Source organism: Netta rufina (assembly GCF_964035555.1).
Source record: "Netta rufina genome assembly, chromosome: 5".
NCBI classification, from domain to species: Eukaryota; Metazoa; Chordata; class Aves; order Anseriformes; family Anatidae; genus Netta; species Netta rufina.
This window is the reverse complement of record NC_140128.1, coordinates 58,823,987-58,895,248: the sequence shown is the minus strand read 5'-3', so window position 1 is coordinate 58,895,248 and position 71,262 is coordinate 58,823,987. Positions and strand designations below refer to the sequence as shown.

The 71,262-nt window shown below is 47.6% G+C and overlaps 1 protein-coding gene across 1 annotated transcript; it reads left to right on the top strand.

Moving 5' to 3' along the window:
- Positions 1 to 20,644: 20,644 nt before the first annotated feature.
- SYT16 (synaptotagmin 16) lies at positions 20,645 to 55,979 on the top strand (the record flags this gene model as incomplete). Its single annotated transcript, XM_084287013.1, has 5 exons — positions 20,645 to 21,200; positions 39,209 to 39,465; positions 43,336 to 43,779; positions 44,831 to 45,020; positions 55,666 to 55,979. The coding sequence occupies 5 exons, from the start codon at positions 20,645 to 20,647 to the stop codon at positions 55,977 to 55,979; spliced, it is 1,761 nt and encodes a 586-aa protein (XP_084143139.1).
- Between the last annotated feature and the right edge of the window lie 15,283 nt (positions 55,980 to 71,262).

The following is a 71,262-nucleotide window of genomic DNA, read 5'->3' as shown; positions in this document are numbered from 1 at the left end:
AAAACACACAACCATCTTGAAAAACCTTTCCTGAATGCAAGTCATGTCCTTGCTCAGGATGGAATTCCTCTCTGAGCAAAGCATGGCGACAGCAGGAGAAAGCAGCTGTCCCTTGCCACAGCAGTAGGTTTTCTGGTGGCAAGAGTCAAAGGACACGTGGAAGCTGCCTGTTGAAGTCTCTGCCCTGCTTGGTACCCACTTGCATTTGAATCCAGGTCTCATCTCTAACGTGAGAGCCCTGGGCAGCAGGAGGTTGGCTTTTAGGGACTAGTTTCTTTCTCCTACTTGATCCAGTCTAAATTGTGTATGTAGTTATCACTACAGTCTTTTTGCTGCTTTTCTACATTTTAGGTGTTTTCTACATTTTAGGTGAAAGCTTTGATCACCAGATTAGTCCTCTCACTGCGTTGTCTGATGGAAGTTTTCACAATAGGAAATAGTTGGAGCATACAAACAGAATTTGAGATTAGGGTGAGCATTGAGATAGCCGTGAAATGACAGAATGAATATCTGGGTGTCGGGGTTTTCTCGTGTCAGGTGGAAGACTCACCTACAGACTCAGTCTGTTACCATTTTCTGAAGATCTTGGTTTTGCTGAAGTGCTGATCAGGAGATCACAGAAGTACCCAGGGACTAGGAAAATGATTTTCTGCCTGGTTCTAATTTTTCTTTGATGGTCTGGGGAAGGACTGAGACAAACCATTGTGAAGGCTGCTGTTTTCACTCTGTTTATCTCAATTGTTGCCCCAGTTTTGAGAACAATATTTTTTCTTGATAGTAAGTTTTCATTTGGGGAAAAAATGTCAGGGAAAAGGTGGCTGTAGCATTTTAGTGGAGCAGATTGTGGAGAAAAAAAGAGCATAAGTCTGCTTATCCATGGGGGTAGGGAGTGTGACCACTGTGGGCAGTGGCACAGGCAGAAGGATTCAGGCTGCCCTGCCCAGCCTGAAATGCTCCTGAGCATTGGATTTATAGAAACCTAAATGAGAGGTGGGATTATCTGGGTATTGCAGATGCCTTCATCTCTGATTCTTTAGCACAGTAGGATGTTTTCTCGCTAATGGTTTGTGCCCTGTGTTCCCACAGCCACAGGTCTGGGGAAGGACACGTACATATGGGAAGCTGGTCAGAAGGGTGGTTTGGGGTCTGGCAGGGAGCAGCTGTGGGGCAGGAGGTACTGGTACCTGGCTAGGGCCACAAGGGTCCTCGTGCTGTCCCTCTTCAACCTCTTCAGCCCTGACGTGTGGAGGACCAACTTGAATTCTGTGAATGGCAATTCGAGTGCTGTGCTGCTCACATTTTCAGTCTCCACAGCCCTGTTAACTTCAATGAATTTTAAAACCCGTGCTTAACTGGGGCCTTGTCTAACGTTATTAATGAGATTAACAATTAGTCTCTGGATCATCCTTTGGAAGCCTAGACTGTTACTTGAGTCACCTCCGTTTGACAACGTGAGTGCTCCCCTGCCCGTTATGACACACTTCTGTCTCCTTTTCTCATCTGTACCTGCGGTGTGTGCTTCCACCCGGAGAAGTGGGTGAGAGCCAGGACTCTCCGAGCTGCAGAACATCAGGTGTCATCGTATGCAAACACAGTGTACCTGCTGTTGCCTTGACCTAGTACTCCGGAGTTGTTTGAAACGCATCCAGCAAAACGAATACTTCATATTTTCTAATGGGAAAACGCCTTTTGGTGAAGGCAGAATATTTTACAGAGCTGTTTGCTCGCTCTCAAACATTGTCAGGGACATTGCTCAAAACAAAGGTGGTGTTTCTGCTGCACGGAAAGCCACAGAGCAGTGTATGCAAGCTATAGAGCAGCCTTTGTGAGGTAGGAGACCTGGTCTCGGACAAAGCCTGCTTGATCTTGGCTCTCCCAGTTGCTGGCTTATGGCTCTCCTGGGTGAGCTGCTGGATGTTCTGGAGTTTTTACCTCCAAGTTTTTATGTTCTGGTCACTTAGCAGCAGCAGATACACAGTAAAGCCCAGGCTGTATCCCGAGAACGTGAGTCTGGGTCTGTCCTTCTTGAACATCAGTAAGCAGGTTGAAAAAAAAATAAGGTGTACCAGTGCTGGCTCTCCTGCTGGCCCCAAACCTGGCTGCAGAGTGAGCCCTGCTCAGCTGCAAGGGTAGAGGGTGCTCCCCTCTGATTGTGAGGCTGGGATGTTGTACATGGAAAAGAAAAATCTGAGTATATGGAAGAATTTGTTTCAGGCCTTTTATTTCTTAGCTCTCATTTATTGCTACTGCCTCTGTGCACCAGTTGTGCCTGATGTGCCTTCCCTTGAACGTAGTGTTTCTGGGAGGTGTTGGGCTTCACCTGAGCACCTGAGTCCCTAAGAAGAATTGGATTTAGGGGAAGAGATGCCAGTCCTGTGGCTTTCAGGTGATTTGAGGTGTCTGAGGAGATGCCCAGAGGCAAGCAGCTATCCATGTGGTGTCACCGGTAGAAAGCTGCTGTAGGTATTCTGTTTGTGAGCCACAGCCTCGGGGTGAAAACTGGGGTATTTCTAAATGCTAAGTGCCTGTGTAGATCAACAGGACTCTTTTTTATTGCTCTTTTGGGCTTAACTTCCACCACTCTTTGTAGAAAATCAGTGCTGAGGCTCCCATTCCGTGGAGTGGCTTCATCAGCACTTCCCTGCCTTGCAGAGTTGCTGGGGGCGTAAGCACATTGAAGCCTGCAAGGTGTTTGGATGCTGCGGTTGTGTGGCTTGTAGAAAAAAGGGAAAGGAAGTTGCTGTGCTGTCTCTGAGACCTTTGAAACTGCGTGCCTATGTTGTAGGACTTATGGGCTGCTTAAATCTTTAGAGGTGACCTGCAAACGCATCAGCAACAGCTACGAGCGGGCCCGTTCTTCCACCTTTCGATCAATTAAATTTCGCAGCCAAATTTAATAGAAGCACAGTCAGGTTAAAAGTTTCTTTCAGTCTTTTATATTCCTTATGTAAAAGGACCGGAGAGCTTCCGCGGCTGTGAATCGGTACATTAAAAATAAAGCGTGTGAAAGTTGAGCCTCGGCGCAGGGCAAGGCCTCCTGCCTTGGGTGGGAATTTCACCCTCCTGCCACGGTGCTGCACGTCGCCTGCTCGCGGGCCTGACAATGTATTTGTGGATCACCTTGAGGAGAAGAGGAGGAGTTGCACAACCGTTCCCTCGCAGCGCTGCTAGGAAGGGTCGGGCTTTGTCTCCTTTGAAATAGATATCAGGGGAGAGCTGCAATCCTGTGAAAACACACATTTATTTCTGAAGTGTTTGTGTATTGTGTGCGTGGTGCACATGAATAGAATTGCCACCTGTCCAAGGCTGATAACGACGATCCGGGGAGCAGTGGTCATGCGCTCCTTGTTCCAGCACTTTGCTATATGAGGAAGCTGCTCCTCCAACTCTGCCTTGGTCGGAATTTATGAAATGCTGCGTGCAGTCAGTTGCTTTGTCCTTCGTGGCACTTTCTGAGCTTGCATAGATACAGGTTCATTACAGGTTTTGCTGTTATGCAAACAGTGTTATCTGTGGCTCATGAAAACCCTTCAGCTTTTTTTGTTTCATGCTCCCTCAGGAAGATCCCACTAGCTATCTGTTCTCCTCCCTCTAGGAGTCCACATACGGTGCTGTTTTCCTTTATAGCCCTGACCTCAGCTTAAGGGTGGGCAGAGTGACTCCTGAGATCCTGATAGCCACGTGCGTTGGTCAATGAACAAAGGAAGTGACTGAGAAACCTTCCTGGTGTTCTCGTTGTCCCCAACAAGAAACTTGTCCTTGCAGTGGGGCTGCTGTCACCATTTCACCCCAGATAACTCTCCTACAGTAGCTGCTGATGGTTGCCAAGCGTGAGGCTGATTCCAGATGGACTCCTGCGCTCTGCTGCGCTGTGACACTGCTGATAGGGATGGGGACACGGAGGTATGCAAGTAGGTGGAAACTTTCTAATACACCATCATAGTAATAATAATACCGTGCGCTTCTTGTGCCTTGCAGCTTGCGCTAGAACTTCTGCCCACACATCAGCCTACTTGGTTCACAATGCAGTGTGCATGCTAGACAATTAGTGGTTGATAATGAAAAATGTCATGGGAACCAGCAGGAAAATCATAGCTTACTCCAAATATATAATGAAATGTAATTAGCATAGACAGTAAAACAGACAATTTATGTTTTTTTTTTCGTAATTAAAAAGTACCAGTAAACATTCCTTTTGCAGGAGGCTTGGTAACAAATGGAATTAAAGAGCTATTGTCTGCAATACCATTTTATACAAAAAGTTAACCCTTGCAAAGCAAATTGTATTAAGCCAAGAGCAGCCAGTTTCTTGAGGAGAATGCTGTGGGAGACGGTGTCAAAAGCCTTGCTGAAGTCAAGGTAGACCACATCCACAGCCTTTCCCTCATCCACCCAGCGCGTCACTCTGTCATAGAAGGAGATCAGGTTCGTCAGGCATGACCTGCCTTTCATAAAGCCATGCTGACTGGGCCTGATCGCCTGCTTCCCCTGCAATTGCTGCATGATGACTCTCAGGAGGATCTGCTCCATGAGCTTTCCTGGCACTGAGGTCAAACTGACAGGCCTGTAGTTTCCCGGGTCTGTCCTCCGGCCCTTCTTGTAGATGGGCGTCACGTTTGCTAGCCGCCAGTCGATTGGAACCTCCCCTGATAGCCAGGACTGTTGATAAATGATGGAAAGTGGCTTGGCCAGCTCCTCTGCCAGTTCCCTCAGTACCCTTGGGTGGATCCCATCCGGCGCACGCTTCGCTGGGTTAGAAACTGGCTGGATAGCCGGGCCCAAAGAGTCGTGGTGAATGGAGCCAAGTCCAGTTGGAGGCCAGTCACTAGTGGCATCCCCCAGGGCTCGGTGCTGGGGCCGGTCCTCTTTAATATCTTCATTGATGATCTGGACGAGAGCATCGAGTGCACCCTCAGTAAGTTCGCAGATGACACCAAGTTAGGTGCGTGTGTCGATCTGCTCGAGGGTAGGAAAGCTCTGCAGGAGGATCTGGATAGGCTGCACCGATGGGCTGAGGTTAACTGCATGAAGTTCAACAAGGCCAAGTGCCGGGTCCTGCACCTGGGGCGCAATAACCCCAAGCAGAGCTACAGACTGGGAGAGGAATGGTTGGAGAGCTGCCAGGCAGAGAAGGACCTGGGAGTGATGGTGGATAGTCAGCTGAATATGAGCCAGCAGTGTGCTCAGGTGGCCAAGAAGGCCAACGGCATCCTGGCTTGTATCAGGAACAGCGTGACCAGCAGGGCTAGGGAGGTGATCGTCCCCCTGTACTCAGCTCTGGTGAGGCCGCACCTCGAGTACTGTGTTCAGTTTTGGGCCCCTCGCTACAAGAAGGACATCGAGGTGCTTGAGCGGGTGCAGAGAAGGGCGACGAAGCTGGTGAGGGGCCTGGAGAACAAGTCCTATGAGGAGCGGCTGAGGGAGCTGGGCTTGTTCAGCCTGGAGAAGAGGAGGCTCAGGGGTGACCTTATCGCTCTTTTTAGGTACCTCAAGGGAGGCTGTAGCGAGGTGGGGGTTGGCCTGTTCTCCCATGTGCCTGGTGACAGGACGAGGGGGAATGGGCTTAAGTTGAGCCAGGGGAGTTTTAGGTTAGATGTTAGGAAGAACTTCTTCACTGAAAGGGTTGTTAGACATTGGAACAGGCTGCCCAGGGAAGTGGTGGAGTCACCATCCCTGGAAGTCTTCAAAAGACGTTTAGATGTAGAGCTTAGGGATATGGTTTAGTGGAGGGCTGTTAGCGTTAGGTTGGAGGTTGGACTCGATGACCTTGAGGTCTCTTCCAACCTAGAAATTCTGTGATTCTGTGATTCTGTGATTAATTGCAGACTCTCCAAGTGAATCTGTTACGGCAATCGCATTCATTCACCCGGTCTGTTTTGAGGTGCCCAGAAAGCTAGCTGAAGTGCTGTGAAACCTGCTGCAAGGCTAATACCCAGCGAGTTTCCATGAAGGTAATGGCATGGCCAATACTCCCCAACTGCTCTTCCAGACAGGTTGTGCCTTCACTTATCTGGTAGCATGGGGGTAGCTTTGAGGGATATGCAGGAGCAGAAGCAGCATTGTGGTGCCTTGTGCTTCCTTGTATCCTCTGCCCGATGTCTCCTGTTCACCTCCCTTCTTTGATTTCCTCTTTCCTGGCCTGGGGCCCTTCACGCTGCACCTCGTGTTTGTTCTGCAGCAGCATACACAAAGGTGTGCAGTTTGCATGCCCTCAGCCTGCCAGCTGTGTTAACACCATTTCTTGGCTTGCACTCCCACCTGGGGCTGCAGAACATGGGGACTCGCTGTGGCATTTCACAAAGGCATCTACAGCATTAATTGCTTGGCTTAAAAATGGGTAAATGACTGGGAGAAAGTCCTGGCTGAATGGGCTGGCTGTTCATGTCCCAGAGAACATGGTGGCCACCTCCTTCCTGGTCTTAGGTGCACAGCGTGAACCAAGAACTGAGTGCCTGCTGCTCCTTCTCTGCTTGCCCTCGGGCACAGTGCATCACCCAGTGCTGTGAGGCTGGATGTTTAACTTGGGCGAGAAGCTCTGACACACTCCAGTGATACTTTAACATAAGTAACGTGTAGTTCTGAGCAAGCCAGCACAGCTCTACCCCAAATCAGTCCTGAAATGATTTCCCAGGCTTAGCCTGGAGCTCCGTGGCTGCAGAGAAAGCCCTTCTGCTGAGGGCAGAGCTGGGCCCTGTGCTCAGGACCATGTGCAGGTGCAGCTCATTTTCTCCCTGATGACAGAGGAGCCGAGCACCAGCGTGGCTCCTGTCCCAGAGGAATACGTGCCTCCAGCAGGAGCCAGGTGCAGAGACGTAACGTTTCTGCCCACGTATGCGAGACAGTGCTCAGGTGCAAACTCGCAGCCCTCCCTCAGAGATGCTGTGGCACAAACCACTAGTATCTGGCACGGATAACGTGGGGGAGAGAAGAGGAAACTTCTGCTTAAAGCTGTGGGACAGGAGGCACGAGCTCCTGTGCCTCGTGCTGCAGAAGTCCCAGCCACCTCCTCACAGCCGTGCAGACCCTCCTTGGGTGGGTGCTGTGCAGGAGTGATCCATGCAGTGGGTACCACGTCCTGCTGGAGCTGCGGTGGTCCTTTGGGGTTTTGCAAGGTGCCATGAAGCTCTGTTGGAGAAAGGGGCTGGACAACTGGTGTTCAAAGCGGTTGGTGGCTTGCTCAAGAAAAGGAAAAGTCAGCAATGGGACCCAGCTGGGCTGTCATATATATCCTGGGTTTACGGCTACTTTGATTTATACTCAGCTCCTTTGATTCAGAGTTGGCTCCTGCAGCCACTTCACGGTGACTTCAGCAGCTGAAAATAGCTGCTGGGTGCATCGCTCAGCTGCGCCCGGCGCTGAGGGACTGCAAGTTTCAGCCCCAGCTGCAGACCTGCTGCCTTCGTGGGCCCTGCTCAGCGCTGGGCTGGCACGAGGGGATGTAGATATGTCTGTCCACCAGAGAAGTGACTGTGCCCATGTGGAAGAGAGCAAGGCGAATGCAGGTTTGATGGTGTTGTCATTTGAGCTGGCACAATTCAGCGCACGTTTACATTCCCTCCTCGTGCTGCAGTGAGCGAGGTCGGAGCCAGCTCTGGGGTTTGTGTGACCCCTGTTAGGCTGGGCTCAGCCCCCAGCGCTTCTTGGCTTTTATGTGGGCTGCTGCTATGTGTTTGTGGGTTTTGTTTCCAGTTAAGGCATGTCGCCTGGTCGTAATTCAGTTTTTTAAAATCCCCAAGATCGTAGTCCTAGAGTGCGCGCTCAGGGCTGTAGCTGGAGATGGTTCAGCTCTTCCAGCCCCAGCCTTTTGCTGAGTCAAGTCTTGCAAACTCCCAGTGGGTTGTTTCGCAGGCAGGGCTGGCTCTGTTTACATCCTTTCCAACTGCTCATCTCAGCTATGAGCTGTAGCTTTACAAGCACAGGCATCCCTGGTGTGCCACTGATGCTGCTGATGTTTCATTTTTATGGGATCTTTGACTTGAATTGGACAACTGAACCTCACCTCTTCTTGGTGAAGTAATTACCAGAATAACAAGCCAATTTATTTACTTTTTTTTTTTTTTTTTTTTCTCCACGGCACTTACAGTTTTTGACGTGTGTGCCCTTGCCGTCCACACTGGATGATCTATGCAGTGTTTGTCCCTTGTTTTGGCATTTTGATATGTGTGAGAGAGGTGAAATGGCTTTAAAAGCTTTTTGCTGGCGCCTGCGGTTTTTTGCAGACCTGGTGGCACAGTGGAATGTGATGAATTGAAAGAAGACTGTTTCTCCACAATGTAACGTGGGGATGTTGATGTATAGCACCGGGTTGTCAGCTGGTGCAAGTCCCCAAAACTGATACCGGGGGAGCTAAACCGAATTGCCTCAGTGGGAGCCTGGGAACGCTGTGCCTCCGTAATATACCTCCTTCAGGGTAAAGTAACAGGTTAATGAGGCTCACAGGCTAGACATTAACCTGTTTCTTAGTAAATGTAGTGAAGTTAATGAGTGCCATTCCAGCATTGTCTGCTGGTTTTAGAGAAAATATACAAATTCCAAAGGAGGCGTTGGGCCTTCTCCCCCGGAGCTAATCCTCCCCACAGCGCTTAATGCAGGCCCAGGAATGGTTTGTGGCCTACAGCACTTCCTTGGCCAGGTCCTTAGGGCCAGTATAGATTGAGAGTCCCCCCTTTGAAGCCAGTGGACTTCTGCACTAATAGAAAATTTGTTGAAACCAGTAAGTCTTCCGTGATGGAGTTCACCAAGTGACAGATAGGAAGACCCTGATCAGAGTGGGTTTGGTGCGTAACATAACCCTATTGTTGATGTCCTCAGAAATCTGGCCCAATGTGGGTGTTGTAACCATCTAACACAAGTCCAAATTCTGCTGAAATTTATTGTTATTTCTTCTTGGGATGAGAACAGGAGGCAGAGCTATGGATGCAGGTGTGGTTAAACCCATCCTTCTCTGGGCAATTTCTCCCAGTTGTGCTGATATTTTTTTTCTGAATTTTTCTTCCTAGTTACTCCTGAGGCCACTGGGTTTTTGTCTGTAGTTGGAGACTTCGTTATCCTCCTTGCCGTCCTCTTCCTCTTCATCAACAAGAAGCTCTGCTTTGAAAAGAGAGGTGGACTTTCATGCCTTGAACAAGGGAGAAGAAAACACTACAAAGAAAAGTCTAGAGTTCACGAGGGCCTTGGTAAGTATCACAATATTATACCGCCTTTGATGTACAGAATCTTCTCGAGGCTTTGATTGCGGAGAGGATAGAGATAGAGCCATTTGCTGTGTCTCGGGTTATTTGCGTGGAAAACAGCAGGGTTTGGGGTAGACTATAGTAACCTCCAAAACTTGATCAAATGGATATGCAATTGCTACCAGGCTCCTATTATCTTAGCTGTCTGGAGTACTCTCTTGAGAAATAGAGGGCTGCACTGGGGAAAAAACACTCCCTGCTCTCTGTCTGTTATGGGAGTGTTCTGTTAATCCAGTGAAGAACAAAATGTGAACAATTCTAAGTAACGACACTGCCTTTCTGCTCCTGAAGGATGCGCCTGTCCTGGTTTTCCTGCAGTAGCTATTACATGCTTTTTCATGCATTTGTTCTTGTCTGGAAACATTATGTCTTGGGTAAACCCGTGAGTCCTGGAGTCAAAATAACTGTAAGAGTGCCCATCAGGGAACCTTACTCTGTTGCAAAAATAACATTTTAATGTTTCTTGGCTGTCAGAAAGGCATCTATTCTGGTAATGGTGCTAAGTGAGAATTTCATAATTTCATCAGACATTTATTTGTAAATTTGCATGTCCTAAGCATACAGTCATTGAAACAATTAGCCAGCAAGTGGCCTCAGAAGCCTCACAATTAAAAGGTTGTCTTCTTAGAGGTTCAGTCATAAAGGTAATTGTAGAAAGGCACAATCGCACAGCCTGAAGCCTATGGAGCTTTTCTGATGTACTTTATGCCTTGTACATTGAGTTCAGCATGGCTTTTGCAAGGGACTTGGTCTCTGATTATACTTTAAGAGTCCAGGACTTTTGAGCAAGCAAAGGCTCGGATGTTGTGTGTGATAGGAAGTCAGTAGGACTCTCTGGTTCTTTCTAAATGTATTAAGTGAGCCAGGGTCAGGCTGATGGCACTCACAAGTTACAGAAGCAAATGGTGCTTCCAAGTCTCCCCTGCTAAAATTTTTTGACTTTGACATTTCTAAGCAAAGATTGTGTTGTGTGTTTTTTTTTTTTTTTTTTTAAACCGTTTCCTTCATCAAAATTATATTTAAGTCTTTCTTCCCTTCTCTTCCCCTCCCATCAAGTAGTGTAAAAATGTGGCTTTTATTTCAGTTTTTAAGATGACACATCTCGCAGGAATGTGTAGGCGTTGACATTCTATGGAGCTGTCACAGGCTATCATGTAAACATGTATTTGCAATGCCTTTTAAAATGTGAATTATTAATAAACAGGGTGGCTTGCTTTTTTTGTTTTGTTCCTTCCGAATTTTGAAGGACAAAAAATTGCTTCCCAGCTGACACACTCGATGGCAATTTTCATTTCAGACTAAATCTTATGTGTCTGAGTAATAAACCTTTGAAAACATGGGTTTATAATGGAAACACTAATTCAACTTTAACTACAGCTGTGCCGTACAAGCAAAATACCACACACATTAATGAGGTGCTAAATCTGATTCGGTGGAGGAATGTGTTGTAATCATTAATTACAATAGAAACTTAGAGTTGGAGCCTCTTTTTTTTCTGTTCCTACAAAGTCAGCCTGGTGAGCTGGAGCTAAGAGCTATTTAAAAATATCAGGTCTCTATATTTAGTTTAAATTTTACCATAGCGTTTTGATACTTGCAAGGCCAATATGGAATATACGTGTAGGAAATGCTAATGTTTTTAAAGGACAGCAGCATGAGAGGATAGATTAAACCCGGGGCTGACATAACATGTCATATGGCAAACGCAGAAACCTGGAACCTGAGCTTGGGCTGGGAAGCCAGGAAAGCCAGTTTCTGGCACAGCAATTGCCTGGTGAGGGAGCTCTCCCAAGAGGAGTGTTGACAAGCAAGAGTTGGTTTCAGTCCTACTTTGCTGGGTAGAAAGGATCAGGATGGAAGTGTTTGTGACATGTAATTTAATGGGTAGCGTTCACTTTTCCTGTTCTCAGCTTGTTTCTTCTGGCGAGCTGTGTTTATTGCAAGGAGATCCTGACTCTACAGGCTCTGCTGTTCTTTAACATGTAAGCTGGTAATGATTGTTCTTCCCAGTTCTAAGCTCTCAGACTGGGGAAATCCTTTCACTTCTCCCCATCTGGAATCAGGAGTGGTTAGAACATATTGGTCTGCTGTGACTGTCAGCATTATAACAGATCTAAATAGGTCAGAAGGCATTTTGTGTTTGGCATGGCCATAATTTCTGCAGTAGGATAAACCAAAATTTACAACAGCATATGTAAACAAAGGCTGTAGCCTCTGGATGTTTCTGGGTTTGATGCATGTTTTTCTCTTGTCCTTGGGTCTCGCTGAGTTTTAACTTACCTACCAGTAAAAAAAAAAAAAGAGAGTTGGTATTGAAACATAAGCAATTCTGCCTGCTTTGCACTTTGCAGGTGCATGAGCTGACATTCAGAAAATGTAGTGTGAAGTGTCAGAGTCTGTTTTGTTTTGTTTTTGCTTTTCTGTAAAGAGCCTGACCTCAAAATGGGGTGTCAGAATGAAAGAGATGTTTCCGTCATCATGGCTTTATGATACATCTGGCTGGTTTGTTGCTAATTTAATTGTAATTGCATGCTTTGTGTCCTTATGAAAGGAACAAGAGAAGTGAAAAACCTTTGTGAAAATGATGATTTAATTGAAAACCTTTTAGAAGACTCCAGGACAAAGGCTCTTAATTGCTGGGACACAATGGATAACTTTTCTGGTACTTGAGGCTTTTGTGGCTGCTACTCCTGACTCCTTCTCTGACCTTAGCGATGAGCCCATCTCTTGCACAAGGATGCTCTGCCCCTGATGGCCTCTCCCTCAGCTGCCGGAATCCATTTGCTGCTGGAGCTCTTCTGGACATAATCACCCTGTATTTTGGACAGGCTTGGCACTGCAACAGAGAGCTTAGAGCAGGCTGCAAAGCTGGACAGAGAATTTGGTAAAGGCTTAAGCGAGAGAAGGGTAGCACAGAGCTGAAGTCACATTTATTAAGCTTGCTTGGCTATGCCTAAGCATTTGGATGGTGGCCTGAACAAGGAGGGAGGACCATCCCTTGATCAGAGGCCTGACGTGTCAGTGGGTTCTTGTGTGAGACCTCTTTTGGGGCTGTGATGGTTCAGTGTCCCATTTCATAGTGTGGATTTCGTGGCTAAGAGGTGGTGATGGTGTTCTTACGGATGGTGTTTGCTGTGTTGCTGAGTCCTTTGCTTCAAAAGTTCATGTGTGAAGTGACGTTCCCCACAGAAACATGCAACAACGCTGGGCAAACCCTATGTAAGGAGCTGTATTGAACCGTGTGCTTCAGCGCCATGACTCAAAAAAGAAAAAGTCCAACTTTGTTCTGTACCATGATCTTCATGTAATGATGTGACCAGAGACCAGGAAAGCAATTGTGATTTTCTGACTGTGCTCTATACAAAAATATTCCAGTTGCACCTTGCCTTGAACACTTGCCACAGTGTTAAGCCTGTACTCCTGATAACGTGAAATCTGCCTAATCATCATGGGATTTGAAGAAACGTTTCTCCATTTTTCCTTCTGTCTCATCAGCCTTGAGAGCGCTTTCAGTTCATGTTCTCAAGCTGTTCCGCACAGCCCCTGCTCCAGCCTCCGGGGCTAGAAACATACTTTAAATAAATAAATGGAGATGCAGTTCTTATATAAACCACTCGTCTTCAGTAGCTGAGGCTTTAAGGAACTGACACCTGTATAAGTCAGGAGCAGGAAGGGCAGCAGCACTGCCTGTTGGCCCTGCTTTTTCGGCATGGCCTGGGCCCAGCCTGGAGCTGAGAACATCATGTGCAGCTTGTGAGGCCTTGGTATGTTAGAGGCTCAGCTTGATGGTTAAAAACAAGTAACGTGGGTACGGCATGATGGTACCACTCTGGTATGCACAGTAGGCCTTCTTCTTCCAGTGGTAAGTGGTGGAAGACAAAAATGTGCTTTTCCAAAATGAGTAAACCTGTGGCTGGTCTTTGTAACCCTGACACTGAGGGTCCAGGAGCTCTGTGCAGACTGAAGATGTCACCTTGTCGAGGCACGTGGATCCTCCAGGCTCCCTGAGCAGCCAGGGGCAGGAGGGAGAGGAGCTCTCGAAAGGGAAATTTCTCAGTGCCGAAATGAAGCTGCTCTTCTAAATTGCTTTCTCTCTCAGTCGTCTGGATAGAGGCTCTTAAGAAGAGTACATGGGGAAGTGTGAATGTGGCCACTGATGCCTGCCTAGATAGCAGAAAGCCTGGCCTGCAACAAGGCTGAATTAAGGGTAGAGTACCTGTGAGAGTGGTTACTGAGTCAGGAGGGACAGCTGTCTGCTTGGATCTGTGCCTCTGAATCCTTTTAAATCATCTGAAACCAGACCCAGTTCTCCCAGTGACCCCTCAGCCTCCCAGTATCACCAGCAGGACCGGCGCTTGGCTTCGCAGAAGCGACAGGAGATGGCAGGTATGGACTTAGCCATCAGTTTATGCAAAATGGTAATGAGGAGCGGGTTGTCACCCACTTCTTTTGGCAGCCAGGGCTGCGGTTCCCAAACTGTGCGCTGCCTGTGGTGGTCCACACCATCAGTGCAGCAATTTCCATAGGCTGTGCTACCGTGGGGCAAACGTGGGGGAAGGAGGAGTAACAGCAACCGGGTGACTCCTCAAAATGTTTCTGAAATAACATAATTGTGTTAAGCAGCTAGACAGGCACTCCCACTGCTGATTTCCATGCAAGTAATTGCTCTGATTGACCCCGGCTTGTTCAGTTCCTGCAGGCTGGGTAGCACGAGTGCGGGCGGAGTGGGGACTCGGGCTGCTGGGTCTGCTCTACGAGAACAGCTTGACAGCACAGGTGGGTGGGCTCGAGTGGCGGTGTAAGCTGGTGTTTCTCCAGCCTTTTGAACTTGTGATTTCCTTTTGGATCTTCTGTCTTCATGCAAGCCGACGAATGACAGCAGCTCAATTACAGAATGTGCTGTAATTTCTGACTGCAGGTTTCTACTTTCATTCCCCTAATCCAGTAATTACAGACATTTTGCACTCCTTTACATTGAAAGAACACGGTTGCCACTACTAACACCAATTTTCTAATACCCCAACAATCTGTGGCTTCCTTTATGCCCTTTTTGTAACACTTGGTTTGAGAAATAAAAATAATGGAATTTATGCATTGTTGGTTTGTTGTACTACTGCTTAGCACAGAACTGTTTGTTGGGTTTGTTTTGTTTGTGCCTGTGGTGACAAGTAGTTATTTAACTTCAAGGGACCTGATTTTGACTTGGAGGACACGACTCGCTTCAGTAGAATAACTCTGGGGTTACACCAGTGCTGAGACAGAATCTGGCTCCCAGGCCAAGTATTATGGGCGAGGAAGGTGTTTCCATCCTTGCCTCCTGAAAATCCACACAGGATTGATATTACAATTTTGCTGACAGCCCTGTGCACGCAGTTACAGGTTCCCTGTTTTGCGAGCACTGCTCTTAATGCAACAGACACACATCTGACTTCAGGACATTTCACAGGTCACCACAGGAAATCCACTGGCAGTGTCTCAGACACATTGCTGGTGGAGCTTCTGGCGTTAGTATCTGGATGCTGGACTTCAGGAAGCACTTTTGTCTGAATTTGTCACCATTCCTCTCTATTGTGGAGAGATCTGGGTTTTTGAAAAAGGCTCCATGGTTTTCAGCAATTAATGTCACATTTGCATAATAGCATTTCTCTGTTATCCCTTTCTTCTTCTACCTACCTGCTGGAACCGTGAGGATCCGTAATTAGTTGTTGCCATTATTTTTAACAAGAGGAGAGCTTGCGACAAAAGGATTGGGAAGAAAGATGGAAACACCGTGGGGTGAAAAATACTGACCAGAACCACTTCTGCCATTTGGGTATCACTTTTTTACAACTAATTTGGCACAGCATCAGTAGCAGTGAGCTGCCTGCAAAGGCATGAGATGGTTTGGGAGTAAGAAATAAGTCTGCAGGCTTCCCCTGCTCAGGCTAAGTGCTGTTCAGCAGGGTGACAAGTGGCTATTAAAATGTCTGTCTGATCTCATCTTTGTTTTTGCTTTGCCCTTTAGGGAGCTGCAGGAACTGTTCTTTGCTTCAGAGGGTTTAGGACCTGTTGATTTGTAGCCTGTGAATCATTTTTCTGGGTACATGCTGTGGACCTGTCTAAACTGGCAACCCAGCAGCAGTACTCAAAGTTTCAATTGTGGAAAGTTAAATTCAGCAACCTGTCCAAAGTGCTAACAGAGCTTTTTGGTACAACCTCCTTGGCAGTGGCAAAGAAGGTGCATCTTCATTAACAGTGTTGGGGCAGCAAAAGTGCCTTCTGACCTTTGGAAGCTGGGAGCCGAGTTTCTCCTGTGTCTCAGCACAGGACACTGTTTTCCCAGGCAGAGAGGTGAGGCTGTGTTTCAGGAGCAAGCACTTGCTGGAAAATTGTTTGTTATGTGCTGGAACGCTGTTTTCAACCTGTGCTGTACCAGCCTTCCTGCAAGGGGGCAGTTTGGTGGGTTTGCACTCACACAAAGTGACTGAAGAAAAGGAAGTTTGTGCCTGCACAACAATCTGAAGGGAAATTGCTACAACAAATGCACATCTAATGGCAGGTTTTAGGACTCTGCGTATCAAGAAGATTGAAAGACACTTTGCTAATATTACAAAACCTATGCATGGTGGTAGTGTTTGAAATTCTGCTAATAGTCTTTTTTTTTAGCTATCCAGTAATTGCACCTCTCAATGGGAACGCTGCTCAGGAGTAATGATCCTATCAAGACAAGGGAGTATAGATTGTAGTAAAGGTTATGATGGTTTCTGTGAAAGGCTTAGCATTGATCCTTTTAGCTATCTGATTTTCCAAGAGGAAAAAAAAAAACAACAACAACTTTGAGTTAAGCAGGCGGTTCAATGAGAAAATTCTTATGGTTAGTTTTAGAAGATGGAACTTGGAGTGAATTTGCTAAACTGTTTTTTTTTTTCCCTCTCTTTATTGATGAATGCTTTTAAAAAGAAATGGATTTTTCTTTCCCACACATTTCAGATGCTCGTCTCAGTTCTTCCTCCCCCCCCCCCCATGCAAGTCGAAATTGTTAGAGAATTGAAAAGTAAAAATCTGTAACATTGAAAAGGCCATGTTGTGAAATATATCATAAACACCCTGTTAGAGCAGTGCTTGCTAATTAAGGGAGATTGCTCCTGGGAAACAGCAAGCCTGTAACAGAGATCAGCCCCCTTTGATCCTCTGTAGAGTTTGTCAAAACCTTGCCTGCCTAAACTTGTCTGCAGCTTGTTACATATTTTATCCATCTGTTGCAAGGCCAAAAATAAGCAATTTATAATTCAGCTGAACTCCAGTTGTTCAGCAGATCACAAACTGAGGAGCCTTCAGTACGAGGAGAGGACAGAAGAGAAGCCAAGCACAGGCTGAGCAAAGAGGGACTACGCTGGGTTGTGGTCGTACAGGAGTGTCCCTGGTGTGGCTGCAAAGCTCGGATTTTTCCAATGAAACATGCTTCAGTGTCTGTCTGTTGTGTATATATTGAGATCAGAACGTTTGTGGGGGTTTGCAGCTTTAATCCGGATGGATTTCCCAGGACTTTGTTAGAGTAATGGATCATAGAATATCCCGAGTTGGAAGGGACCCATAAGGACCATTGAGTCCAACTCCTGGCACCGCACAGATCTACCCAAAACTTTGGACCATGTGGCTAAGTGCACAGTCCAAATGCTTCTTAATTCAGACAGGCTTGGTGCCATGACTACGTCGCTGGGGAGCTTGTTCCAGTGTGTGACCACCCTTTAGGTGAAGAACCTCTTCCTGATGTCCAGCCTAAACCTCCCCTGACTCAGCTTGACACCATTCCTGCAGGTCCTATTGCTGGTGATTATAGAGAATAGGTCAGCACCTGCCCCTCCACTCCCCCTCATGAGGAAGTGGTAAGCTGCGATGAGATCCCCTTTCAGCCTCCTCTTCTCCAGGCTGAACAGGCCCAGTGCCCTCAGCCACTCCTCATACATCTCCCCCTCTGGGCCCTTCACCATCTTTGTTGCCCTCCTCTGGACCCTCTCCCAACAGTTTAATGTCCTTTTTGTGCTGTGGTGCCCAGAACTGCACACAGTACTTGAGGTGAGGCAGCACCAGCGCAGGGTAGAGCGGGACAATCACCTCCCTTGACAGTGTGCTCAGGTGGCCAAGAAGACCAACAGCACCCTGGCTTGCATAAGAAACAGTGTGGCCAGCAGGGCTAGGGAGGTGATCGTCCCCCTGTACTCGGCTCTGGTGAGGCCGCACCTCGAGTACTGTGTTCAGCTTTGGGCCCCTCGCTACAAGAAGGTGCTGGAGCGTGTCCAGAGAAGGGCGACGAAGCTGGTGAGGGGCCTGGAGAACAAGTCCTACGAGGAGCGGCTGAGGGAGCTGGGCTTGTTCAGCCTGGAGAAGAGGAGGCTCAGGGGCGACCTTATTGCTCTCTATGGGTACCTCAAGGGAGGCTGTAGAGAGGTGGGGGTTGGTCTGTTCTTCCATGTGCCTGGTGACAGGACGAGGGGGAATGGGCTAAAGTTGCGCCAGGGGAGTTTTAGGTTGGATGTTAGGAAGAACTTCTTCACTGAAAGGGTTGTGAGGCATTGGAACAGGCTGCCCAGGGAAGTGGTGGAGTCACCATCCCTGGAGGTCTTTAAAAGACGTTTAGATGTGGAGCTCAGTGATATGGTTTAGCGGAGGACTTGTTAGTGTTAGGTCAGAGGTTGGACTAGGTGATCTCAGAGGTCTCCTCTAACCTAGACAATTCTGTGATTCTGTTACCCATACTTTTGGATCTGAACAGTCTCGTGTGGCAGTAAGATGTGTGTACGCACCATGTTTGCCCCAGCCTGCCTGGTGCATGACAGCTGCAGGTTCAAGCCTGAGCTGCCTCTTTGGGATGCCTGAGGGACCGCGTCCAGGCCCTACAGGTGATTGCAAATCACCATTTCAATTCGGTGATGGAATTAAATTCACACTTTAAAAAACCCGTCAGCCTTCACGTTTGTGGTGCCAGCCTCCCTGCTGGGGAATCTGTTGCGCGGCGCTGGCTGCCTGAGCCGTGGGGCAGTCGGCCACAGCATCCAGGAGACTTGGAACCAACTGGTAGCAGCTCAGAAATACGTAAGGAGAGGAGCAAGGTATTCCCTGTGAGGATATAACAGGTCTGCCTTCCGTTAATATTTTAGAACAGATCAGAGCTTCGTTTTCGCAGCCATATGCTTTCTCTGCACTGGTTAGCTGTCGCTCCTGGATGCCTGCATCCCTCCGAGGGCTACTGCTGTCGTGTTCCTTGCTGCTGAGATGGAGGCAGAGCCTTGTGAAGTCCTCTTTTCATCAAAATCAGAGACTCGTTTGCCGTTCCCTGTAAATAATTGACTGGCTAAAAACGTATCCTGTAACTAGTACTTACTGACCCAAATTCACCTCCTTCCACATGTCAGGAAATCTTGCTGTCTAAATTACCATCGCTTCCCGGTGACTGCTGCTGTGACTTACCAGTGCCATGCATTATGCCTGGAGCGTGTGATCAGCTCTGCGAGAAAATGAGTTGCAGAGAGCAGCGAGGCTTTGACAAGGGCAGGGCTGGGCACGGAGGGTCAGTGAAAGGGAGCAGCTCACCTGGGAGCCTGTGTCACGACATTGTCTGCTCTTTGCCAAGGGTTTAATGCATGGCAGGGAGCATTGCCTGTGCCCCAGGGCTGGGTCAGAGGCCAGCAGCTGGCAGGTAGGTGCTGGAGTGTGCCCAGAGCCAGAGGAGTTTGTTACAGCCATCAGCTTTTAAAGGGGCTTTAGCGACCTGTTTATTTACTGTCCTTGGTAGGACTGCAATTTAAAGTACGTACTGAAGCAGATAATAAGCTTGTTGGAAGTGTCTGCTCCATAAGTCAACATCACTGGACAAAATTACTCAGGAGAATTATTCAGTAGAGGCGTTTCAAAATGTAAAAGACCTTTCAAGTCACTGATCTCATCCGTAAAGAAGCAGTTCCCCCCCCATAAAAGTGTAACCTCCTTCATCCGTGCTCCATTTAAATACCCCAAACTGTCGTCTTCCCACGATATTTCTCTGAATATTGTTTAACAAGGTAATGCACATTGCTGCTGATTTTATTTTCCTGCTACTCATCATGTATTTACCCTTTTATAGTTTGATTACTCCTGGGCCTCTAAGTTCAGCAAGACAAATTAATTCTGGTATTATTATTAATAATAATACTGCCGGGATTATTTCATTTTTGAAGCTTCTTTTTGCATCTTTTTAGTTCTGTCAGCCCCAGATCTGCAACTATTTAATTCTTTCTTCCTAAACCCATCACGCTGTGTGTGTAGGCTTTTTCTTCCCCGAGTCCCTCAAAGAATGTCTGTCTTGTGATAATCTGGGAAAATGTGTAATGGGCAAAAAAAGGCACCTTAGCTTTCTGCAAGTTATGACAGAAAAAAAAAGACCAATGTTCTTATTTAGTATTCAGGAGAGCTTTAGGAAAGCAAGCTATGGAAAGCCTGATTCCATCTCCAGCTTCAGAGAAATCATGTCTCGGAGTTCATCGCAACCCAAAGGTCAATATTTACAGTTCTCCAAATGTGTGGTTATTCTGGGTATGACAGAGCTTAAACAGCAGTTAAAATATGCCAACTTTTATAAATATCTTATCGTGATTGTTCTGTACTGAAGTGCTATAAGGACCTGGGCTGTGTCTAGGACAGCTTCGTAGTGAAGACGTGGCTGAAGCAGGTAGCTTATTCCAACTACTGAGGGTTATAATGGGATACAGACCAATGCTGTTGTTAACTTGCTCCTGTTACCTGCAATTTCATATCTGTAACATCCCACCTCCTGTCTTTTGTTCATTTCTGTGAAGGGCACAATTACTCTGCATCGGGCAGAGAGGGTTTCCGTAAAGCCTTTCTGAAATAAAGCATTTGAGGTGATTTTCTGCCACAGGCTGGCTCTGCAAGCTTTGGGCCTGTCAATTGAATCAAACAAAACATAATTCTCCCCAAATTTTCCATGCTTCCCTTTCCCCATCTGGACGTGCTAAGGGTGTGGTAGAAGTCAGGACCAGGACATTATCTGAGATATTTTGACTAAAGTTTTTGTGCTTTATCTTTTACCAGGTCTGTTGATGGCTGTAACCAGAATACGCATGCTTCAGAAAAGGTACTCTTGCTCCCATGCTCTATGTTTGTGCTTTTATATAAGGTTTAGCAACTCTGCAGGAATATGTGTGATTTGTCCATCATTTCTGGATTTCTAGCGGTATTCTCAATGGGTGGAAGTCATTTTTCCATTTCTCCTCTCAGATCTAGACACCTTAGGTAGATAATGTGTTGGCAGGTGTTGATGGACAAGCAATTTGCAGTAATCTCTTCTGATGCTTATTCTTGTAGCTCCCTGAATTATAAGTGACATGCTGGCAAAACCGAACAACTGATCACCAGATACCGGCATAGTGCTAAACATGGCTTCTGAGGCTGCCCAAAATTTCCTCCAGCCACTGTCGTCTTGGATGTCTCAAATATACGAAGCTCTCCAGCAAGCAGGAGACTCGATATCAGCTTCGTTGCTGAATTTGAGTGGGGTGGGTCGTAAGTCAGAGGAAGAGAGAAACCGGGACTTGGAGAACAATGGAGGAGATTATGAGGATTACTCTGAGGAATCAGAAGATGAAATACAGATGGAGCTGTGGGATGAGGAATACACATATCCTAGAGAAGACGGTCACATTGGGGGTCCTGGTCTCACTTCACAACCGCTCCCTAGTGGCTCTGACCTGGGTCTCCAGAGGCAAAAATGGGTCAAAAATGCCACCAGCTTACCAGAGCAGAGTGATGAAAGTGCCAGGCCTTTGGCAGCCAATGGATCCTACTGGACGAATGAAGATTTCCAGCCACATGATCGGCTTCCTACTATTGCTGAGGAAGAAGGTGAGCCCTCTGTGAGGGTCAGAGACCATGAGAACAACCTCAACGTGAGTGGCTCCACAGAAATTCATAATGGCAAGGCAAGTTTTGCAGGTAAGTGCCTTTCAAACACCCAGACAACTTCTCCACTGTTGATTTGATGCAGTTGCTAATCTGCTCGTTTTGTTCAGTGTTGTCTTTGTTTCTCACAGATAAAACAGAACCCCAACAAAAATACCAGAAAAATCTAACCATTCCCTCTTACATTTCCAATTCTTTTCTTGTTCATGAGATGGATCTAATTGAAATGAGTGGAAATCTCCAGGATGAAATGCCGTGTGTTAGGTGCCACTCAGGCCCTCTTGCAGTAGCATGGAGTGGTTTTCTCACCCCACCATGTTTTGTTTCAGGTAGCAGGATCCTTCAAAGAGAGTGTTTAGCCTTAAGCCTTTGCTTTGAGAACCATCTGCCTTTGCGTCATTGCTATTAAAGATATATATAATCTCAAACCTTGTTTCTTTGTGCCAGGAATCTCAAGATGTTACTGTGCCATGTGCTGTGAAATGCTGTACTAAAAAGTCCCAGCCATATCTCATGATTTTATGGATGAAAGGCTCCCAAATCATTTTCCTCCCCTCCCACCACCCCCACAGGCTTTTGAAATAAAACTGAAAAGGACAGCAGGCAGGAGATTATGGGATGGAGAAATGAATTTGGTATTTTCGGTTTTAAATAGACCTAGCTGTGACTTCTGATCATCAAGTGACATGAACAGCTTCTCAGGTCGTTGTGCTCAGGACTGAACCTCAGCCACTTGAATTGTACTCAGTAGATACCTCTGTTGGTGTGGCCAGAGCTTCCCTGGGCCCCAGAAGGCCGATGATTTGTGTCCAAACCAAATGCAGGAATGCTGCAGTCCTGCTGGCACCACCTTGGGATCTTGCTGGGGTAAAGCTGCTCTACAGGAACTAATCCCTAAGAATGGGAATAACGGGAGGAAGGCAGGGAGGTTTACAGTATGAAGCTGGTGGGGAACTTGAGAGGCTGTGGGGTCTCCTCCTTGGAGATCTTCAGAAGCCATCTGGGCATGGGCCTGGGTGGCCCTGCTTGAGAAGGAGCTTGGGCCAGATGCCCTCCAGAGGTCCCTGCCAACCTTAGCCAGGTGTGATTCTGTGATTCTGTAATTGAAAAGAGCTTTTGGTCTGGCTGTTCTGTCCCCCAAACTGGGGCTGCTTGTGTCATATAACAATTGAGTGAATATGGATTCGAGCAGGGCTTGTAGGGTCCTTCCAGGGTGTGCTGGAGCCACGGATCCCCCTGTACAAGTGCTACACAGGGCAGGTTGTCCTGTCTCTGGACCGTACCCTTGCTTGCAGTGGACGGGAGAAAAGGTGGTGAGCTCTCGGGGAGCTGGGGGCCAGGAGTGGGCTGCTCTCACTGTCAGAACAGTTCGTCACCTGCAGGGACAGCTGAGGAGGATGGTTCTGAGGAGCACTGGGATGGACAGCGTGAATTTTCCAGTGAGATATGTAAGGCAGAGTGACACTGAGAGGTGCCCGGGTAACCTGTCACCCCAGCTGAAGGGGAGAGTCGCTGTGAGCCTTTTCCCAGCCAACAGCAGATGCTGACCACGTAGCTGCTGGGCTCTCTCCCATTACTTATTAGCTTTCCTTCTGGAGGACTAGGAGGCCTCGCAGACCTCCCTGGCACCCACCTCGCTGCAGCCTAGAGTGCTCTGCTTCCTCACGAAGCGCTTTAGAGGGCATTGCAAGGCTTTTTACACCAAAGGGATTGTCACCCTGAATGCTCCCAAATGGTCTTTTATCTTCTTATCTCGGCAGTGCCCTGCACAAAGGGCCATCCGGTGCTCTTGGTACCTGGTAGTCGTGAAGCTGGCTGCTGGAGGGCTGGCACCCGATACCTTTCTTCTCAGAGCTCTCCAAGTTGTATAATAGGAGAGAAGGTGCTGAACTGTGGTTTGAAGATGCCCTCTGTGCGAACTCTGATGTGGGAGGACTCATTTTGCTCTTCCCAGCGATCCTTCTCTTCCAAAACACAGACATGCTCTTTGTATTTCACGTTTTTCTTTGCATTTCCTCTTTTTCCTTTAGATTCATTCTCTTAACATCAAGAGTGCGAACTCTTCTGACGGTAACCTAGACATGCAGGGAGGCTGCAATGCCCTGGCAACTTAAAATTTCACTCACGGATTAGAGTGATCAAAAGAAGATGTTTGAGGTATCCGTATTTCTGCTGGTTTTGTTACCTAACCCTAAGTGACAATGTAAGTGAGCATATGGACTTGCTGACATTCAGCAAAGGCATTCAGTAGCATCGCTATTAGCTTGGAGCATTTTTCCTTGCATTTGGCATTTTTTCCTCGTTTCCACCAAATACATGTATCCTGTTTATCCTTATATTCTTTCAGAACATTGCATCTTGACTTTATTTCACTTAATGTACCATATTTCTCTCCACAATAGAATATTTTAAAGCTAAATTGGCACAAAACAGTTGCGATGCTGAATGCTTTTTGTTGCCATGGAAATATTTCTGGGCACTTACTGAAGACCTGGTTGCCAATAGTAATGTAACAGAGAAAATAGATATGCTTCATTTAGCAGCCACTGGTGATTAAAGAGCCACAGAAACCCGTTACAAGGTCATTCCAATATATAGTTTATTAGATTTAGGGGGGAAAAAAATCACCCTAGAAGAGAAAAGTTTAAAAAAAAAAATAAATTCAAAACAAAATCCAGTTGTTCCCCTCTCTTAAACTTACATCATGCTTCTGAGATGAAATAAAATAGAACTGCAGTTAAAACCCATCATTATGCCGCCTTCTTTTTATCAAATACGTTTCTGATCACATTTCTGCCTCCTAGGAAATGTGTCCTAGCTCCCAGGGTAGCTTTTCCGACGCCCCAGAGCAGCTCACGCATTACTGAAAACCATTTTTAGGCTTAGGGATTTAATACAGCGTTTGAGCAATGAGATTCTTGGGTTCTTAAGTCAAATGTCTGCTGGGTACCGCGAGGCATGCTGAGCAGCGGGGTGCAGGGCTGGCTGCTGCCGAGTCCTGGTTTGTACTTCAGTGATGCTTGTAACGTCGTGCCAAGGTTTCAAAACAAATGCAGGGAAAAGTTTTTCACTTTGGATGCTTTTGGTCCACGGCATAAAAATGAGGAAGGAGTTCATTGAAGCACGGTGCTTGGTTTTGAGGTGATGGGAATGCGGCCCCTTCGTGCAGGCAGGTCTCTGCCACCACCTGTATGCTTTGAAAATAGAGATGAACTTGCTCATGCAGCTTCCTCGAGACCTTCCTTGTTGTCTAACCTCAGTGTTTCTGACAGAGGAACCATCACCCATCTCAGAAGGGGGAAGAGAGCAGCTTTCACATCCCCCCTGCGGCGGAGACGGAGCGGCTCAGCTGACTGGGGGTGGCTGGTGAGAGAGCGGCTGCCAAATCCATCATTGCACATTTGGCTTAAGAGTTGGGGAGAAGAAAAAAAAAAAAAAAAAAAAAAGCAGTGGAGCAATAAGGCACTTCCAAAAGTAGTGAGCTGCTAGCAGAGGGGTGTAGAGCTGGCCGGTCCGTCTGTTTCCCAGCCTGGCGCTGTTATAGAAAATCAGTACTGATGAAAAAAAGCGGAGAGCAGCGATAATCGTGCTCTGAATGCAGTGAGCTCAACCCGCTTCTTCCTCGGGGCCTGCGTCCTTTGCAAACAGAAAGTCAAAGTGACCATTAAGCAGAGCGGTTTGGGCAGTGGCTGCTCTGCAAAGACACGGGGAGAGGCACACGTTGGCAGAGCCGGGGTTGTGAATCAGAGCCGAGCTATTTTTGCACAGCCGGTGCTGTGATTGAGGAGCCTCCCGAGCTGTCTGACACCGCGCTCATAACACCAGCGTAATATATAGGTGAGCGCTACGCTGAAATTGCATCAAGTCTGGGGAGACTTCTCCCATCAATTAGGCAATCCCAGCGCTAGCTGAGGACGGCCTTTCAGCCACGCTGAAGTAAATTGTTTGACCTTGGAACACCAGGAAGGTTGGTGTCCTGATGGGAATCTCGTCTGGATGGCTGCAGTCATCCTCCACACGTGTGTGACGGGAGGCTCTGGGAGTTTTTAAAACTAGAGAGCTCCACTGCATTTACTTACCTTCGCCTCCAGCTTAACAGGGGTCATTGATTTGTGCCGGTAATTGCTGTAGTGGAGGAAATTATTCTTCCTGCTCTATATAAGCGCTCCTGACCTCGATAAATGACCCTTTATACGGCCAGGAATTCCTCAGCAAGAAGTGAGTTTTCATTAGGTCCTGTAGCGAGATCCACCCCTACCAAAAAGCTGTTGCTTGTGTGTTAAATCAAACTTCTGCCCGCACCTGGGACTAAAATAGACAGCTGGGCTGTTTCCATTTAAAGACCCTGAGTGTTGATGTGTTTTATCACCTGTCTGCCCACGGAGCCAGCCCGTGCTCCAGCCAGGACGTAGCCCTATAAAAAATCAGCGCCTGCTCTCCAAGCAGGACATCTGAAGAGGGTACACTGAATCAGCAGCACCGTTAGGGCTGAGTGAAAGCAGGCAAAGACAGACGGTGGACAAAAGCACTTCACAGAAAATGCTCCTGGCTGCTCGAGTGGGAGAGATGAAGCGCAGACACGAGGTTGCATTCAGCGCTTTCTCTCTGGGAAACTCAGAGCCACTCAGGAAGTATTTGTGCGCAGACTTTTGTCCTTGCGAAAGTAGCACCGTGTTCCTTTGTATATTCAAAATACTCCTTTGCAGTTCTGCCTTTGCAAAGTTTCAAGTTGTGAGGTATTTTCATCCAGAATGCCACAAGTAAGTGGATGAGAGCCTGTGGCGGCCCTGAAAAGGGGGTGGATGGCAATATTTCCAGCTGTATAGCTGGGGGAGTGGAAGCAAAGAGTTTTCAAAGGCGCTACTATTGCGGGATCTGTCTTATCCCCATCAACATTTGCTGTTCATCCCCAGTTCGTGGTTTTAGAAGCAGTCTGCCAGCCCGCAGTGGCTCGGTGGTTTGGATTTTCACCGAGCTCCTTGTCTGGTGCTCAAGGCTTCGTCCTGCCCAGCTCCCTGGGAGCTGTGTCCAGGAGCACTCAGCATCCGTGCTGGCTGTCCAGCCGGTTGCATAAGCTGCGTGCAGGAAGATTTATTTAAGAGGAAGAAATGGCTGTTGCCATTCAGCACAGTTGCAGAACAAATTGTGTGTGTGAGCGTGTGTGTTTGTGCATGTATTTTCTGATCCGCTTTTGCTAAGTGGCATCCTCTTCCCACTCCCCATATGGCAGCTGCGACTTTATCTTCCTCTGGGAAGGTTGTTTAGGGGCCCAGGAGGCTTCATTTGCCAATAAACAGCATCTTGGCAGCAGCTGGGAAGTGCTGCCTCTCTCCTAGAAACCCTGCCTCCTCACCTTCCTTCTCCTACTACAGGCGAGGCAGGTGCGAATGATCTCACTGCGTCGTGGTGGAGGTTACGTGCAGGCATACTAGCAGCACCCTGCAGCACTAGGACATAGTATTTCCCTGAGCTGACACCAGCAGTAGTACTTCTTCCCATTTTCTCTTCCCAGCTGCAGTCGTTGCTCGCTCGGCCTGCTTTGCAGGAGGCTGCTCGTGCAAACCCATGGCTGTGGGCAGATGCTTGCGGAAGGAAATGACCATAAGAACTGCTGGAAGTGTGGGTGATCCTCCTCTGGTTCTTCCCACCCTCTTTGCGTTGCTTACCAGCACAAAGAGCACTCGTGAACTGATTGAGATGCCATCAGTGGTGCTCCTCGCCTTCTGCCAGAGGTAGGGGTGAGGCCGTGGCTTCGTTTCTGGCTCTTGTGACGAGCTGCTGGCAGCCGTCGTCACCATGAGTGGCCTGGTGGACTCCCAAAACACAATGGTAGTAACCGAGGGGAAACACTGGGATGAAAGAAGAGAGGGAGATTGCAGTCGTGGGGGAAAAATGCACAGTTTTACAGGCGGTGAGGGGCAGTGTTGTGCTGTGTGCATCTTCCAGGTAATGAGGGAGACGTGGTTGGGCTCTGCCTCTGCGATGCATTCTCACGGTTCTCCTGCAGTTACCTCTGGTTTAGGGAGGCTTCATCGGCAGCTATTTGTAGACCAACCATGGATGAGTTAGACTGAATCTCAAACCAATCTGCAGCAGAATCTGTAGAAGATCCCTTCAGGTGACCATGAGAAGAGCTGCTGCTCTCCTGGCCTCCTCACCCCACCCAGAAGCTCCCTGACGTGCAGGCACGTGCTCCCCCGTCCAGAGAGCTGAGCAGTGCTGCTGATGAAGCATCCCTGGAAGGACTCATGGCACCGGGTGAGTGTGAGCACACGCAAGCCTTGTGCTCGGAGACATTTCGTTCCTCAGGCTGAGGAGATTCGAGCCCATGCAGCCTATACGTAGCAGCATAATCTGTGTGGGAGCACTTCCCAGCAAAGAGTTTGAGAGTTGTGGCGCTGGAGAGACAGCCCTGGGTTTGGATTAACGAGAACACCGAGGTTTGCTGAAGCTCTGTGGTATAGGGCCTGGACCTCTTACCATAAATACTGTGCTGTAGCTGAGACCACTGGGCCTGAGGGTGGTTTTGCAGCTGTCAGTAGGTGATGTGAACCTGCAGCTCTGACCTTCCCTGCTCACAAGTTGTGCTGCTCCCCATGCCTGGAATCACAGGCTCGCCATTGCTTGGGGGATTGAACCTGCTCATTGCTTCCTCTGAGAGTCACCTGCCCCTTCCTCATTGCTCTTAAACCAGGTGAGTTGGCCACAACTGCAACAGGGAGAAATGGGGAGGAGAAGGAGGACAGGACTGTCCCTTTTGGGTGACAGCAGTGGTCACAAACCCATCAGAGCCCTGTTGCACCACATCCACAGCCCCCTGTGCCCCCCGAGGGCTGTGATTTCCCCAGGGGTGCTGGGTGGTGTTGCAGCAGTGGCGAAAAGAGGCTGCGGTGAATCAGCCCCGTGGCAGCAAACAGAAAGGTTCAATTAGAAAAGCCAGCGGGAAAATAAAGATCTGCCTCGTTGCAATGCGGTAGTTATCCGTAGCAACCCCAAACAAATATCTGTGCGAGGGAGGCGATTTCCACCCTGTTAATCAGCAAACAAAGCCTCAGGGGTGTGAAGCTGGTGGTTACGGTGCTGAGCGCCACGAGTGGCTGTAATCAGCCCGCGTTTGCTGGATCTGGCTGCTTGTGAGCATGGCACAGCGAAACCACGGGAGGAGCAGGAGACAGTGTATGGGGTCTTCGTGGCCAGCTCGATTTCTGCGAGGGGAGAAGGGCATTTTCTGGAAGAAGCTAGGGCTGGTTCAGGCAAAGCCCCTTATGTCTAGTGGAAAGAGCTCACAAAGTGACTTTTGTTGTAGAAGGAGAACCGAGTATCCAAGCCAGACAGAAGAGCTGGGCAATAAGGAACCTGAAGGGATTCGACCCCTTGTGGTAAAAAGGCAAGCAGGAAAGCTGTCACGAAAATAATGCTCATAAAGAGAAAGGAGCTGGTAGTGGGGTACAGCCCTGCCCACGCCAGGGGATTTTCTGGCTTAGCAGGGTCCCCTGAGCTCTGTCACCCTTTGTCTTCCACTTTTCTGCAAATCCCAGGCCCGTGCTGATAAAAGCCAGTGGCACAAACGAAGCCCGACTCACGCTTACTCCGCAAGTAAAATGCAAAGTGGGTGCCTGGGAAAGCCAGGGCTGGTTTTTGCTTCTGCTCCTTGGCTGCCATCGCCTCTCGCCATGGAAGATCCCTGGGCAGCAACGCAGGAGTCGGTTCGAAGCCGAGTCCCGTGTTCCTATTTTTAAAATCCCAATTTCAGAGTAGGAAAAAAGCGGTAGGAAAAGATGTTGATTGTCATGCTGTGTTCTGTGGGCAGGTCTCTATTTCTTTGCACAGCGGCGTGCAGAATTGGAGTTTATTGCTCTGACTGCTGCATTGTTCGGCTTTACAAGTGCCTGATGGCCAGCGCCAAATACCACAATTGGCCTTGTTTCTGATTACCCCTTGACTTTTTTTGTTTGCTTTTCGCTTTCTGCTGGAAATTTCCCCTGCTCTGAAAGCTGCCAAGCTGCGACTCTCACTGCCCACATCGCACCTGGAGCCTTCTCCTCACAGAGCTTCCCGTCGGGTTTGGTCAGGGGTGAGGACAAATGGAGAGGTAAAGGTGGGTTTGTGGCACAAAGAGGACACCGCCGCTTGTCCTTGAGCAAAGAGGGGGCTTATATTTAACACCAGGCACCCAATGGGATCCCTTACCTATAGGAAAGGGACAAAACCACTCAGGCCTGAGTGCAAAGAAAACGCGCAGGTGAAGCGCTGTGTTGGTCACAGTCCATTAAGGCATATGCAGAAATAGGGGTTTTATGTGTCCCAGTGCATTCTCCACCCATTTTAAATACATTTAAGGTCTGGGTGGTTTCTCAGGATTGGGTTTCTGCTGTATAAAAAGAAGGCTTCTGGTGATGGGATTGTATCTCCAAGTAGTTTTGAGCATAAACGAGGGCAGGAGTTGCCCCTTCCTTAGCCAAACCCATGCAGCCGGTAGCTGCATTACTCTGTGCGTTGATTTGCACTCCCAGTTCAACTGGTTGACAGCAAGAGTGAGAAGAAGACACCAGACCGAAGCCACTGTGCAAATCAAAGCTGTAGTTGCACAGAAATCGGTAGTAGCAGCTCCATGTGCATTGCCATATGTTTCCTTTAAAAAGCGTTCCTCCTCCTTTCCGAGCAGCTCCAGCAAACCCATTGCTTGCAGCAGGCCCAGTTTTCCCAAAGAGAAGCCCTTCTCTTTATTCTGCGTGCAGCTCTGGGTTTTGCTGAGTTAGGAGCCAGCGCAGATCACCATTTCTCTGTGTCATCCCCATCATGAAAATTTTAGGACCAGGCCTATGTGACTGGCTGTGCAATAGCACAGAACACTGCACCGAGAGCTCCTGGGATCCTCCAAGCGTATGCATTATGCATGGATAGACTGATATTGTTTGTGCTTATATGATCAAATACATTTTTTTTTTTTTTGGTATCACACTTCTACTTCCTTCAGGGCTTGATGGTTGCTCCCATGGAAGCTTTCACTGGCTTCAGTAAAGCAGAATCAAAATCTTTAGGAAGAAAGCGAAGGGCAGCATTAAACGTATAGGAGAGCAGAAATTTGTTATTTGCTAACTTTTCGTTGCTCAGCCAAAATCACTATATATATATATTTTTTTTTTAACATGCAAGCAGACAGGATGCGGTACATCTATATTTTACACTTACGCTGTGTTTTTTTATTTGGTAATTTTTTTTCTTGGATGAGCTTTGAACGAATGCTAAGTTATTCTTTATACTTGGTAATGCTGCAGAGAATTCTTGAATTATTTATTTCCTACATTTTAGCTCAGTGTGGCTGGATGCCTGTAAGCCAACTTTGTAACTGATTGGGTGTTTGAAATTTTGGGGTAAGCGGTGGTAGTTTGGAATACCTTGCAAGAAAAAGAGGTCAGCCTCCTTCCTCCCATGCTGTCATCCTTGGAAAAAAAAACAAAACAAAACAAAAAAAAAAAAACACAAAAACAACTCACATGCTTCCTTAAGAGTGGTGGGAAGCTGATTTGTGAAGCAGATGATGCATAGAAGCAATTGAGTTGAAGTTGCTAGAAATATGCACATGCTACGCAACATCTGCAGATCTCAAGATGTATTCATTATCTTTCCAGAATGTAGATTGTAATTATGGGCCCTTTATTTAAGTTTCCATGGTGATACAGAAAATGTTTCCCCCTTGTCCTTTCCTAATCAGGACACTTGTATATTTGAATGGGGAACGTTTTTCCCTCCCCTGGGAAGAGTTAGTTTTATTAATACGGAGACATTAAGCTGACATGGAGCTGTCTGCTGCTCAGGCACGGATTCAACAGCAGACGTATCAAGCATTTGCTACAGATTCCCCAGTGCCTCTGTTTAATTAGCCTGTGTGCTTCCGAATGCAAGTAAGAAATAGCATCGTGTCATAACAAGTGGTGATGCAGTCATGCTCTGGGGATTTGTGCAGTTGGAGTCAAAGTCAAGAGGCCAATAATCCCTAAAACCCGGCCAAACTCCTCCCTTCGCCCAAGCCAGACGCGGTAGATGAATTCAGTGGAGGGTACAGACATGTAATTTGGCTCAATGTATTCTGCCATTAAAAAAAATCCTTTAAAAAAAGCAAATTGTGAGCTTTGTGGAAACAAACGATGAAACAGCCCCGTTAAAGGCTGCAGTTGGATAGCTAACTTTAGGTTTTTGCTGCAGATTTACAAAGGAATCCCACAAGCGTTGCTGCAAAGCGAGCACTGGTATCTGTCTTCTCTCCTGCACCCCATGCTTTGAAATGAACCTAATCAGGCGTTCCTCAGTTATGCACCCTCAGAAGTAGTATTGAATTCTCAAATGACCACAAATTGAGCTGATTGTCCTGGAGAAGGGGATCCCCTCTGTTTGCAGGTCGCCCCAGGAACATGGGATCCATGTGGCCTCTGCAAAATTTCTTTTAATAACCTAATTTACACACAGCATCAGTACACATCCTTCAAGTGTACAGCCTCGTGCCCGTGGACCCAGGATCTTAATGTTACGTATTCATTAGCAAATGCTGAAAGACATGGCTTAGTTACTAAAGATAATGTTTTACCCCAGATTTTTGGCAAACTGAGTGAAAAGCACACTTTTGTTTAAAGTGAAGTAATTTTTATTTTGTGCCTTGAATGCCCAGGAGATACGTGGAAAGTAGAGGTTATCAGTATTTGCTGAGCTTTGAAATTAATTTTGCGGAGGTTGCATGAGCTGTGGGTAGTGAGTTGACTGCACAGTTGGCGGAAAAGGAATATTTAGTTTTATGCGTTTCAATTATTAGGACAGATCATAGCGCGTTTAGACCGAAGGGTTGTTACAACTTGAAATAATTCTTAGTTAAAGCAATTTCAAAGAAACTTACTTTTAAGGGCGTATGTAAAACTAATCAAATTTTCTGATGACTGGGCACTGCCCATTTACAAACCAATGCCTAAAACCCTTTTCCTTTTTTACCACAACAGGGGCGTTTAGCTTTTTCCTCCAACGGAGAGCAGTTTTCTAGAAGGTGCAGCAGCCTTGTTGCCAGATAAGTGGTAAATCGGAGCAAGAGGGGCTCCGGTCTGCCAGCAGGACGTGGAAAAAGTCACCTTCTGCTGGCTGGAGATGGGTGCAGGTTGCTTCGGTGCTGCCAGCTCCAGCGCCCTATCATTGCTGCCCAAGTGCTTATGGAGAAGCAGCCACAGTTGTCATCGAGGTCTATTAAAAACCTGTGACCCAGCGAAGGCAGGATGCTGTTTCCCCACCGATAGCCACGTGGTCGGTGTAAGTGAGATTCGAGGTGAGGAAAGGCGCTTTCCCCGAGAAAGCTGCCCTCCGCCCGCTTGCCTGCCCTGCTCATTTGTTCAGCTGCTTGGGTTTGCCATGGCGATTATCAAAGCGAGTCTTGGCAACCATTATTATACACTTGGTGCTCAAGAGCGAGCAGCAGGTCGGCCACGGTGGACATCTGGCTCGTTCACATGCGTGTACACAAGCGTTGCACGCACGCCCCGGCTGCCCATCGTCCCCTGGGCTCCCTCTCCGTGCGTGTAGCTGGGTCAGAGCCTCCTGCTGGGAGGGAGATCGGTGAAATGCTGCTACGTTTTCACCCCGAGAAGGCAAGGCCAAGTATATATAGTGCGTATTGAGCCCTCCTTCCCCCAGCTGGCAGATATTTCCGCGCTAATGAGGGTGCAGTCATCTCGTAGGCAGAGCACGTGCTGGGAGAAGGAGGGGAAGGGCGTTTGTGGGGACGTGCTCAAATGTGTATCTGCACTTTTAAAGGTTATGATTTACATTGGTCTCCCGAGTTCCTCTGCTTCTGGCAGATGGAGTCAGCAGTGCCTGTTAGCCATGTGCCGTGGCTGCGCTCGTGGCGTTACTCAGAGGAGGTCGGGGCTGAGTTGCTTTTTCTGCACAAAAGAAGTTCCCTCTCCTCTTTTGCAGGAGCTGAAGGCAAATGCAAGGACAAGAAAGTTTTCAAGCACTCTGCTGATTGCTTTGTCTTTGCACGGGCTGAGGATTTTACAAGTGGTTCCCTGTGTATGTTTTGTCCTACTCGGTTCTGCTCTGTTAAATATATGCATCAACAAAAGAAGGTGAAGCGCAGAGGTGGGCAAGGTCTAATAACTTGTAATTGCTGCTGGTACAAAATGCCGTCCAGAGGCTTTCCTGAGGCTTGAAGAAGCAGGTCCATGGCAGGTTCATTCCCCAGTCTTCCTCAAGCCCTTGCTCAGCTGTCTGTCCCCAGAAGGTCCCTCTGGTAGCTGACAGTGTGCCGTTTCATCTGGCTTCTTGGCCAAAGGCAGCAGACTGTCTAAAGCCCAAGCTGTCGTTTTCTCCCAGTAAATAGTTACGGGGTGGATGAAGAACTGACGGCATCTTCAGCGATGAATGAGGTGATTAAGCAGTTTGAGATCTATGTCATGCTCACAGTTTTTGATCAGGAGTATCAGAAAAAGCACCACAAGCAGGTGTGGAGCGTAGACCCATGTTCAGCCCCTTCTCTCCAGCCATGAGGAGTCGGTACAGAGGTATCCAAATGTGATCTCCCTTTCTCTCTTACTAAACTGGCTTTCCCTATTGATTACCTGCAGCGCATTTCTAAAATACTTAAAGAGGGAAGCGTCTGGATCCAAGCCCTGCTGAAGTCCACGAAGATCTTTCCATTGACTGTCTATTGGTTTTGAGTTCTGGCTCCAAAACCCCAGGGGTTTTTATGGATTATTTTGCCAGAATAAAGACTGCGGGACTTTGTTCTAATATATTTTTGATCTGTGCCATTTAAGTCATTTCTTTAGCAAGCCTTTTAGCAAAAGTTGCATGTCTCCTTTTGCAGCAGCTTTGCAAACACAAGGTGAACAGTGAATGAATTATGCTGGATCATTTGCCAGCGCATACGCCAAATGTCAGGCAATGACAGAAACTAAAAATTTATGACACAGAAGGGAAGAATTTTATGATCTTCTATGGACTAATGTAATGACTCTTTTATACAAACAAAGATGGAATGCATTTAAAAATGTAGCTACTTAGAAAATTGGCCTGAACACATTCTAAAATCTGGAGAAATTCATTAGAGAGAAGAGCTGTGAAAGTGCCCTCTGTTTTCAGTTCCGTAGAATGCCTTAATTTTGAAATACAATTGCTTGGTTTTAATTCACCCTCTGATCGTTTCAAGACATGGCTCTCCATTGAACTCTTCTTCTGGCACAACACGGTGCAGAGTTGGTATAACTTTTCAGAGGTGATATTGATATGATTTAAATAGCTGTTCAGGAACTAGATTAAACCAGATACTGGAACCTACTTTCAACAAAGACATTGGGTTCACCACCTCATTCCTCATTAAGCTCAAAATCAGACCCTTCGTTATGAACAAATTACTATAGCCTCATGTCCCCAGGTATGCTGGGTCTCTTCAAACTGGTAGTTTTCTTTTTCTTTTTTTTTTTTTTACAGAATCAGAAATCTACAACAGACTTAGGCATCCAGAGAAGCTGAGCATCTTGGAGGGCCCTGAATAGCTTCTCTCCCACTCAGCCTTGGCATACAGCAAAGTCTTCACACATCCTGTTCTTAAATGAGATTTTCCTTGACCCTCTCTTTCTGAATGTCATCACGGTCGGCACTTTGGACTTGTTTAGCCCGAACTTTTCAACCGTTAAAAAGCGTTGTAGTAACCTGAATAGAGCCTGGGAAGAGGAGTGTGCTCTGCAGGAAGGAGGTGTTTGGAGGATGCTCTGGGGAGCTGAATGGCTTGAATACCAGCTCTGCCCACAGCCTCTCTGCAAATCACCCTGTTAATAAAGAGCCTGTTTTAGTTCTGGAAACGTGGAGTCTTCTTATGCAATTACCCAGCATGTGGTAAATTAAACAATCTTGGCCTGATTGCATAATGTCACTTGAAATTTAAGATCCTTTTTCTCTTTAGCCCCTAAAATTTACAAGCCATTTTTGTTTAGATTTATAGTAATTAGGTAATGGTTCTGCTTCTTCGAGGCTCTTCTGGGAAGTTTTTTAGCACTTTGATGGCTAATCTCAAAATAACCAGGGGCAGAGCAGGGCTCAGTCTCCCCGTGTCTGCTGTGGTTCGGTGTACAGGAGCACGCGGTGCCGAGGCACCAAAGAGTGGCTTGGAACGGGGGATCTAGCAGGGGAGTAGTGCTGTATGAGGGCAAAAGTGCTCCAGTCCCACTGCCTCATGTCTCTGCTGCGGTGCCTTGCCAGTCTTTCAGGAAGAGGCACTTCAAAATCACCACCCAGTCCAGAAGTGTCAAGATCCATCCTGAAATCCTTCCTTTCTCTTGACCGTGCTTGACCTCTACAAGCTTGTAACTTTCCGCGTGTGTTTGTGTTCGGTCTAGAAGAAGGGATCAAGTTTCTGCCATTTTGGAAAATCACAAAGAAAATACTTTTTCTCGTAAAAACAGTGATTCACTGCAGTCCACATAGCAAACGTCACCTTGGCCAGCACAAGTAAGAGAGACACGTTAAACTCTTCATCTCAGTGTTTCTTGCTGGTTAATGAACTATGTGATGTTAAATTAGCAAGATCTACTGGGCTTCATCTCTTAACTCTGGAAGTGCATTTTAGGGACTGATGAGGCCTCTCAGGATGTTTCTTTAGCACGTTGTAATCCATAGAACTGGGAGATTTCTGTGAAAAAGAAGAAAAAGATATTCTAGGTTAGACAAACCATTTGCTTGCTAATTCAAGAGGAGTCTTCACAGTTTTTTCCAGCCTGATTTTCAGTATTGGATGTGTTGAGCTTTCCCTGTATCCTTGGAGAGATGCTTCTGCATCCCTGTACCTGCTGGAGTTCTGCTCCCGTTGTGTTGCAGGTGAGGCTTGTCCTTTCATCTGGCAGAATTCAGTTTCTTTACAGCCAGTTCTGCAACCTTGAATGAAGACTCTCCTGATTTTTTGGTGATTTATGTTCCCTGGTGTTCACCTGGCCTTCATCGTGACTTGTGACAGAACAGGGAAAGGCTGTGGGGCAGGACTGGAAAAAAAAAAACGTGCTCTTTTAGTGTACAGAGCCCTTAAGTTTAGAATTTGCTGCTGCTGCTCTGAGGGGACTCCTGGCTAATTAAAGTTCAGATAGTTAGGTAAGGCTGTCTCAACATATATCTGTGATGCTCTGCTGTTTATTCATGTCAGGTATTCATAAGACAGTTGACATTTTCTTCCTTAAAGTTCTCTCAAGTAAATTACAGGCATTTTACTGCTATGACCTTTTCCCTTACATGAAGAACTTCTGTTTTGACCATTTTTTTGTGAATATAACACCAGAACGGATGTAATTGGAGATGTATAGTTGTTCCAGTCTGCGTCGCTGGGCTATTACCTGTAATGATCCCCTAATACTGGTGTTTGTAAGTGATTATCACTTACCAAACTGCTTTAAATTTAAAGAAAAAGCCAGCCTGTTTCTCTAAATGGTTTTGGTGAATCACCTTTTCCCTTCCTTTCCCTGAATACTACATTTGCTTTCCTAACACATTAATTTTCCCTGAGTCTTAGGGAAATGGCTTGCTCTATTAATACATTTCTGGAGTTTTCCTGTTATGAATAGCCTTTTATGGCTTTAATGTAGTTTTTGAAAATTCCTCTATTATTGATCTAGATATTATCCCAGCAGGAGTCAAAACCACAAGACAATTGTGTGAGGATAATTTCTTACTACAGTAGCGTTTTATTCTGAAAGCCTGCTGTGTGGTGTGTGCTTTGATGGATGACCCACTGTTTAAAATGTGTATTAGACGTTGGCTTGCTAATTGAATGCCTTAAGGAGCGCCTGTACCCAGTCACTCTAAGTAAATTTGTGTATGTGGAATTTCGGTTATTTTGTTTCTCGCCTGTGTTCTCATGTTTACTCGTTTCTGTTTTCTGACGTTGTAGGGAAGAGTGGGAGTAATGACAAAGAATCAAATGACTTCCTACCCTCGCTTGATTTCAGCTCGGGGCAGAGGGGAGAGGATGAGGGCTCCTGATTTCAGGACCAGGTGTGCCAGCTGGGAGGAGGAGGAGAAGATGGGGTGGCTGTTGGATGTTAGAAGGGAGCGAGAAGAGCACTCACCTGGCGTTTGAGAGATCCGGACTGGGATCCCTCATTCTCCTGAAGGACCATCTCCCACACCTCAGAACAGCTCCATAACTGGGAAGCTGTGGGGTGCTTCCCCACAGGGAGAGCCCTTCATGGGAAGCCCTTCGTGGGCAGAGGGAAGGGGACAAGGTGGTTCTCCTGGTCATTGACTGAAAGAGCAGCCAAGGAGGGGGGACAAGAGCTTCTGCCCACCTCCAAGAAATGGCTCCTGAGTGCCATTCCCATTCCCTTTGTGCTTTTGGTTTGGTTCTGTGGGGCAGATGTGAATCAGAAACAGCGTATTTGCTCCTAGGACCAAGCACGGAATGTCTTCTGCTCAGAAGGATTTGGGCTTTTTGCTCAAGACAGTGGGATGTGGAGAGAATGGAGATACTGATTCATCTAAACCAAAGCAAAGACATTGTTTTCTATTTAACACAGTGATTATTACTGTTATTTGAGTTGGAGGCCAAACTCAAATAATATGTTGTTGTTGTCATATGGTAATGACCTTCATGAGAACAAACCTTTGCATCCCGAGTGTCTGTGTTTCTGAATCTGCTTTTGTTACTTTCAACAGCTGTTTGGAGGTGCAGCTTTTTTTTGTTCACTGAAACTGCTCCTTGCTTACTTGGAAGTGATGGAGGCAGAGCCTGGCTCTCTGTGTTCATAAAGCGAGGCCTGGCATCAGATTCACTGGAAGGAGGAAGGCCCTTGGTTTTCTTCTGCAGGTGTTTGCAGAGCGTATTCAAGGCCAGATCACGATGTTATTTTCATCGACGTTCCTGCCCGTGTAATTATTTGTGTCACTCCACGCAGAGTGCTCTCGCTGATGCATTGGAGTAAAGTGCTCTGTGTTCAAAATAGAGCCTTTGATGGCGTAGAGGAGGAATCTGTGGTGGTCTGAACCAAAGGAGATCGTTTTGTTCTTGTTAATGAACCTTTCTTTAGCGAATAGAGTAGACGTTTGGACCAGGTGAATTAAAACTAACAGAAGAGTCAATGAAGTTGGGGAATACATCTCCCTTCAGCCACCCGTGGAACAAAATAGCCCAAACATAGAGTTAGGAAATTCCTGGTTGGCTTGTGGGGCTGATAGCGTGTACCCATGCCCTCAGGGATGGGTGATGAGGTCGTGGTGGCACTCTCACCCATGTGAAACTCCTTTCCTTACCCACTCCATCCCCTTGGCCATGCTGACTCTTGTCTTTTCCTCCTCCTTCATAAAAGGAAGTTGCTGATATCACAGAATCACAGGATGGTTTGGGTTGGAAGGGACCTCAAAGACCACCTGGTTCCAACCCCATGGGCAGGGACACCTCCCACTAGACCAGGTTGTGCAAAGCCCCATCCAACCGGGCCTTAATATCTGTTCATCAGGGCCATGCTGTGCTCTTCTGTAATTGATCTGATCTAAATTTTCATGGCAACGATTGCTTTGGGGCTACAAAGCAACCCCAAGGCTCTTGAATACCCCATACTGCATGTGGTGGTGAGCTCCTTCAACTAAGGGAAACCAGTTTCTCCATTCAGGATGTGGAAAATAAGGAACAGCCATCTCCACCCCACCAAAAGCTGATGTATACAAGATTTGTTGCACGTCCAGTGCAGCAGTGCTCCTAAGTAGAAACTGCCTCTGGCATACAGGGGAATCCTAGAATCGTTACTTTGGAAAAGCCCTCCAGGATCATCTGGTCCAACCGTCCCCCTACCACCAATGTCACCACTAAACCATGTCCCTAAGCACCACGTCCAACCTTTCCTTGAACACCTCCAGGGGCGGTGATGCCACTACCTTCCTGAGAAACCCCTCCCAATGCCTCGTGGAGACAAGGTCAAAAAAGAAAATAAAAAAAATAATGTTTGGAAGACACATTTTGGGAGGGAGAGGGGAAGTGATTTCATTGTAATCCCTCTGAAATTAATTTCTTGCTGAAAAATTGTTAGATCTGGATGGACTAAGCCAACTGAGTTACCAAGACAACCTACCCTATCGTGAAGATGACCACGGATCTGTTGATTCAAGAAGAACAATGGAGAGCAGGGGTGCTGGGCAGCATAAAGGGCCTAGGATGGAGTCCAGCATTGCTGATGGCATTAGCCAGCAAGCCACCGATGGATGTTTGGAACTGGAGACAGCATTTTCCAACCAGGGATTTGAAGGAAATGATGCTACTGACAGCTCATCAGCGTGGAGCCCTGAGGTACAGTGAATTGTCTTTTGTTACATGTGGTGTAAGATTTTGAAGGATACTGGGGGCCAAAGAACGTTAGGGGAGAAATGAAGTGAAGAATTGATTGGCACAGCAGAAGGTAATGGTTCTCCTGTGTGCGTGAGCACACACCTCTCTGTGTGTTTCCCCCGTTCCTTGTATTGTACCTCTTGCTACTAACGCTCATTCAGGGAAGCTGCTTTCTTGCTTGATGTCTGACTTTCGGTCTTTGAACTGAAATTGCAACCAGCATTTACCATCAGTTAGCAAAGAGCACCCTGTGGTGGCCCAGGGCTTTGCAACTGGCTGCATGTGCAGTGTGTGGGCCTGGAAATATGGTGTTGTCCCTGGGTCAGATCTCTGCCTCTTTTTCCACAAGGTTTTTATGGCTTAGGCAATGGGAAGCATCTGGAAAGCTAGAGGCAACTGTTGCCTGTGACTTGGCAAAGTGACCATCACCAGGGTCCCCACTGATAGCAGGCATCTTTCCAGGGAAGGAGAGGGAATGGGGTTAGAGCTGCTTTTGCTTTCCCTTGGTTCTGCACCTTTATTTTGATGCCTCAGGAAACCGTTACAGATTTTAGGACTTGTAAATGCCTGATGACTTAGCATCCCTCTTTTCTCTCATATTCTTTCTGCGTGATGTGTTTGGTTTCATTATTATTTTACCACGAGATTGAATTTCTGAAAAAATATCAGCCTGCATCAGACATATTAAAAGAATCACACAAAGGTCACGTCTTCTACCTGACTTAAAGGAGACGGTTCTTCAGCTGTGGAAATTAAAGCCTCTGTACTCCGAGCAACGAGGCTTTGAGGGCAAGGTTCCTTTCCTCCGAGCATGCTGCCTGCAGCTGGTTAAAGTGATGGAGAGCCACTCCCTGGTGTGTACGCTCCAGCCTTAAAGGGCGTTTTGGTTTGGTGCACAAAGCAGTCCCACAGAGCACCGTACAACACAAGGGAACTCCATGCGACGGCAGCCCAGGCCTCTCTTTGCTGCATGCCTGACACACAGTGTTTGTCTGCCCATCTGAGGCTCGTTCCTCCTCCTCTTTATCTGATGTGCATTGCCGTGGTATGCCCGCGTTGCAATGTCTCAGCTGTCCTCCACTTGTATTTCTTTGGAATCCATCTCTCGTTTCGCTCCTGGCACGTACAGTTAAAAAATGCAAACAATGGTTATAGCATCAGGTGGCAGATATCCCCGAGTCCTGGTTTGTCTACTACGAGCAGCTACTCATCCAAAGGTATTGTGTGGATTAATGAAAGACTTTTTATTACGGGAACTAAATGTTCTGACATGCCAGGAATGTCCAAGCTCTATTATGCTTCATTCAGAGCTCCTCTCTTTAGAGACAAAAATGATAATTTTATGCCCCTGCCGTGGAACCACAAGTACCATTTCAAGCCTAGTCCATAATTAGCTGCTCTCACAGGTTTCTCTGGCAGAAATGGACTTATTTTACCTAGTGAAATGGATGTTGGCTCTGTCCTGAGTGACTGGGTTAGACATACAGTATCAATCAGTCTACTTAGCTTGACGCCACCACAGCTGAGCTGGGAAGAGGGAAATAAATAAATTCAGATGTAGTGTCTAGACCCCACACTTTCCTTGGATTTCAATTTCACTGTTTATATAGTTTGTGTAGCCAATACATCCACAAAGCACTCGCAGCCCCAGCTGAGCCCTGAAAGCCAATGGGAATTTTGTCAAGACTTCCACAGAAAGAAGACCAAGCATCTATAAGCTTCGTGGGCTGAACACCTGTAGAGAGGTGAGTCCCAGATAGCACAGCTCTCTCTGAAAGCACCAGCCTGTGGGATCGCGACAGCTTGGTTGTCCACGGAAAGGTCACTGGCACGGAGTCTGGCATTCTCTTTCCCTCCTTTCCTCCAACACATGCAGTTTTCTCTGCACTGGATGTGGCCACAGCTATTGTAGCACAGTTTGAGATTTCCTAATATCCAGATCCATTTTAACTGCTCTGTCAAAGACCAGATATCTGACCTTCAGCCCGCCCTTCAGGCAGCCAGAAGATGAGACGCTCGGCTCTGTTGGTAGGAAAGTGCCTCTTGGCTTTTTGTACAAGATGATGACGCACAGGTACTCACGTTCCCAGCTCAGGCATGTCGATGAAAGCAGCAGTGCTGCAAGCAGAGTTTGCTCTGTACTCCAGCAGCAATTCTCAAATGTGCCTTGATCCCATCTCCTCAACAGCAAATGCACGGATGAAAGTGGGGAGGGATGAACATGTGGGGGGAAGCATGAATCAAGTGCAATCCCTTTGCTTTTCCTTCTTAAATATTATTTCAGCAGCCAGACAGAAATAACTTGACAGCTACACAGCAGCACTTGCATTTGCATAACATCACGTTCTCTCCCGGCAGCCCGGCCTGCCTGGCATCTTTGTCTTTGAAACCTGCTGCTCATACAGAAAGGTGTTTTTATGAGCAACTGAGTCATTTTGTGCGCTGACCAAGAGGTGATTTTTCTCTCTTTGACACCACTAATGCAAAATATATGACAGCAGGTCTCAATCACTAATGTACACAGATGGACATCTGTAGCCACAGGTATGAATGCCTCAAACACTTGTAAAAATAAGGAAAGTTGGAGCTCTGCAGATGAGCCTGAACACTTGAAAAGCTGATCGACAGGAAGTAGATGGAAATTTTGAGATTTGTCTGAGATCTTGGTTGAGACACAGGCCGCCCTAGAAACTTCTCAAGGGAATTACATCAGAAGTCTTCTGGCCCATCATCTGCGCTCTAAACAATAAGATCCCTCTGTTGAAAAGAAGTGTTACTTGAAATGCGAAAGAAGATAAATGTTTGAGGAGGAGGGTGACTCAGACTGCTAGTGACAGGCCTTAATTCACCTTCTGGCTATTAACTGAAAATCTTTCCCGAGTACAGTGTATACTCATGTTTAAATACAAATCATTGATCACTATAGCAACCCCTTTATCACATGAAGCACATTCTAGCTCTAAGATAACAAGCACTTTTGAACAGAAACGCACACGCCCACTCATCAAAAGGTAAGGTGAGCATCCATTTTTTATTTTATCAAGATGATTTTTGCTTTAGAAGAAGGTAAAAGATCGCGTGTGATTTCATCTGCACATTTTGATTTTGTATTTTGAATTCTTGTTCCGAACGTATTAGTACCCACACTGAACAGAAGGAACAGATGCATCTCTTGGGAGATTTAAAAAGTGAATAAAGAATCAATATGTATTTAATCAGACCGTTTTTCTTGATTATCATTGCTTTAGCAGTAGGAAAGTTATTGAGTTATAGGGTAGCATCTAGAAATGGAATTTCCATTCTGCCACAAGTTCTGACATTATGATTTTCCCCTTCAATCAAACTGAACACAGTGCTTAATTTTCTTAGTTTCCTACAGAACAAAATATCCAAAAAGGTAGCAGGTTCGATGAAATTGTTTGATTTCAGTAATGTTAAAAAAAAAAAAAGCCATCTTGAAAAAATTTCAGTGTATATTCAAAGTAATAGGTTGTCTTTTTTTTTTTTTTTAACCAAGCCAAAACATTTTTCCCCTATGTACAATTTTTGCCAAGTTAACAATCTTCTGCAAAACATTCAAATATTGATGGAACCTTTTGTTGGAAATGTTTCATCAAGTGCTGTTGCTTACTAGATTGTATGGGGAATATTACACAGGATCAGGCAGTTAACGAGCATTCGCATCTCAAAAGAAAGTGGGACCCTTGTTTTGCAGAGAAACTGTCCACATTTGCAAACACAAGTGAGGAGATGAAAAATCTTTAAGTAGAGTTGGAATCACAAAGGCAGTTCAGCTCTGATGGAGGTTTTATTTCTTCCTTCTCTTTGCAGGAGCATGATGAAGTAAACAGTGTACCAGCTCATGAGAGTGCCCATCAGCCCGTCTGTAGATGCGGTGATCTAGATGTCATCTTCACTTATAAAGCCTCAAGTCAAAAACTGGTGGTTACTGTCTTGGAGGCCAGGGACATCCCAGACAAAGACCGCAGCGGTGTGAACACCTGGCAAGTGCACACAGTCCTGATGCCAAGCAAGAAACAGAGGGGTAAAACAAGCGTTCAGAGAGGACCTGTCCCCATGTTCAAGGATAAAATTACTTTCAGTAAGCTGGAGCCACATGAGTTGAGTGGCTACGCCATCCGTTTCCGCCTCTATGCTGTGCACAAGATGGTTGGAGAGAAGATGATGGGAGAACAGCTGTTCTACCTGAGCAACATCAGCCAGGAGGGGGACGTGAAGGTGACGCTGGTCTTGGAGCCAAGGAGTAATTTGACTGTAAGTCTGATGAAGGAAATTTGGAGTCTGTAAAATTGTTCCTTTAGTGAATGGGGACCAGCTGTTCTTAATACCTTCAGTTCAGGGCCATTAGGATGCAACTGGTGGGTCTGTCCTACTGTCATTTACCACAGGTAGCAGTAAGGGGAAGCACAGGGCACATCTTCCACACAGAAAGCTGTGCCTCGTTAATCATGGCTCACCTAGTAAGCTTGTACTTCTGTACATCAAACACCGTGCCATGCAGGATTAATAGCTTGGGTCCTGGAGCCACAAAGGCTAATTACCTTCATTTCAACGAGAACAGTAGTTCTTGTGCACCGTTATGTTGGTGGAGCTGTACTACTGCCAGTTCAAGAGCTACTTCATTTGGCACTAGCTCCTGGCCTGTGGATCTCTGCATTGAGCAGTTTCCACGTTACCAGAAATACTCAGAAAATGTTTCTTTTCATGGCAGATTGGAGTGGTAGGTCATGGGAGGAGGAACTGGCAGTGCTGCTTCATAGCCTTCCATGCATATCACCGCTGTATCCAGCTCTGGCTATGCCAATCAGTTTGTGTAGATGAGCTCTGACATGATTCATTGTCTACAAGAAGCTCAGTAAGACGTTAGGCACACAAAATGAATGAAACATCACAGGCTGGGTGAGAAGGGGATAGAGAAAATGTCATGGTGCAAGGAAAGAAATTAAGAAAATACGCAGTACATGACTAAAAAAAAAAACAAAATGCATTCCATCCAAAAGTCTTTTTATTAAAAAAAAAAAAAAAGATTTTCTGTGCATTTAATGAGCTAGGATGTATGCTTATCTCAGAGGCTTTGATTTACACTAGATTTACACATTACATAGCGTTCCTCATCTTTAAAGAGAAAGCTAAATGGTGTTTTTGTAAAAGTAATGCTCTGATTCTTTTGGTGCCTTATCATAATTCATTCTTAGTCATTGCCATTTCTTAAGGGAGATCTTACTAAGCAAGGCTACAAGATATAAATTAAAGGGAGGGTGGCGGTGAAAAATCTGATGAGACTTTCAGTGCTCTTTCCCTGCAGAGTGCAGACTCTCAGCTTAGTCTGTCAGCAATCTCTCACAGTGATAGCGCTTCTTCAACACAGTCCCTGTCGCATGGAGGGGTGCCAGAGCTGCTCGTGGGCTTGTCGTACAATGCCACTACAGGGCGGCTGTCAGTGGAGATGATCAAAGGCAGTCATTTCCGAAACCTCGCAATTAATAGGCCACCTGGTAAGTACTTTCACTGCTATTAAATAACACCACAGAGTCAAAATTTGTGTTTTATTTTCCTCCTCGAGATATTCAATTATGCCATTTCTGAGTTAGGTTTCCGTGCAGAGCATCTGATTGAAAATTAAGAGCATTATTGCAAATATGTGTGCTGGGAAACTTTGCAGTGTAAATGGAGGCAATCATATGAAGACGCAGCTGACAGGACAGCAATACCAGAATGCTCCTTTTCTTGCATGTACCTTTCCCACAGCTGATTATGGCAGAAGTGCTATTACACCCAGAGCACAGAGTAATTTTCAGCAAATCCACAGAAAAAAAGAAGCACTTTTTGAGTGATTATATGTTCCCATGTGACACGCAGAGGCCCTGCCTAGTGCCATTCAATATTTCCTAGGGCTATACTTTTAGTCCCCTTCTGTGCTGCTGAGCTCTGGGTGACCTGGTGCTTTTGGCCCTTGGGGGATCTTCCTGCTGTGATTTCTTTGTAGCCACACAAAAAAGTCTTTTGTGGAAAGAGGATTTGAAAGATGTTCTATTGAGTCTCAATAGTTGAGTTCCCTTCCTCCAATACCTAAAGGAAAAAATGGAAATTGCCTTTCAGTAGGTTTGGTTAGTGCTTGAGCTATAGTTAGTCCTTGAGGAGGACAGTGGATGGATGGTGCTAATGTCTGTGATACAGATGGGGCCGGGCAACCATAGTGCGTGGCGTTATCTGCTTTGTTGCTTGTGCCCCTTATTCAGGGTTTGAATGGCAGCTCTGTATTCATCCCATATTATCCTTTTGCCTGCTGGCTGAAACCAGCAGCTAATGGCAATGTGGAATAGCATTTTTTGTTTGCTGTTGTGTTTGGGTTTTGTGATTTGGTTGTCTGTCTGTCAATGGTACCGAAGGTAAGAACCTTTGACAGCTCTTTGCATTCACTGGATTTGATGCTGTATCTCCAGCTTGCAAAATGCTAAGATTGCATTTGCAAGATGCTGTGCTCTTTATTCCAGAGCTAGCAAAGCATTTATCTGATATTTTGGTGTACAGACATGAAAACTTAAGTTTCTACTAAACTACTTCAGTACTTCAATTCATTACATAAATAAACCTGACTGTGTGAGCAATCAATCCTTCAAGAATTAAGTGCAAGTCTCTGCAACAGTAAAACACATGACTTCAGTCTGTGTAGCCCTAGCTCGTCTCGCATTAGCTGTGACAACAAAGATCTCCATGGCAGTTACTTAAAGACATGCTATTGTTTGCATTTATGCTTTATTAAAAGTTTCAAATCAGGGCATTTTTAGTTGATTTAAAGCAAAGATAGATTAAGACTAGGTTCTTACTTACCACATTCTCTAGCAAGCAAGTTCACATGTGTTTATGCAAAATGAACATATTCCTGAAGTTTAATCCTCAGACATTGAATGAAAGTAGTCCCAGTATAAGTCCAAGTTAATTTGCTGCAGTTTTTCTGGTTGTGTTTTCCATCTGTGGTCTTGGAGTTTTGTCACTTTACTGCCTGAAGGGCAGGATTCTGCAGCACTTCTGTTCTTAAATCAGGCCCTGCGCAAGCCTTGCATCTGGCTCAGTCAGGCAGCTGTACTGCCCCACCCTTTTCCCCGTAAATGAAATGTTTGCATTGCAAAGAACTCAAATAATTGGCCTCCAATTTACTACCTGCGGTATCATGATCAGATTGCTGACATTTGTTGGTATGCTTCTGATGAGCGTCTCTCTGGGTGCGTGGTGTCTCGCTCCGTGTGCTGCAGTAAGCTGAGCAACCCTCAAATTCATCGTCTGAGTGCTGTATAATTGTGTCTGTCCTGGGCCTCTCAAGGGATGGGGTTTGGCAGATTAGCCACGTGTGCACAAATTTGCTTTCAGGATGGAAAAGTTTAGCTGCCTTGATTAGACGTCCCATTAAGCTTTTTAGCTGATGGGCACACAGGAAAGCAGTAGCTTGGCTGGCAGCATCTTTAAACCTGATAAGCATTTTGCATGTTTGTTGATGTGAAGAGAACAGCACGAGAAAAGAAGGCATTCTTTGAGGGAGCTTTTATTTTAAATTCTGCCTGAATTTTCTGCTTTCTGTGTTTGTGGGACTTCAGATAAACCTAGTGAAATCAGTTCGATAAGCTGGCCGTGCAAACTAATATTCCTGACACTGGTTCATAATGGTTCTCCCTGTCTGTGCTATTAAGGCTATCTTGCATTGTCCCATTGTCCCTTTGCACCCTTTCTATATCCAGATCAACTTTAGTATTATCAAGCCAGCTAGGTCTTGATGTTAGATTTGCTATCAGGCGAAGTTCATTACAAGGAAGTTCTGAACCTATCACTATCTGCTTCTTTTACTCAAACTCACCTCATTTTTTTTTCTGCACCTGTAAAGTGCCCAGTAGTGTGCTGAGAAGAGGAAAATCCTGTGAAGCAGAAATCAAAAGAAGCTAAGTAGAAGCAGGAAGAAAACCAGCACTTGTCTCAGATGCTGGAGTAGCTTTTCACTGATAGCTCCTGCAGATGCTGCAGAGGAGTGCTGTGAGGTGGGATTGTTGCTGTCTGAAACATGCTGGTGGCTGAATGAGAAGCTCAGTAAGTCCTTCACTAGGTGAAAACTAAAACTGCTGCCTCCCTTTCTGGAGGGCGAGGAAATAGCCCTTGTGTTTCCTCAGGTACAGCCTATCCATGGCTCTGCTCTTTGAGGCTTGGAGAGAGCGATTTATTTCTTGACACTATCACGGGGATTTCAGACATAATAGTGCTTCAAAACACATAAATATCAAGACCAAACTGCTCTGTGGGGCAGTTAGATGTGGTAAGACTGGGAGAACTCAGTGGGCAGAACCAACCTCCATTTCCCACCCCTGCACACACAGACTCTGCAGTACCCTTTTGTGGTCCTGTCGCAGCCCAGTGGCTTTAGTATTGTCTGCTGCTGCCAGCTTCAGCTGTGGGCAATGACAGGAGACTCCTACAAGACAGCAAATTCTCCAGCTGTGCTCTTTTCCCACCTTACCTGCCACCTGGGGTCCTGCACAGGTGATCTCAACATCTCCTGCAGCACTTGTGCTCCCTTCTTGGCCTCTCTGCAAAGGGATTTCAGTGTGCAGAAGAGGGAACTGGACTCAGGCACTGCTGATTTCAGGTGTTAAAAACCGCAGAAGCTACAGCAGGTAATTTCTGGAGAAGGAGAGGAAGATTAGAGCTGGGGGATTGTGCACATCTCTCAGTTTTTTTTTTTTTCCCTGGGAACATCTTATGCTTCACTTAAACCTTTAAATGGGATGCAGAGTTGAACTGAGTCACTTCAATATCAAAGTCATGGGTGCTTACGTGGGTAATAGCTGGGTTAGGAAACAGCTGGGTAGCCCGCAGAGACTTAAATCTACCAGGCAGTGTCTTCTCTTCAGGTCACATATGTGGAATGTAAGGATCGTTTGATCAAGAGTAAGCATCCAGGCATTGTTCTGGGGAATATGCAGACTTAAAGAGCTGAGTTCACAATCCCTGAGCGCACAAACAGGTCCATTATCACTCAGAGCACTTAAGAGCACTCAGGAGCAGGGCTGCAGCACTGGACTGTAAATTGGCAGTGTCTGCCAAAAAGCCTCGTGCACAAACGCATTTACAGCTTTGTCAGATGTGGGCACCCCAGGTGTTTTAGCACTAATGAGATGTGTCCTGTGCACCTCCTCCTCTTCGGTTCTTGTAAAAATCAGTAACGTTAGTTATGCCAACATTAAGAAGTTAGCATTTCATAGGGGTTCATGTTTCGGTCTGTGGTATTGGGTTTTCTTAGAAGAACAAAGCTCAGCGTGTTCACTTAAAGGATGTTTACTGTAAGGAAAGTAACAAGAGAAGCATACAGCACTGGCAGACACATCTTTAAAAATTTATAACCGGTTACGTGCTATTTGTATGGGATAGTAGTACCTTGGGATTGTAGTGATGGACCGGGGATCGTTTGCCCTCGTCAGTGTGTGAACAGGCAGCAGAAGGATGGTTTCTGCCCACAAGATATTTAACCTCCATCAGCGGCTCTGCTGGGTGCAGCTCTCCCTCCTCTAATCCAGCCTTCGCTTTTCCTCTTTCACATTGCTTTTGGGGTTTACGTCTGGGTGTAGTGCAATTTGAGAAGGACTATTGTAAAGATATTCCCATGTCTAAGAAAAGTCCTCCTAGCTTTTCAGCAGCTGCAGAATTAATCACACATAGTAATTACATCCGTACATGATCATTATTATACCAGCAGCATATTAACCCCATTAAACAAATACAATAGCACTAACTCTGGGAAAGACAGGAGGGAGAGAACAAGCTATCAGAGTTTCTATTGGGAACAGGAGAAATTCTTGAAGTAAGGACTTGTCTGAAAACAAACATCTACCTGAGCCCCGGATAACACTGCCAAGAAGTGCAGAAGCTGCTCATGTAGAAAAAATTAGGGTCCTCAGATGGTATTTTTTGGTCTAGTATCAGAGTGCCTGAAAGTCATTAGTGGATTTTAATTTATCAAATTCTTTGTGGGGGAAGGAAAGTTATTATCCTTGTTTCATTCCTAGAGGACTAAGACACGGGATAATTTCTTTAATTGATCCCATTTAGACCAGGAAGCTGAATAAAAAGGTAACTTTTAACCAGCATATCCGGCACTGAACAGGGAGCTTGCTTGAGCTCCTAAAGCTCTGTAATTCCTGCTCCCATCTCATCAGTAATAAAAGGGTGATTTGTACCAGGCAGCTGGGATGGAGTCAGCCCAGAGAGCTTGGTAAACAGCAGTAGAGGTGTTGGGCAACTGCTCAGTGCTGACTACTTGCCAGCTGGTCACAGTGGGATTGTACAAAACCACGTCTCCTTTGACATCTTTCATTGCCTGTCCTTGGATATATCTTGCATCAACTTAAATAAGCCGAGGAAGCTTTGTTCAGGGTAGAAGAGATGTGGCCAGCTGCAGGGAGTCCCAGAAGGGTGTCTCAGTAGTGAGCAGCTGGGCACTGGTGTGGAAGATGAAGCATGGATAAATGTAAGGTATGGTGGTGGGATTCATACTCAACACGGGTGGACTCAGAGCCTCTTGGGAGTGAGGTATTAGCTTATAGTAAATACCGTCTGAAAAAAAAAAATCAATCAATCATATATTATACAGAGAAAAAGAAAAAATTCTATGTGATTGTAAATATCCAAGCACCTGCACAATGAATGCCATATACAGCTCTGGCTCCCTCCATTATATGCAGCCAGTATATGCTCTGTTTTTATAGATTTTCTGAGGCAAGTGACGTTGGGCACTGCTGGGTGGATGGACTGACTGTGCAACTCTTCCATGTGAGACATGTGAGACTTGGTACCAAAAACCAAGGAGCTTTCAAGGAGCAATTGGGAGATTTTGCTGAGGATGTTCCATAATAATTAAACAAACCCAGTGACAGAATCCAGTGATAGCTTGCACTTGCAGTTATCTGTTAACATTTTCAATGGTTTTGTATGTCTGTGACCATGGTACACTTGCTGTGGATAATGTGAAGGTATTTCAGAACCAGAAGAGTGCATCTGAAGCAGAGTGCCTGGCGATGCTTCTCCCAGTCCCATAGCTGTGAAAAAGAAAGAAAAAATCTTTCATTTTTTCTTTTTTCCCCTCCAAACACAAGCAGAAGACAAAGGAATTGCTCCCTGCTAATTCCAAATTTCCTCTGGAGCCAAATGTTTAATGCAAGCCCACAGCGAGTGCACGGAGCAGCGTTCGCAGGCGGCCTGATGGCAGGCGGTCCGATAAAGCCGTGCCTGTGGGCACCGTCGCTGGAGATGAGAACCAAACCTAAGTGCCCTCACATCATGCTGCAGCAGAGTTATCACTGCCGTTGCTGAGAAGCTGTGCCTTCGTGCATCTCTGAGGCAGCATAAAGCACACTACACGTTGTAGGAAGCACTGAAATTGCTCTTACTGGAGGACAGACCTCGTGCAGCTGGAGAGACCCCTCATTCTGCCCCTCAACTTGCACAAAGCAAGCCATCCGTGCTGGCAATTCCCCCTGCTGAGGCCAAGAGACGCTTCCAGGGAGCACAGCACCCTTCTCTGCTGCCTTTCAAACGAAAGGCACTGCTGGTCTGTTCCCCAGTGACTCAGACGCCGCGGAGCCTGCCAGATCCCAGCCTCTCCCCGCAGGAGAGCTGCCAGCCGCAGGAGGGGGACCGCAGCGGCAGAGGCTCTGTGGAAGCAGGGAAAGAAATTTGGCTCCTCAGTGACATAGTAGGCAGCTCTCAGCTCTTGTGTAGTAAACAGAGTAGGCCACAAGCTGCCTCTGGCCCAGTGCAGATTTTCACGACATGGGGCTGGCCACAAAAGCTTGAGTCTAATTTTCCTCCGCGCTCTTTTCCCCACTACAGCTGCAGTGAGCCAGGTTCCCCGGTGCCGGTTTCATGGGGAGGTAAAGCCATGGGCTGACGGAGCAGCAGCCTCCTGGGACAGGTCAGTCTGAGTTAGTGGGGGTACCAGGGAAGGGATCTTCACGCTGAGTTGTGCAGAGTAGCAGGGATGCTGCCCCCAAGGCTGCTTTGCTGCTGTTTATTTTGTGGGCTGGGAGCGTGGCCATGCCAGCTGGGGGAAATTAAGCTCAAGGCCCTAGGCTTTATTTTACCATGGGTCTTATTAGTCTGGATTGCAGCATGCTGGCATGGTTGTACTGCTTTTGGAAACAAGCTAGCTTGCCTGGAGCGAGGGTGGGAGAGTCCGCACAGCGCTGCGTTATGCCCTGCAGTCCACAGCCTGAGAGGTCAGAAGTCTTTGGTTGTTTATTTCCTTTCTAAATATAAATTCAAGCAGGGAGCTGGACCCTTTTGTATTGCAGTGTTTTTGTTCACAGGTCAGTGTTTTTAATAATGGTGGGGCTTAGGGTAAGTGAAAGCAGAGCTCACGCTACGCTCCGTGCTCCAAAACCAGGAACGTATAAATTATAGTTGATTATTCCCCTGAGTTGTCATTATCAGTTAGTTCCCTTGGAAGGATGATGACAGAAATGGGTCATTAGAAGAATCACGGATAAACTGATTGCCTTTGCAGATGAGCTCTCAAGAGGTGTTTTATGGTTGGGGCACTGCTGATGGAGACAGAGCAGTCTGCAGGAGAAGACGTTTGGCCAAACCTCTGGAGTAATACGCAGCGCCAGCCCAAAATGTGTCTGGCTGCTTGCAGTGTTCCTTGATTTAGTGCTTTTCACTCTGGTATTAAATGCAGAGGTGTTGATATTTCGTGTCTGTGAGCGTTGTTCGCTCCACTCATCCCTGGGATGAATGATGAGTTCAACGTAAAAATGATCTGTGGCAAGAGCTTCTGGTCCAAAGTCTGTATGGAAAGGAGAACCTGGTGGATGTGGTGCTAAAATTGGTCTTGGCAAAATCTGACGTTGTTCCTGCATCTTCACAGACTTTTGTGTAACTGGAGGCAAGCTTCAGTGCCACACAATCCCAGGTATTAAGAGGTCTGGCTCTTCACATCAGTGAGATAGGTGTCTCAAGAGAAGGTGAGCTCTAAGGCATTTTGAGGAATGTAAGCCTTAATCTTTCTTCTCCTTTTGTGCTTGACAGAGGTGACATGAAAGTAAATACACTGAGGAGTGTAAAGTGCTGAGATACCACAGTAATGAGGCCATTACTGAATCTGAGCATGTAATTAGATGGAAAATGTTTGCCTTCATAATGAATAGATGCTCTCACACATACATTCCTCAGCAAACCGGCAAGTTCATCCTTGCTCTAGTTCCACTAATCTTACCGGGTACCCAGGGGTGGATTTTGTTTGGCAAAGCCAAGCCAAGGGGAGAGCTTTCCATCTCAGAGAAGCAGACTGGACTACAAAAAGAGCTGGGAAGTGTTTTCCAATCAGACACCTAAAAAGGTGCTGAAAGGAGCACAATGCGGTACGGGTGAGCGAGCCACAAATGTGGTTAGTGAAGCAGAATAACAGCTCTGCTTCGTACGCACCAGCTCTGCAAAGCAAATTTCATATGCTAAATATATTATCCACACCTACTCCTTTATTTCTGTTCAGGCAAGCTCGATTCTTTTGGCTGGTAAAATACACCCAGTGGAATAAATCTGAGAAGAATTAGCAGCCTGATGTCACTTGCTCTGGTTTTGTGCCTGTGTTTACACGGAGGTGAGTAAGGCTCCTGGTATTAGCTCTGCAGTGAGCTGCTTCTCCTCCCAGCCTGCACATTCTCACCTCAGCCAGATGATGTGTGCAAAACTCCCTCAGACCTTGGTACTGTGCAGGCAGGATGGTGCCAGAGAATTACCTAACAGATCCTGATGTGTATTAAGGAAAAAGCCTAATTTTCTGGTTTTGATTCTTGGTTTAAGTCATCAGCTGTGCAGTGCTGGGTTGTCTTTAAAGCCAGCTCTGTTACTTCACGCTTGCAAAACTTGAGGCCTCACTAAGGGATGTGACACTGCAAGAAACCCATCCATCAAATACCTGGAAAATTGGGATGTGTGGAACACCTGTGAGGTTTAAGCTGTGGCACTTGTTTAGTGTTGAAACGGAGCTCATCTCCAGTGGCAGCATTGCTCACTAGACGGCTGCCCAGTTATGCCATGTGCTGCTTTGGCTGTAGTGACTGCAACTTGGTTGGCTCTGTAGGGCTCTGCTGAAATGAATTCCCGTGTCCCAGCACTCGCCTCGCTTACATGCCAGCAGAAAGGAGCCTTTTCAGCTTTCTGCCTGCACGTGGGATTGGTTTGGAAAATGTACTGAAGTTATGCAGAAGATGTGAGATTTCGATTTTTAAAGGAAAGGCAGTTTGGAATTTAAGCAGGGAATTGTCCTACTTAGCTGCTTGTTTGTGTCCAAAAATCAGCCTGGCTGAGTTTCTGGCTGCTTTGAAATTTGTCCTCACAATGAAAAAAGAAAAAAAAGTAAAGAAAAAAAACCACCTTACTCCCCATTTATCTTGAATTCAGGGGAGCTCCCTGCAGCCAGGATGTCCAGGTAAGGGATTAAATGATCGTGGAGGTCTTTCCAACCTTGGTGATCCTGGTACTTCAGTGCACGTTCTGGTTTGTTAGAACAAAATAAAGTGACATCTCTGTGAGTATGGCAAGAAATTGTGCCTGGTGGTTATCTGGCTTGGTTTCACGTTGAGTTGAGCTTGAGCAGAGTCCTCTCCTGCGCGTTTCGTTTCTGATGGGTCTGAAGTCGTTCCAGATCTCAGCCCCTCGGCATCACCCGAGGGATTTGAGTCGAATGTTCCTGTGGGAATCAGCCCTCCTCTTGGGAAATCAGCTCGCGGTGAAGCAGCTCTTTCCTTCCCAGCTACAATCAGCAAACTCTTTTTTACGTCAGAGCTCCGCTTTTCTGTCTAACGAGTAGGTCTTTGCTGGCACGGTTTACTCATCCCCAGCGTTGTGTTGGGAGCCAAGTTGGCCCCGCTAGCTAATGATTGGGCTGAACTTTCCCCGCAGTAACTCGATAGCTGTACAGCTGTGCAGGCTCACAAATTGCTCCTCGATTGTCAGTCTCCTGACAGCTTTTTCAGCGGAACAGTTTGAGGAGCGGCGAGCCCTGCTTTGGAGACACAGAAGTGTTTTCACACCTGAAGTGTAATTTCACACCTTGTGTCGCTCAGCAGATAAGTGCGTAAAATAGCACATCAAACGGGAACAGAAGAGGATAGACATGCTGTAGACAAGAGACCGCGGCTTGTTATTTATTTCCTATCTTCAGCACACTCTGAAATAATAATCGCTTGCAGAAACCCAGGCACAGATTTACAGAGGGGTTAGGAGAGGCTTTTTCTGGCCAAGTGATCTGCTACCATCGCCTGCAGAGCGAGGCGAAAGATTGCACACAGGTGGGGCTGTGGGGCTGCAGAGCTCTGCCTGAGACCACCACGTACCGAGGTGAAACAGTTAATACAGGAGGCAGCAAGAGTTTGAAGGGTGGATTTATAGGAACATCAAATTAAACCATCCCTTCCCTTTATTTACTGATCATTTTTTACTCCTTACATTGGCTTAAATAGTGAATAAAATTGAGGCCACCAAAAAAAAAAGACAAAAATTTGGAACAGGTTTTGAAACCATTGTGTGAGATGAAATCATTTCACTGCACATGCAGGTTTCTTTTCCTTCTTTTTCAGCACCCTTTTCATTTGCTCTTTCAAATAATAGGTCATAGAGGCTTTTTGTAGAGGCTTTTTTTTTTTTTTTTTCCCAAATGATAGTGACAGTGAAGCAAGGGAAGCCAAGGAAGCCGTGGTAGGACAGCTCCAAAGAAGCTTTGTTGTGAGGGAGAGGAAGGGAAGGTGCAGATGCACCGTTTGACGTGGAGAATCCACAGAGATGCTCATGGTTTCAGTTAGTTTTAGACAGATTTCCTAGGCTTGGGAACCAGATTTCCTGCGTTTTCCAGGAGAATGGCCTGAAGCACTGTTTTTTTCCTTTCTTCTCCCCAGCTAAATATGAGGAAGTCCAAGGGGTGCTGTCATCTGCTGCTTCTTATCCCATGGATTTTACTATGGAGATCATCCCAGAACTCATCTGTTTTGCAGTGCAGACAAAGCTGCGCTGCTTTGAGTGTTTTGGCTTCTTTTTTGATGACTTGGGGCTTTTGTTTAGTCTGTTAACCATTCCAAACATTTTCTTCCCTCTGTTTTGTCCTAGACACCTATGGAAAGCTCTGCCTGCTCAACTCCATGGGCCAGGAGATGTCTCGCTGCAAGACCTCCATCCGCCGAGGACAGCCCAACCCCGTCTACAAGGAAACTTTCATCTTCCAGGTTGCCCTCTTCCAGCTCTCCGACGTCACGCTCATGATCTCCATATACAACAAGCGCAGCATGAAGCGCAAGGAGATGGTTGGCTGGATTTCCATGGGGCAGAACAGCAGCGGGCAGGAAGAGCAAAGTCACTGGCAGGAAATGAAGGAATCGAAGGGGACGCAGGTCTGCAGGTGGCACACGCTGCTCGAGTCCTAATGGTTACGGGGGCAGCCTGCAGGTCCTGGGACCCGTGGGTTGTGATCCCAATCAGCGGGAAGCAGCTATCCCATGGCAAGCACTGTGCTCTGCCAGGTCTTGTACGCTTCAACTTGACTGTCAATGTCATCTGTCGTGAGCATTGCAAGTGGCAAGGCCTGGGAAGCAAGTTTACGTCTTGTCTTTGCAGGTTGCCCTGCATTTTCCATATCCAAATAATTATCCCAAGGGAAAAGCAAAGGGCAAGCCTACAGAATCCTCTCCTTGGGCCTTGTCTTGCTCATTTTGTCACAGGCCTAACCATCGCAGTCTGATTTTGATGCTGTTTTCTTCTGGGGTAAATTCTCTCTTCCTTCCCTTATTTATATTAATGAAGTTTGCAAACATTCTTGACAGGCAGATAGCTCAGATAGGCTAAACTGCATGCAGATCACGTTCTCTCTCTTATTACCACGTTTTTGAGTCCTAGAAATAAGCATTTGGTACCACTATGGACTGGATTTTTCAGGCAGCATGGGAAAACACTGTTAAATTCTCTGTCAACTTTTAAGTGCCTAGGCATTACTACTGTTTCCTGTACTAACAGTTGATATTATTCATTAGGACTTAATACCACAAATATTTTTAATGAGGCACCCTGTGCACTTGTTAGCCTGTATTGCCATAGGCGTGCATGAGAGGTAACTGGCATCGGTTTTATATCGCAGTTATACAACGCATGTTTAGATGCTTACTTGAAGTTCATGGCTTCTGTCATCATGGATACCAAAAAAAAAAAAAAAAAGAAAGAAAGACCAGAACAAGCTGCACATCCACCTTTGTGCCTGAATCACACTTTCCTGCATCGTTTTGGCCATGTGTTACTTTGCTCTGTAAAAGTGAGGTTCATTCAGAAAAGCATTCCTGTGAGCAGCATGCAGAATGGCTTTCTGGCCGTGGTTTCTCTCATTCAGTTAAGCACAATTCAAGTTCTCTGGGGGCTCTTGTTCAAATGTTCTATCCTGTCATGTCTTCTGGGGATCTGAAAAGGGACCATTTTTGGCATGCTGAGCAGCAGGGAATGCCAGACCACATCACCTCATTGCTGGGGCAAGCTCTCCTACAGGCAAGAAACAGGATCCGGGGGACCCCTCCTAGAGGGGGTGCTGGCTCTGCCGAACCAACACCGGAGAAAAGTTTTACGTTTCCTGCCTCTGACTGAAACCAGTGCAAGGAGCAGGCTTGCTGGATGAGGTGATGACACTTTTATGTAGTTACTCTTCAGATTCAGTTTTGTCATTTTCCATTTTAATCTTTTTTCCTGTCTCTGTGAGTTAAAGTCGTGGAGTCAATGGGTAGGGACAGGTCTTCGTCTGCTGCCTCACTATTGAACGTTTAGCAGTCGTTTGCTGTTGCAAAGCTGCGTGTGGCACAGCAGAGGATGTTCATCCTCTTGTGCAGTGATGGTACGTAGACAGTAAGGTGCCAAGACATTCAAACTCTGTCAGCGTGATTTTGATTCCCTGCTCTCTTCAGGAGAGGAATGGCTTTCTTCATTCCTGCTGATGGTAGCAAGATGGGAAATATTTTGCTGAAAAGGTTTCTCAGTCCTGAATCACCTCATGTTTTGTTTTTATTGTTTACTGAGACCTGGCACCAAACTCTCCCTCCTGCACCACAATTGTCTCCTTCCCTTCAATGGTGCTGTGCAGATCTAACCAGTGCAAGTTTGGGCACTGGCTTTTTTAACCAAAACTGAGCCTGGGTGCTGGTTTGCCTCACACCCAGTGAAGTGCTAGACCTGGGTTATCACTTGATGTGGTGCAAACAGGCTTTGTTCGCCCTCACGGTGCAGTCCAACAAGACAGAATAATCTGTAGGGAGAAGGACTGCTGGTATAGGTGAGACAAATTGTCCTACAGGTCATGGTTACAGAAAATCTTACACTTACCTGTCTGAGCACCATTTCCAGTGAGACTGGTGGGTGTCCTATGCAGGAGGGCTGTCCTCCACTGCCTTGATAAGCTGGCATAATGTCTGCTTTGCACTACTGGAGCTTTGTATCACAAAGCAGGATCTAACCCAAACACAACTACGTTTTTGACTGCACTGTTAACACTGCTGTATTACCAATAGGAGAGAAAATGAGCATATGAGTGGTAATGAGCAGAACAGGTTGGACTGTTCTTCTTTTACCATGTACTTTTCTTCTGGAAAAAAAAAAAAAAAAAGCACAGGAAACAGCCCAATTCAAAAGGTGCATTTGCTGATTTCAGATGTTTTCCAATCTCTGCATCTGTTTTTCCCGAACTGCAAAAAATGTATATATATATGCAAGTGTTTATAAGCAATTTTATTATCTGAAATGTGTGTGTATAATAAACTTACTAAGATTCTCTTAGTTACTTCTTGAACCTGCAAAGTATTGCTTACTCTTAATTTAATGATTAGCTAAGGGAAAAGCATAACTCGAAAGTATGTTTCAGAACTGAACTGGAGATAACCCAGGTTTTTAATTGTCTGATTAAAAAGAAATCTTGGAAAAGACCATTTTAAAAAGCAATGAAGTAAACTGGTTTTGGACTTCCATGCTGTTTTCATATCTACATCTTCTCTTAAGATACAGCATAAGGGAAATTGAATTTTAAGATATATTTTCACTGTAGAATAGTGGGAGGCAGGATACTTGGAGTCAGCTAATATCTGAGCATGTTAAAACTCCTCTCTCAGATGCAGTAGCTTCCTGCATCATTGCAACGGCATTTTGGCCTGATGTTTTCAGGAAGAACTTGGAGCGACGGAAAAAGGGATGAGGCAAGGGAAGCACTGATTTTTTTTATTTTTATTATTTTGGAGCTGCTGCTAAACCCGCTGGCACATCCATGCCTTGAGCAGTACGTTTGTGAGGTTCATTAAATTCCTCCTGAAGCCCAGAGGGATTTAGGAATCTTGGGATGAACAGTGTTGGAGGTGCTCATGCTTACGAGCTCTAGTTTGGGGAGGTTGTTGCTTTTTTGGTTTATTTCTCCTTGCAGTGTTGAGTATCTGTGAAATGAAGAAGGCTTTGCAGCAGCTCCCCTTTATACCAGAGCTCCCGTAATTCTTCCTATTGACAGTTCGAATTAGTCATTGCTAATATTGATACAGGCTGGCCTTGTGCTCCCGGTCTTTCTCATGTAAATACCACTGCCCTTTCAGTCACTGTCTTAACCCCTTGTTACTTTTAGAAGGGGCTGAGAAGACTGAATTTCCAGAAGTACTTCCATTCCTTGGGAATCTGGCCATGCACTTAGCTCTCCGTTGGCGTTGGACCTGGAGCCCAGTGCTCTGCCAGCCTCCATCCACATGGATGCTGACGGCCATTCTCTGCTTCTGTGGGGCTCCTGGAGAGGAGGGAGGCCATGGGGAGATCAGAGGCTGACCTGGTTTCTGCGAGTGCTTGGGCACTTGCACATCCTCCCTGTGCAAGTTTTCTGACACATTTTCTAAGGTAATCCATCTCCTTTTGATTCTCTTGTCAGGAATCCCCTAAAAGCTCGTTTGAATTTTCTTCTCTTGGGGAGTGGTGGAAAAAAAAAGCTCCCAAACCCACAAAACCATTGTGTGGGAAGGAGCTAACAGCACTGGCTTAAGCCCAGAGCACTGTGGGCAAGTGCTCTGGTACATCTCTATACCTCCAGCAGCATCATTTGGCTAGCTGCCGTCTGCTCCCTCCTTGGTCTCTCTCCAGCCAGCACGCCCCTGTCCTGCTCGGCACTCTGCTGTTCTTTTACATTTTGTTTTGTTTTTAATGTGTATCGACAGCAGAGCAGAGTGATCTCACCACGTTTGTATTCTCTGCAGTAATGCTGACTTTCAACTGATGCCCGCAGAAACGAGAACCTCTTTTAGCCCGCGGCGCTGCAGCGACAGCTAACTGAAGTGCCCCTTTGTAAAGCCTTCCTCTGGGCTGTCTGCTGGGCCGTCTGATGAGCCTGGGTTTCCTTTCTGCCGCTGTCTTTAATTACTTGGGCCCTGCTGTGTCCTGCTCGCTCCGGCTTGCCTGCGTTTCCCTCGCGGGGTGGCGCGGGGTGCGCGGTTCCTGGGGTGCACGGACAATGCCTGCGGGTATTTTTAGCGGCTGCAGATCCCGAGGAGTTGCCGGGTGCTTTACATAATCGACTGATCTTCAATTGTGAACGTCTTCAGATGTTCTTGGACTCGCAGAGCCAGGGGCTGCCAGCTGCTATTGATCATTTCTCCAGCACAAAGCCGACGGCGGCAGCCTGGCAGAGGAGCGGGCGCTTCCTCTGGTGGTGGTTCGCTTTCTCCTTCGGCTGGCGCTGACCTTGCAGCTAGCGTGCCTGCAGAGCTTTCCTTCCACTCCCAAATTTATCATCGTCTTTAATCTGTGTGATCGCTGCATTTCATCTCTCGGCTGCCTCCTGCCCTCTGCCACAAAGGTGGACGTGGAGGCCAAGCAAAGCCTACGGCCTGCTGTGGGGCATGGCGGCGGGTCGAGCGGCTGCCCAAGGGGCCGGGCTGGAGGTAGGCCGCTGGTGTCCGGCTGGTCTTCTTCAGCAATAAACACACCCAGATGCTGGCAGGTCTTAGAGCTTGGAGTTCAGTATGGCTGATTTAAGTGTTTACTTGGGATCTGGTGCGGATTTAGCAGGCACAACGTATAAGAAGTTGTGCAAGAAGTGAAAACCCCCAGCAGTGGCCGGGACAGGGGGAGGGAAGGCTGGGTGCTTGCGCTGCTGCAGACCTGTGGGTTTGGTGTTTCTCACCACAACCCCTTAGCCCCAGAGCTGCTGAAGGCATACACAAGGCATACAGCTTTTTTTTTTTTTTTCCCCTCCTCCTCCTGCCCAGAGTGAGCGCGTGTCTTCCCGCAGCCTGCGCTGTGGGCCTTAAGAAATGAAAGTGTAAATATTTTGTCTCTCACAGCAGCCCAAGGTCATCTTTCTGGAACAGCAAACAGGCACCGAATCCAAAGAAGATCAGTCCGTCATGTGAGTAAGGTTAGCATCTGCACTTACAAATGACAAAGGCTATTAATCCTCATGCTGTAATCCCCAAGCTGTTTGCCAGCTGGCAGCAGGAAGATGTTCCTGCTCAACCCACGCAGCTATCCGTGTTTTTTCACCTTTATGAAGCAGATATAGGTCAATACTGGATAGCCTGGATAACAAACTTGGTAGCTACCATTCATCTCTTCTAGTGTTAAAATTCATCTCCTCTAGCGTTACGATCCCTCTCTTCTCCACGCAAACCACCCCTACGGAAGAGGGTGCAGCAGGAGAGCTGCAGGCTGTGCACCCTCTGCTCCCCAAATCAGATGGCTGAAGGCCAGGTTGCTTCCCTCTGCTTCCCCAATTCTCAAGGGAAGGAAAATCAGGGAAAACACAGCATCTGGATACGGCAGGTAAAAGGCCACTTGAGATGTGTTCGATCATCATTTGGGCCTGGGCCCAGTTGAGGGGATGCAGATGGGGCCAGAGGGAGCGATGCAGGTGGTTGTGGTGCTCAGTGCTGTCTTGCACAGCACACAGCCACGTGTCCCCCCCATCACCAGCACAGAGCAGTGGGCAGCTGAGGCTGGAAAAAGTTCAAGAGGAGACCCGAGAGCCAGATGGGAACCATGGAGACCCAATGATGCTCATCTCTTCAGAAAATTCGAGAGCAGAGTCGTGCTCATCCAAAGTATGGTTTAGCAGGAATCTCAGCTCCCAGGGGAGCTGCAGGTGTGAGGAGGTGAGGACGTGGTGACCTCCCAGCCCCTGCTGACTGTGGCAGACCAGCACCACGGGGGTACCAAATGCTCTGGAGGAGCCACTGTAACTTTGTACACATTGTGGGTGGATCTGAACTAGAGGAGTGAGACCAAAAGCTGTTCTGGCCATGGGTGAAGAACGAGAAGGATTCAGACACAAACTGAATTCTTTGCTGAGTCCCGCGACCATTAATTACCCTTCACCTCCAGGGAAGGCATCTTACCGTGCCAAATGATTCCCTCTCCCTTCATTTCTCAGACTTGCGAGAACATTGCAAACTTCTCATTAACAGCTGGGAAAAATCATATAATTTTGCCAGTTTTCCTCATCCCTGTTGTGTCTTGTTAACACTTTCCAGGTGCTTTCCTTCACACCACCTCCACCGTGCCATCTCCCAGCCTTTCATTAATATCAGTAGAGATCTGCTCCAAGTCAGGGCCGTGCCTGGCAGCAATATTTTACATTCATGGTGCTCAGGATAAAACCTGTTCTCCGATCTCTTGCTGTCACTATGTGGCATCTCAAGCACAAGGTTTCCAATTAAGCCAGTCCCACATCCCTCCTGTTGGCCTCTGCTGGTGCGGCTGTGTTTTTTGTCTTGCTGGGCTCTATTCCCTGTTGTAACTCCATCGACTCTTTCCCAGCAGAGAGTTTTGCCTCCTGCTTGTCATGAAGAGTAAGTGGAGTAATCATTTGGTAGACTTAGCATTTAAATATTGCGTGGCATTTATACATGTGTATATAAAAACGTTCTTTATGGTAGAGTGCCCCCGGGCATTTGCATGAAGCACATTTCAACGTACGTTCGACTGTTGATTTAAGCACACTGTACATAATAAGTCATTTTTAGTGCATATTGGCTTCTTTCTTCATTGAAACAATGCATTTTTCTGGCAGGGATGGGTCTTCATAGCCCCTTGGCTGCATTTACTGCTGGCCTTGGTGGATTCTCTGGCCAAGGTGTGCATGGCCTCTCTTGTACATGCCCTGGGATGTGATAGTGTTTCATCTCCAGCTGCTTGGCGGGTGGATGCCAGAGCTTTTGGGGTGCCTTGGCACCAGGCAGCACAGCGAGCTCAGTCCCTGCACCTCCCTCTGGTGCTTGGAATAATCCCCTGGGTGATTTTCCTTCCTTCTCTGCCGTCATGTCCTTGGGCTGGTTGGTACACCAAGAAATGCGGAGTGACCTGTGGCTGAGTGTGCGTCAGGAGTTACACAGGTCTTAGCTCTCCTTTCCCAGGAAACACGATGTATCCTCTATAAATCGATCACTTAACATCACATCAATATGGACAAATTAATACAAATGCCAGCTCTCTAACTCCTGTCTCTATAAAAGCAGGTCTTGTAGAGCTTGGATTTATTGCCGATTTATAAATATGTCTATAAAAGGAGAACTGCTCTGCTCTGAAGGTTACACGGAACAAATTCATGTACCCTTTTAGTTTTCATAAAGTTCAAAGATTGCACTGAAAATTGTACCTCCTTTCTAGCTAGTGGATGACTGGTGCTGACTGGTGAGGCCACGGGAATGGTATGAGCATCGTTTCACTTGCTACGTGTGGGACTGGAAGAGATAAGCTGAAGTGCAAAACTGTGATAAAAAAAAAAAAAAAGAAAGATGAAAAATACGATGAAAAGACGTTTGGATATTCAACAGGAAGAGTGATATGGGTTTATTCTTAGCTTTTCATGTACTTGACAATGAAACATTTTTATTCTACTTAAGTGTTAACGTGCATGATCATACAATATATTGCCTCTCGCTAATTATATGCTGTGTTAGGAATACTAATGTCTAGATGATATCTGACTGGGGAGAAAGAAAAAAAAAAAAAGCATTAAACTCAGTTTCTGCAGAATTCTGGGCTGAAATTACCCACACACACACACAACCATCCACACCTCACTAGCACTCCTGTTTTGTTTCGGTGAGCAATGCTGCTCCAGGTTTTTATCAATAAACTGGAGGCAGATGGCTCATGTAGACATGCAAGAACCAGCGCGGCGTTCTTGTTGTGGCAGATCCGAGTGAATATGCATCTAGGAGAGGCGCACGCATTGTGTTCAGAACAAAGATGCAGGTGGCCGGTGCATAATGCATGGCTGGGGGGAATGGGAATGTGCCCCCTCTGTCCCCCTGTCTGTCTGCACGGATGGACAGGGGGACAGGGGGGGCTCTGGGTGCCCCCTGTGGCCGGGGTGGCCAAGGGGAGGATGTGTTTTGCTTTGGAAATGGAGCCAGGAGCTTGAAAGTTGTCTTTCCCATGAGAGCTGCTCCTGGTTAGCTGTGTCTTCTGCATTTGCTCGGTCCCTTGTTCTGGACCACGGTGGTTGGGCTGACACGAGGCCGGGCACAGCACCATGGTGGTGGGAGACCTGTCCCTGTCTGGTGGCCATATGGCCTGCAAATACCCTCAATCATGCTTTGCTTGCTTGCAGTATGCTTCTGTCAGGTAGCAGATGTAATCCATGGCCGTGTTAAGCTAGGAAAAGACGAAAGTTAAATAATAATTCAGAATCAATGATTCTGAACTGGGGGTGATTTTGAAGGAGAGCACCAAGAGCGGTGGTTTATTAGGAGGAACCAGGACTTCTGAATCCCTGCTGGCACCTGTGGGGCTGGCTCTCCAGGGCCGGCCCAGAAACAGCTCCTTCTCCTGGTGGCTCCTGGTGGCTTCTCCCTCCAGATGCCCCAGCAGTGGCTGCACGAGCCCAGCCTGGGCGTGCAGCAAACCCAGCCCAAAAAAACTCACCCTGCTGGTGCAAATCTGGGCTGGCTGACAGCACACCGTTTCCCCATGCATTTTTCTGAAGTGCATTTACAATTCATGCTGCCTGTCTCCCACCCTTGATTCCCTGCAAACGCCAGGCTCTGTTTTGTTTTGTTGTGTTCCCATTATTCTGCTCTTCCTCCAGCTGCATGTTAATCCACCGCTCGGAGCTGCTTCGTTCCTTGGCAAAGCACCAAGTGCTGTTTTGCCAAGATAGCCCTGATGTCATCCCCATTCTGGCCAGGTGGAGAAGTCACATTTTTAATGTCGGGAAGCCGAGTCTTGAATTTCAACGAAAGAGTGATATCATTTTGCATGAGAGGGCGAAAGCATTCCCACGTCTCCATCAGCTCGGTTTGGGCTGGGGAAGCTGAGCTGTCTGCCATCTGTCTCCTCGCCAGTCTCTCCCCCACCGTCACCGTTTCTGAACGGTTTGGCCAATTTCAAGCATAGCTGAGGGAAGGGTGAACTTCTCGAAGCCGATTCCGTGTCTACGACTTGTGATACCTGTCAGAGGCCATGGGGTGCAGCCCCGGCCCCGCTCCGTGTGCTGCCCCTGGTGGGGCTGGAGGTGGCCGAGGGGCTGCGGTGGGATTTGGGGAAAGAGTGGAAACGGGTATAAGAAAGGTGTTCGTTTGCTCTGTTGCTCCCCAGCTGGCTTCTGTTGTCTCACTATTGATTTTTTAAATGTAAACAGGGCGACGAAACAAAACAGCCCCCAGCAGATCCCAAAATACCGACAGAAAAGGGCAGAAAGGCAGAGCTCTAAGGCTGGAAAAGCCAAAAGGAGCTGGCCTTGCAGGCTGCGGGCAGGGCTGGCCCCAGGCTGCTCAGCCCCTCTGTGGTGGGCCAGCAGCTGCAGGGCTCCGGCAGCTGGAGCTGAACATCCAGATGTGCTGGGACGAGGGGAAGATTTGGGGGATTTTGTGGGCTGGGGCAGCCGAATGGGCCAGGCCAGGGGGAGAAACCGGAGCAAGGCACACCAGGTACACTGCTGGTGGACACTGCTCGGCGTGTCGGGTGTGGACGTCAAGCGTTTCAGGTACATTTTATCATTTTAAAACACTTTCTGCATGCCTAAAGCTTTGTGCCAGCGGGGCTCGGGCTGTGTTCAGACACACGGCGTGTCTGCAGGTGCCTGGCACCCGGCAGGGCTGCTGCTCCTGCACCCGTCCTTTGGGTGCGTGGTGCTTCAGGTCAGACAGCGCATTCATTTCGTGCACTGGCCCTCAACAGCTGGCTGGAGGAGATGTAACTCTTTGGAGATGAAGAAACCAATCTTCTCTACTTCTGTGAGACAGTTGGAGTAAAGTAAATGCTAATGGTTTTGTTTGTTTTTCGTTTTTCTTTCTTTTTATGTTCCCAATTGCCCTAAACCATTTTAAAATATGTTTATTATTTTATTACAGCGCTGACTGTGCTAGGCAATCTTGCTTTCCAAAGAATTAAAAAAAAAAAAAAAAAAAAAAAAAAAGCTACTCTTCTATTGTCTGCTTGCCTGGGTTTTATCTCGTGCAGTGCGCATTTGAAGTCTTATCTTTTCAAATAATATCACTGTCAATAGAGACTTTGGTCCCAGTTCACGGGTCTGTTTAATTTCCACTGCACGAAAACAACGTGCGCTTCAGCTGGGCAGTGACTCCTGAGCAGGCATCCCTGGCAGGGGGGGAAAGCTCCTTCCCCTGGGAGAGGGGGGCTGCTCACGTCCCATGGCAATGCAGGGGATGGGATGGGATGGGATGGGATGGGATGGGATGGGATGGGATGGGATGGGATGGGATGGGATGGGATGGGATGGGATGGGATGGAGCAGCTGCTGTGCATCTCCCTTCAGGTCGTGTGACCACTGCTTTGTCTTAGCAGGGACTCTGTTTCCCTGCGCTCTCTGCCCCCTCAGAAAGGGGTCAAAGAACTGCAGCGAGGTTTGGATTTCGGAAGAATTTGCTCTGGGCTTCTCAGGGGATGGCAACTCTTCTTGGAGCCAGCTGGGGGAAGATGAGCTGACCTCTCGGCTGCGAGTTACTGCCAGCTAGTAAGTCCCACTTGTTAGCTGACAGGAGAGGGGAAGACGTGCCTTTGCAGCAGAAATTGTGTTGAATGTTAAAAAAAAATCACAGTCAGTTTTGGGAACACTGGAGTAACGCACTCTGTCATTCGCTCGGCTCCTAGATGCAGAGTAGGTGCTGCCGTGTCTTCCTTTTCTATCTCCGTATCCAGAAGTGATATTACTGAATTAATTATGACATCTTTGTGAAGAGCTGAAGCATCGCTCAAGTCCTCTATTCAGCAGCAGAGAAATGTCAAATTCATCTCACAGTAAATTTAAAATTACACCAACCTGAACTATCGCTACTGGCAGCATAATAATAAGGCAGGTAATCAAAATCAATTAAATTCCAGTGCCTTCCTATTGTCCTGGAAAATTCAAATTTGAAATTAGTTTGAGTTCGTTTGACTTTTCAATAAAAGGAGCAGAACTTGAGAGATAATTGAAGTAAGTATGTGGCCGTGACTGATCTTTTCTCAAGCTGCAAGGACCAGAGATGTGTGCACGCACCGCGCGTCGGTGCAACCAGATGCCCAAAGATGAGGGAGTGGCTGGTTTGAGGCTGCTCTTAAATGGGACTTGGGCCTGCCACGAAGGCAGGGCTGCTCTTCATGGCACCCTTCCCAAGGAGCACCCTTCTCCTCGGGAAGGGTGCTGACCAGATCCCAGGGTGCTGGGCTGATCTAAGAGGAGGTTTGGGCTGTCTTTCTGTGTGGTGTCTGCTCATGCAGCAGCCCATATTCCTGCCCATGGGATTTCAGGGTGCTGTGGGGGAGCTCTTTGGGGTCACTAGTGTGTGTGTCAAAGCAGGGTGCCGTGATGGGGCGTCCCAAAGGCCAGTGTGCCCAGAGGGGGTGGTGGGCATGGGGGAGGAGGAAAGAGGAGTGTGACCCAGAAGGAGAACAGCAGAGCTCGGCTCCCAGCTCATACTGCTAGCAGCCCCAAACTGGACCCTCCACTTCCTCAGCTCCTTCCAGGCACCAGGTTACATTTCTCCCCATTTTTTCCTCTCCCCATCCTGGGGCAGACACCCAGCACCCTTCTCCTTTTCCCCTGCAGCTGCCTCTCTGCTCCATACATCCTCCATCCTGCCCAGACGGGACACTTTCTGCCTTTCCACCCCTGAAGCCTGGAGCAGAGCTGTCCCCTCCTAGCTCTGACATTTCTCATCCCCATCCTCTGCCCTGCCACAATGTCCCGGGCAGCTCCTCACCCCTTTTTCCAGCTCTGAGTTGTGGCATCCCACCCCATCCCATAGAATAGAATCATAGAATATCCCAAGTTGGAAGGGACCCACCAGGATCATCGAGTCCAACTCCTGGCACCACACAGGTCTACCCAAAAATTCAGACCGTATGACCAAGAGCACAGTCCAAAGGCTTCTTAAACTCCAACAGGCCAGGTGCCATGACTCCGTCACTGCGGAGCCTGTTCCAGTGTGCGGCCACCCTCTTGGTGAAGAACCTCTTCCTGATGTCCAGCCACAGCTTGACTCCATTCCCTTGGGTCCTATTGCAGGTCACTAAAACGAATAGATCAGTGCTTACCCCATTCCACCCTGTTCCATCCCATCCCATCCCATCCCCATGTCCTGTCCCATCCCATCCCATCCTCATGTCCCATCTCATCCCACCTCGTTCCACCCCATCCCCACGTCCCATCCCACCCCATCCACTCCCCATGTCCCATCCCTTCCCATCCCATCCCCATGTCCCATCCCATCCCATCCCATCCCATCCCATCCTGTTCCATCCCATTCCCATGTGCCATCCCATCCCATCCCATCCTGTTCCATCCCATCCCCATGTCCTGTCCCATCCCATCCCCATGTCCCATCTCATCCCACCTCGTTCCACCCCATCCCCACGTCCCATCCCACCCCATCCGCTTCCCATATCCCATCCCATCCCATCCTGTTCCATCCCATCCCCATATTCCATCCCTTCCCATCCCATCTCCATGTCCTATCCTAACCCATCCCATCCCCATGTCCCGTCCCATCCCACCCCTATGTCCCATTCCATCCCATCCCATCCCATCCCATCCCATCCCATCCCATCCCATCCCATCCCATCCCCATGTCTCGTCCCATCCCACCCCTATGTCCCATCCCATCCCATCCCATCCCATCCCCATGTTCTGTCCCGTCCCGTCCCATCCCATCCCATCCCATCTTGTTCCACCCCATCCCATCCCCATCCCCACGTCCCGTCCCACCCCATTCTATCCCACCACATCCCATCCCACCCCCATGTCCCGTCCCATCCCATTCCATTTTGTCCCATCCCATCCCATCCTGTACCCTCCCATCCCACCACGTTCCACCCCATCCCATCCCATCCCACCCCATCCCATCCCCATCCCATCCCCATCCCATCCCCGCACCCCCGCGCCCCGCCAGTGATGGGCAGAGCGTCACGGTCTCCTAGCAACGCCCCTAGCAACGCCCCTAGCAACGCCCCTAGCAACGCCCCTAGCAACGCCCCTAGCAACGCCCCTAGCGACGGCCCCGCACCTGCTCCCGCTGGACCAATCGGCGCGGGGCGCAGCTGGGCCCCGTCTCGGCGCTGCGGCCGGGGGTGATGCTGGGCTCAGTGCTGCGGGGACCCGGGAGCTGCCAGCACCGCCAGCACCGCCAGCACCGCCAGCAGGAGCAGCCGGCGGCTCGCAGGGGCCAGGGGAGGACGGGGAGCAGCCCTCCTGCTGCAGCCGGGCGGGTGAGTGGCCGTGGAGGAGCGTGTGGTGGAGGGGAGGAGCGGGGTTTTGCTGGTTCTGCTTCCCCGGTGGGGTGTCGGCACGGAGGAGGTTTGTGGGGTGAGAGCTGGGATCTGCTGAGCCTCGGCAAGGGGTGAGGAGCCCAGCGGGAGGCTCGGCTGGTCGTCCTGCAGAGGTGTCTGCGGCTCGGCCGGGCTGCGTGGGGCTCTGGGGAAGGTGGCTGGCATCCGAGGCACCTCGGCGTAGCCAAAGCAGGACTCTGGGAAGTGTCCGTGGCTGCTCGTTTGGTGCCTGTTAGCTGAGTGTCATCTCCTGGGATGAGGCAACCATCCAAATATAGACGTCTTGCAGCTGCGAGACAGGCACGCACGCACACGCTCTGCTTTTCTCTCTCTCTTTCGCAGGGATTCGAGCTGTTTGTTTTTCATTCACACACCTAAAAGTGTGAGTGGCTGCACACGCACGTGAGCGTGCAGAGCTGGGGACGCACGCACAGAGCTGTTCATGCTCCCCACCCGGAGCAGGAGGTGCTCTCACTGCCCCTTGCTAAATGCTCCCCCCAGGAGGCGAGGCATCGGCTGGGTGCTGCTGCGTCTCCTTGCAGCCCAGGAACTGGCCGGTGCACAAGGCAAACACTGAAACGTGCGTGCTGCAATCGCTCTGTTGAATAAAGCTGGTAATCTGCCTTCCCCCGAGCCGTGCGACTCTGCAGGAGTGTGGGTGTGCGCGCGTATGGGATAGGAAATCAGCACTACTACTCGAAACGATGCTGTGGTTTTAATAGCCTCCCTCCAGCTCTCCTCCCAGGCTGACAAGAGCTGAGCGAGGAAATAACGTGCAGTTTTAAAGGGCAGGGATCAAGGCAGCGATCGCGCTCTAGCTGAGGAAACTTCCGGATATTCAGGGAGCAAGCTGTATTTTTGCAGCATTTGTTCTGGGAGGATTGCAGCTATACCACCGAGAGACCGAAGCAAATTTCCTTAATGTTTGATTTCACTTCCCTGACGCTCGAGAGGGTGTCTAGGCAGCGAGGTCAGAGTTAGAGCACTGGATGTGACACCACAGCTCTGCTTGCCCTGCTAGCGAGCCCCACGGGGCTCCTGAGATAGCGCTCCCCTCTCTTGCAGCCCAGCTTCGTGCCGTGTACGTCCCGGCTTTGCCACCTGAGCCATGTGTGTTTCTCCTTGCTCCCCCGTGGCAGGTACCGTTCAGCAGTGCCGTGCTGCCAGAAATGCTCGCTGAGCCCGTGCGAGGAGGAAATCTCACCGGAGCTGCTGGCGTTACCCCAGAAAGACCCTCTGCAGACTGACTCCACGGCCTCAGGTAACCACCAAGTTTGCAGACTCCAGCCGGTCGGGCTTGCCTTCGGGGTGAGGGGAATGGCTTGGAGGAGTGCTCACAGGAGATCAAGCTGGGGATGGGGTTTTATTCTTTGCTGCATGTGGCCTGAGCTTTAGCCAGCCCCTTAGTCAGAGGGGTGCAGGCAGCGGGACTGCAAGGACAGGGAGAGGAGAAGTCCCCCGGTTTTCCTGCACTCGTCAGAGCTATTCGGATGCTTGTGCCTTGCCCAGAAATGAGTTAGGGAGCTCTGCAAAGCAATTAGCAAACTAAAAGGAAGGCAGGTTTAACGTGCAAAGCCAGCAGCTCCCGCCAGCAGACAGCAGCAAGGCTTTTACCTGCCCACAGGTGAATTAAAGGGGCTTTCTCTGCCTGAGCAAGGAGTAGGAAATCTGTCCCTGTTTGGAAGAGCTGCAATCGATCGGCAGTCTGTGTGAAATCCTGGGGCTGGCATGTGTTTTCGATCCACATGTTCGCCTGCCTGTGGCTTGGTAGCTTTGAGTTATCAACCGGAAAGCCCCCGGTGGGACCAGCTGCTTGTCCTGCCAGTGGCGGAGGAGAAACGCAGCGGCATGGCACGCGAAATCAGAGCAGGGTTTCAGCCGAGCTCTCCTTAATTGCAAGCGCTGCTAAGGTTAGAGACGGGGGAATTTATCACTGCAGTTTGACGGCGG